Here is a 72089-nt window from a genome sequence, read left to right on the forward strand (position 1 = left end):
TCTACCGGTCAACCACATCTACGACTGGGCAGACTTCCAACAGAAGTTTAGCCAACACTTCAGCCAGCAACGAAAGTATACCGAGGAGCAATGGACAATCCTCAAATGCATACGAGAGGAAGATGAATCTCTGCCAAACTTCATCACTCGCTTCAACTCAAAGAAGCTAAGTTTGGGCAATATCAGCGAAGATCTTGTTCGCGCTGCCTTCATCCAGGGCGCACATGACCCAGAGCTCATCCGCACCCTAACGGGTAAAGATGGCATGCCATCCACATGGGATGGCATCATGACAGCAGCAAAACGCTATGCGGAAACAGAGAAGCAACTGGGTAGAGATCTCCCACAGAGCACAAACCTCTACACCCAGAGGACGAGAGAAGACAACGTCCTCACCGCCCGACTAAATAAAAAATGAAAGCTAGGCATTTGGCAGTCAAGGGTAAACTTTGACACCTCATCCGGCTTGCAACATCGGTTGGGCGGAAGGGATAATGTACAGTCGCACCGGAACTCCAGATGGACGCCACTCACCAAAAGCGTCACTGAGATATTCGCCACTGAAGAGCTCCCATGGCCAAAGCCTCCAATAATCCGACATCGTCACGATGCTGATCGGAGCAAATACTGTGACTTTCACAAGACAAAGGGCCACAACACTGAAGAATGCATAGATGTAAAAGATATGGTCGAAGCATTTGTCAGAGATGGGACGCTCGCGCACCTCGTGGCGTAATAAAGGCTGAGCAGGCTAGTGCGTATAGAACCCCAGCTGAGGAAAACAAGAATCAATTCCAGCTTCAAAATCGAGACTACATGCTGCGTAAAGAACGAGATCCCGAACCAGGTGCGTATCGGCTCGATGGCACTCCCATCCCAACATGGAAGGGAGCTCATTTACACAGTGCATGTAAATCAATTCCAATTTGTAAAGAAAAGGCCAAGAGCCACTTCTAATGGAAATGATTCTCTTTAAGAACACCGAAGCTGATGATTTTACATTTATACTTTTCTGAACTAATATGCCGGTTTTCACCGCATAATTACGTCGTCATTGCATGGGAAGGCGGTCCTACCCGCACGAACCCAGCAACGTGACAAACCTTCACGCAGGTCAGTTGAAGGGGAAAAAGTTCAGCACCCAAAAATGAAAGTGCCGGTCTATCCGCATGAATCATTAAGGAAACTGAATAATAACCTATCAACAACCGCGCGTCGAACGGTTAAACTATCCAACACTGGTGACGGCATTCACATTACGTGAAGTCGTTGCGTGGGAAGGCGGTCTTACCCGCACGAACCCAATAACGTGGCAAACCTTCACGCAGGTCAGTTGAAGGAGAAGAGTTCAATTATCCTATTAAATGAAAGTGCCGGTCTATCCGCATGAATCATGAAAGGAAAATGAACACTAACCTATCGACAACCGCGCGTCGAACGGTTCAAAACAAAATTCTTAAAAAGGATAAGGAAAACCTACACGCAGGTCAGATAAGGGTAAAGTTTTGCCATCCTACTAAGTGCAAGTGACGGTTCTACCCGCACAATCACGAAAGAGGAAGCAAAACTTCACACCTACTATCAACCACGTTCAAAGGTTCACTTATCCTCAAAAGATGAGAAAAACCTACACGCAGGTCAGATAAGGGTAAAGTTTTGCCATCCTACTAAGTGCAAGTGACGGTTCTACCCGCACAATCACGAAAGAGGAAGCAAAACTTCACACCTATCAACCACGTTCAAAGGTTCACTTATCCTCAAAAGATGAGAAAAACCTACACGCAGGTCAGATATGGGTAAAGTTTTGCCATCCTACTAAGTGCAAGTGACGGTTCTACCCGCACAATCACGAAAGAGGAAGCAAAACTTCACACCTACTATCAACCACGTTCAAAGGTTCACTTATCCTCAAAAGATGAGAAAAACCTACACGCAGGTCAGATATGGGTAAAGTTTTGCCATCCTACTAAGTGCAAGTGACGGTTCTACCCGCACAATCACGAAAGAGGAAGCAAAACTTCACACCTATTATCAACCACGTTCAAAGGTTAACTTATTCTAAACACTTGGAAAATTGCTAATTTAAACTAAGTATGCAAGTCATAAGTTTATAAAGCAAGGAACCCAAGGAAGGAAATAACAATCTTAGCAAAAAGATTAATATTTCAAGAATATATTACAAGAATGGCCGGGTAACTACCCGCCTAAAAAAAAAATAATAATAATAAAACTATACAAGTCTATCTTAGCAATGGGAAGGGATCTTCAGGATCAAGCTTCAGGGCCGCTTCCACTTGGACCCGCTCCGTCAGAAGAACGGGGTGGTTCGAGGAACGCTTTGAGGACAGCTAACCCATCATCAGCAGCAGCTACTTCGTCCACCTTCTCCACCACTGGATGCGGGAAGGCGGCGTATTGGTTCAATGCTTGGTCATAAATGGCTTCGGTATCCACATCGAACAAAGGGAAGTTGGAAGGCGGGACGCCTTTCTCAACAAACCCTAGACCAAGCAGGAAGCCGGCCTTTTCCCCATCCTCATGAGAAGCGTTGAGGGCTGCGGTCATAGCATCATCGTAAGAGGTCTCTGAAAAGACCCGACGCACAACCTACAAAGAAAACACAAGTATTAGAACCTTTTCTTACAAAAGAAAAGCGTGAAGATAAAACTAAACATACCTGAGGCAACGCTTCTCGAAGAAGCCATTGGAGGGCAGCTTGAGCTTCGTTATGGGCGCGTTCGGCTTCGCTCTTGTTAAGGTTGGCAAGTAAAACTTCCTTTGCGGCAGCCTCTTCGACGCCCTTAAGTTTCCGCTCGGTGTGGTCAAGCACCCCCCTCTGGTCCAGGATTTCCTGGAGTTTCTTGGCATCTTCCATTGCCAAGGCATCATGAGCGCGTTGGAGAGCCTCTAATTTGGCCTTGAGCTCCTCATTCTCCACACGCAAAGGCTCAGCAACGGCTTCAGCCTTGGCAGCCCTCTCGGTTGCGTTTCGCGCAGTCTCCCTGGCCAGCCGAAGCTGTTCATTCACAGCTTGGGCAGCCTTGGAGCGGGCCTCGAGTCGCACCTGAACTTCAACCTAGAGGGCCTTGAAGGCCTTCTCCTTGTCGGCGGCAGCTGCCGCCAGCTGTTGGTTCTCCTCCCGAAGAGCACGCGCCTCAGATATGTCCTTGGCGCGAGCTGCTTTCAACTTGTCGTTTTCACGACAAAGCAGCTCGACGCGCGGCTGCATCCGGGCCTGGAGAACCCGAAGCTCATTAGTTAGCCTACCCTCCTGGTAGCTAACCATGGCTTCCCCCAACGCACCCGGAGGAGCAGCGTGGCGAGCCCAGTCCACGCACTCCACAGGTGTGCGAAGGGTTGTTCCTCGGCGTATGTTCCATCGAGGAACATACACTTCATTAGAATCCGACACTGCAAAAGAAACAAAAGCAGTAAGGAAAAGATGATAAAAAACATAAGGGAAAAAGAAAGGAACCCTACGCACCTGTAGGGTCAATGACAGGCCGATAGCCGCCAAACCCATCACCTGAACCTAAAGGAAATCCATCCAACAGGTCAGGCAGACGGGAAGGTGGCAAAGATCGGCGGGAAGCCCTGCGCGTACCTGATGGTCCGGCCATCGGTGCCGGTGGCGCGGGCATGGTGGCAGCCGCCGTGGTCGCCGTTGTGGTCGCCGCCGTGGTCGCCGCCTTGTAAGCAGCAGCAGTAACCGCCGGCTCTGTGAAGGATGCTGTAAAAATCGCACTCACAGCCGGCGGTGACGTCATCTCTGCCGGAACAGTTGGCTCAAAGGAATGAGCAACTGGACCAGCGGATGCAAGCGCAGGCGCCTGGGTCGACGCCGCAGGAAGGCTGACCGAGCCTACCGTCATTGGCGGGGAGATACTCCCCTGCGCTTCACCCCGGAATGCGTCAACATCCACGCCTGCACAAAGAAGAAAGTGTTAGATAAATTTATAGTGATAAATCTGCAAAGACATTATGATTGTACTTACGGGTTTTCTTGACCCTGAACGTACGGACGGGCGGGGAGGAACCCGATGGAGCCGGCCTCTTGGTACCGGTCACCGTCGTCTTCGTTGGTTCTCCGGAGGTAACGGTCGTAGCCTCCGGAACAGTGGTCTTCTCACCACCGGGCTTCCCCGCCACCTCTTCACTATCTGACTCCGAGTCAGATAGAACCACTGGACCAGCCGTGGAGGCCTTCTCCTTCCCTTTCCCGCCGGCAGCAGCTTTCTTCTTCCGCACCAATGGAGGAGCATCTGAGGATTCCTCAGAAGAAGACAGGTCAAGAATTCCAACAGCGGGTACAGCATTAAGGGGTTGAGGAAGGAATATCGCCTTACCTGGCCGCCGGTGGCTCAGGATCTCGTGGCCCAGCGGATAGACCTCCACAAAACGATCCGCCGTTTGCTCCAGGATGGGCAACTCGCCCTCGTCCAGAGCACGAGTACCCATCCGCGCGGGACCGTCGGTTTCCCGCGGGAACAGAAGCGACTCCAAATTATTTCCCTCTGAAAGAAAAGAAACAGTTAGAAGACAAACTTGTATCAAAAAGAAAGACAAGACATACCATAGGGAATAGAGTTCAAACCGTATTCGAGAAGGATGGGAACCTGAGACGCATCTTTCCACACCCGGCTCATCCCTAACATAACCATCCCGGATTCCGCAAACCGGTAAACCGGAGATTGGATCGGGGATATCTTCGAAAACCATTCCGCCTCCTGGTAGTTGGGGGCGTGAAGGCTCGGTATCGCTTGGCCATTTTTAAACTTCATGGCAAGGGGGATGGCGCGGGCAGAAATATAGAAGAATTCCTGCTTCCACGCGCGAAGACTGCGCTCGGTGTCGCAAATCTTCAGACCCTTAATACGGGTCGTCAGGGTGTACCACCCCTGGATGCACCTCCAGGTGTAGAAGGTCATCAGGCGGTCCACATGGGGCTCGATGCCCAAAATCCGGCACACCCACTCAAAATGGCGAATCTTGGCGATCGCCATGGGGTGCAGCTCGGTCAAATGAACACCGTGCCTCTCAAGGACACGGTAAACAAATTTAGTCAATGGAAATCTAAGATTCCCATAGACAAAAAATGCAGCATAAACCCCGATCTTGCCTCTGGGGGCATCGTACACGGTCTGGTGGGATTCAGGAAACTCAGGCTCGAGATGATCGAGCATGAACTTCCTGACAACATACCGGTACTGATCGCCGGGCAGAGCACACTGGCACTCGCCAGCAGTACCCCTGTCGTCAGCTATAGCCTCAGCATCACGAGAAGACATCTTGAAGAGGAAGAAGAGAACGATTTCGAGGGAATGCTCGATTGAATAAAAGAGTATTCGCCGGAAATCGCCTTAAAGATGAAGAGAAGAGTGAAAAGTATGAATTGCAAATAACCCTCTACCCCTTTATATAGTAATCGCAATTAATGCGGTGAATTTAATGCGGAGGAGAGAGAAATCGAATGTGCAATGAAACTATGACACGTGGCAAAAAGCAAGCTGGCAACAGCTGTTGAAAGGACGTGTGCCGGTAATTTCGCAGCCACGCGCCCGAAAAATCGCGCCCACGCGCCTGAAAAAGCGACTGGAATGACCATGTTCTGTCACGTCACCATAACTTCCTGCACGTCCTGACACAGTCAGAAGAAACCGTCGCACGACGTTTCAGAGGTTTGGACTGTTCTTATCTTTTCACCAACTCTTCGAATTTCAAAATTCAAAATTCGAAAATATTAAAAAGCGGGAAAGTACCCCTTACCTTGGCAAACAAGTAACCATAAGCCGGGTGCGGGTACAGTGTAAAGGCAAAACCCTTCACAAACCTAGCACCCGCAGGGAACTGAAGCCAAGTAAACCTTGGTGAACAAGTAACCGTAAGACGGATGCGGGTACAATGTTAAGGCAAAACCCTTCACATACCTAGCACCCGCAGGGAATTGAAGCCAAGTACCTTGGCAAACAAGTAACCATAAGCCGGGTGCGGGTACAGTGTAAAGGCAAAACCCTTCACATACCTAGCACCCGCAGGGAACTGAAGCCAAGAAAATCTTGGCGAACAAGTAACCGTAAGACGGTCGCGGGTACAGTGTTAAGGCAAAACCCTTCACATACCTAGCACCCGCAGGGAATGGAAGCCAAGTATTCCTCGGCAACCAAGTAACTACAAGACGGGTGCGGATACAGTGTAAAGGCAAAACCCTCCACATACCTAGCACCCGCAGGGAATTGACGCCAGGAATACCTTGGAAGTAAAGTAACCGTAAGACGAGCGCAGGTACAGTGTCAAGGCAAAACCCTTCACATACCTAGCGCTCCGCTGGGAATTGAAACCAAGAAGGATCTTCTGGGCAATGCTTGCGGAAACGGAAATAACATCCCCGCATAGCGGGAACGTCGAGAACTACGTTGTTGGAAGTTCCAAGATGGAATTGATGGTTTTAACATAATTGATCACTATGTTCAAAACTACCAAAACCTCATGGAAAATACATACAACTGGGACTCAATGCTCCTGACTTGCGAGGAGGTTACAGACCTACCCGCATCATACCCAAAGACCAAGCAGGAAACTCGGGCATTTCTGCAAGTGACAAGGACTTCCGCGGAAAGAATCCCCATGGAAAACCTTACAAAACCCTTTTCAAAACCCTTTGCTCAAGTCCAAAAGTTCACCTCACTTTATTAAACACGCATGAGAAGAACATTGGACTGGGGGGACTTGAAGAGGTAGGTCCCAGCAGAGCCCAGTTGGTCCCGCAAGACTCACCTTAAACAGGGACGTCTGCGCAAAGACCCACTGGATCCGCAGGACCAACCATGCTCAGAGACGTGACGTCCTTACGCGCAGTACGCAAGCTGTTCCCGCAGGAAATGCCTCCCATGGTGAAGGACTCCGCCTGTTCCCGCAGCCTCGGATACAAGCCATGAGGGAAGGCCACCCGCGCAGCATGGCTACACGCACTAGGTACTTAGCTCTCGATCATTCAGTGTCACCTGAAGGAATGAGCAAAGCCGGGAGCAATCCCGCACAGAGGCGGGAGGGGGAATACTCCCGCCCAAATAAGCCAGTCTGTATACTGAAGGACCTTTTACTGTACCTGACGAGGTATGGGCGAAAGATCTGATCAGAGATACGACAGCTCACTGATACAGTATGGCGAGCAGCATGCTCCTGTACTGTATCACTATTAGCCGCTGCCTACTCACCAACTACTGTCATACCACGTGCGTAGCCGGCAGTTGGTGGAAAGGGAATAGTATACAGCAGGCCTGGTCGCTATCAGCCGCTGCCTACCCACCAACTACCAGCAGGGCACGTGCGTAGGCTACTGTTGATGAACAGGAACACTGTTGCAGCCGGCCATACCTCCTTGGAAACCTACCTTCGGCTATAAATACCCCAAATGGTATGATCATCTCAACACATTACATTATCACATTATCATCATAATATACCTGATATCTGCTCTAGCAATCTCTTAATATATTTTTATATTTAAAGAGCAATCTAGTCTGATTCTCACGCCGGAGGGTGGTCACAAGGAGGAACCCCCCCTTCTCAGTGACGAGCTCACGGTGTCTGTTTTGCAGGTTATCAGAAGAACCATCTTCTAAGGGTCTAACCCCTCGTGGGAAACATCTCTCCAACCCCCAGGTTACTAGTAATCTGTCAGGGGTCCGGTTAGTGTTTCTTCACTTTTAAAAACTAAACTAAGCAAGAAAATATATAACAACATAAAAACATATAAAGAAAATTATACTTTTATTAAATAAATAAATTGATCAGTTAATTATAAATAAAAGTTAAAAAGTATAAAACAAAAAAAAAAAGAAAAGGAAAGAAATGATAAATAATTATTATACCTACGCATTTTATCGTTTAATAGTAATGGTTAAATAGCCATTTTGTAAATCATAACAAAATTTAACATTAGTCACAATACAATCCATGACAAATTATAAACGTAATGAATGAAAAATTAAAAACGAGATTGTTATACTTAACAAAAAAGCGAATAGTATTTAGTTATGTATTGAAACGAATCATATCCGGCCGATGAAATTAAGAACGCTCGATGTTGCCTCTAGTTATGGTACAAACACAAATAAACCAATCGATTTTTATAAGTAAAAGAAAATGGTGAAATCAAGTGGCAAACCACCAATGCTTGTCTCCTTCCTGAATTAGTGAATCATTAGAATCATCAATTCGACAGCAGGTCTAGTTTAAGAATATTTATTAAAGTTGATGGTTGTGTAAAGTTAAAGGTACAAAGTAATAATATAGTCCAATAGCTTTTAATTCAATTAAAAACATAAAAGACAAGGTACAGACAATAACTTTTTTGCATCTACTATAGTCTATACACGAGCTATAAAAGTCAAGAAGGTCAAGATTATAGCTCGTGTATGGACATAGAAGATGTAATATTAATAGTGAAGTATTAATAATACATAGAATAGATCGAGTGTATACTAAGTAATTCACATGTCATAAGATATTCTAAACACAGTCATAATTCGCTGGCATGCAGTTGAGTGGGAAGGGGTGACTAGTCAAAACATTTTTCATTTTATAATTGTTCTGAAATCAATTCTTTTTTTTTCATAAAAATAGATACATACAGAAATAAATATTTCATCTATAAAAAATATATGTATAAATGTATAATCCTTTTATAGAAAGAGTCCACAATAATAATAATAATATGAAATTAACACAATAATATATACGACTAATTAGTTTAATGATGTTTAAAGATCTTGTTGGAAAATCACTTAGATGCGAGATCGAGTTTTTAAATTGTGAATAGTATGAGGAATATCTACACATTTTAGTAACATTGATTTAAATAGTTAAATCAAATATAGGTGTAGAACTGTAAACATTCTATTTCTGTAACTTCGATCCTCTTCATCTTTCAAAATCTATAATACCATAAGAAATATATTTAAACATATTTGATAAGGTATATGATATCATCAATTTCCGGTATTATATCCCGTCTCAAATATGTTTTAATTACTGGTTTTTAGTATTAAGCACATTCGAGATGATCAACATTATCAAATGCATATATGTATCGTCATAGCTCATTGATTTAGTATAACTCTTTTAGACATCATGATAATTCTTTTCATATTTTTATTAATAATTTTGTAACACAGGTCGCATTTTATAATCTTAGAATAAACCATGAATAACATACACAAGAGCTAGATTTGATCAATAGCCTCTTACACCAAGTTTGATGTCTCCAATTTATAATTAGAATGTGCTCAACTCCCGACTCATATCACGTCACATCGGTGAGAATCAATTACCATTATGTACAAATTGATCTGAAAAAACACTTTTGAGAATTATAAAATTACACAAACACTATAGCTTTTACTATATGAAAGGTATAAAAACTATCAAATTAAGATACTTTGCTTAAAGAACACTCGAATGAATTTTGGTTAAGAGTATTAAACTCTTAATGTTCTTAAAGAACAAAGTTGCATCTCAAATATTTGTATATGCATGTACATTCTTATTCTTAGTTAACAATAAACATCACTTAAAGAACACGATAGGCCCAGGCGGTCGACCGCCCACGGCCCGACAACCCGATAGGCCCAAATTTCTTTTAAACACGAGAAAGCTTGTTTGGAGAATCAACACGTGTTTATTCCATTTGCCTTTTACACTTTTAGTTACTTAGCTCCAGATGTCGTGGACCTTCTAAACGGAGTTCAGAAAGTCATGCATAGTAATTTATCGGCCCATAAGAATCAAAACTTTGTTTTTAGCAGGGTTGGGTTTGCTATCCAAAAGGGGGTTGCGGCGCAGCTTGTTACCCGCTTACCTGCCACTTCATCATAAATCGTTTGGTTGTTTTTGATTATTATGGTAATGAGAATATACATAAAAATTATATATATATACACACACACACATACTAGTTTTAGAGCTCGTGTCACACACGGGATAATTCAAATTATAAAATTATAAGTAAAACAAATAATTATATATATATATATTACATCTATACTTATATCTATACAATGTGTACATAAATTGATTTTTTATATATCACATAATGATTTTTTTAAATATACTTAATAAAAAAAATGTCCGTGCAAAATCGTACTCGAGAATGCTTCTTTCTATTGAAAAATTCATTCTCGGTGTTATATATGTATAATTGAAAGAATTTTGGTTATGAACCAATTTCGAAAATAAGACTTCTAATACGATTGTAGTTCTAACCACTCAGCCTAAATACAAAAGAGGCGTTACCTTTATTGATATATTTATCAATTTAACCAAAATTGTAGCAATGGATGTTCTTCAAAAACTATGTTTTTCCAAGTTTTAAAGAGCTTCTTGACAACCTAAAAAATAGTATGTTAACCAATTCAATTTTGTGAATATTTTGTTTCATTTGAGCATAGTTTTGCATGACATGCTTCCGATACAACGTTTTGATCACCATTAAAGGAAAAGTTAATGTTGACATATATATTTCAAATTTGATAAAAGTTAGAAGAATTGATAGGCATGGGGTGGCATGTCGAAAGTGTTCGCAACCTTTTCTTAAATTTTAATAGTTGAGGGAAAAACAGTCAATTTGCCAAATCCCAAACCTTTTGATTATTTCAAAAATTACCCTTAAAAATAAATTTGAAACCCGAATCATGTTTAAAATTTTAACTTTCGTATTTTTGACATTTTAAAGTCAACACTTTGAACTCATAACAGATTTAACGATAAATCTATTTTGCATTCTCAAACTTTTAAAAATACTCAAAATTTTCATTTTTGACCTGCAACAAATTTTGACATAAATGTAGTTAACTTGTACCAAACAATCTATTAACCAACTTTTGACCCATAAAATGAAATTTAACTTCCACAAAAAACCCGAAACAATTTTCATTTGAGAAACATAATTTGTTGTTGATTTTTGGAATTCACCAAGTATTTTGAAATATATAGTAAAATAATATGTTAATATTTATATTTATAAAAAAATATAGATATTATATAAATATATTGTAAAGAAAAGTGAATAATTACTGATTTATTACATATATTAAGGTATATTAGTTTTGGAGAGAAAAAATTTGTGAGAATTAACCAAAACATAACAAGTGTTCCCATTTATTTTACTTTATTAGAATAGGTAGATATATTTTAAAAAACTATGTAATCTTAATGTTTAAACCCAATTATTAAACTAATTTAGGGTTCAAATTTTTTTCGCCTTCGCCTTTGAATCCATCTGAGCATTAATTTTAATAAGTTTAATGTATCAAAAACAGCTTTTGATAGTTGATACTTCCATTCGATACACGAGTAGTTCTGTACTTTCTATTAATCCTTTCAAAACGTTCTCATTATTTTTTGTTGTTTCTCAGAAACAGACCTACCTAAATAATTGAACAACTAATAAATACCCAAATTCAACCAAAAAAAAAAAAAAAAAGAATAGACCGTGTACACGTCAGCATAAATAAAAACAAATAACCATTTACTCTTTCATTCTCCCACCCTTTATATTATCATCTCCTCCATTTCTCAGTCTCAAGCTTCACCCAATCCATGGCTTCACCACCAAACACCAGCAGCAAAGCCACAAGCTACAATTCCTACGTCCGCAAACTCAACACCTCCTCCAAACTCCTCTCCGCCTCCTCCAAACTCCTCTTCCGCCTCACCCTCTTATTCGCCCTCCTCTTAATATTCTTCACCTTCAACAACCACCCCCCGCCCGCTGACGTCACCTCCACCAACCACCGCCTCCTCACCTCCAACATCCTCTCCTCCGCCTTCTACGGCTCCGGCGCCGCCTGGGAGAAACAAGTCCGCCGCTCCTCAACGCCACGTAGACCCAACGGCTTCTCCGTCCTCGTCACCGGTGCCGCTGGCTTCGTCGGCACTCACTGCTCGTTAGCCTTGAAAAAACGCGGTGACGGTGTGTTGGGTTTGGATAATTTTAACTCTTATTATGACCCTTCACTGAAACGTGCACGACAAGAGTTAATGAAATTACACCAGATTTTTATAGTCGAAGGCGACTTAAACGACGCCGAATTGTTGTCAAAGCTTTTCAGTATAGTACCTTTTAGCCATGTGCTTCATTTAGCCGCGCAAGCTGGCGTACGCTACGCGATGCAAAACCCGCAATCCTACATTAAATCCAACATTGCTGGATTGGTTAACCTCCTCGAAACCTCAAAAAACGCTGACCCCCAGCCGTCAATTGTCTGGGCGTCATCCAGCTCTGTGTACGGTCTCAACTCCGAAAACCCGTTTTCAGAGTCTGACCGTACGGACCAACCCGCGAGTCTCTACGCGGCTACTAAAAAAGCCGGTGAAGAAATTGCCCATACTTATAACCATATTTACGGGCTTTCCATTACGGGCCTACGTTTTTTTACCGTATACGGCCCGTGGGGAAGGCCTGATATGGCTTACTTTTTTTTCACTAAAGATATTCTTCAAGGGAAGACAATTAACATATACCAAACACAAGATGAGAAAGAGGTGGCGCGTGACTTCACGTTTATCGATGATGTTGTGAAAGGGTGTTTGGGGGCGTTGGATACCGCGGAGAAGAGTACGGGGAAAGGCGGGAAGAAGCGGGGGCCGGCGCAGTTACGGATATATAATTTGGGGAACACGTCGCCAGTGTCAGTGGGGAAGTTGGTGTCGATTTTGGAAAGTTTGTTAAATGTGAGGGCTAAAAAGAAAATAATTAAGATGCCTCGAAACGGTGATGTTCCGTTTACTCATGCGAATGTGAGCTTGGCTTATAGGGATTTCGGGTATAAGCCGACTACCGACTTGGCGACCGGGTTAAGGAAGTTTGTTAAGTGGTATGTTAGTTATTATGGGATCAAGCCACGGGTAAAAAAGGGAGTTAGCGATTCGAATTAATCGGGTTAATTAATCTTTCACGGTTTCTGATTTTGCCCCTGAACTTTTCTTCTATCGAGTTTGCCCCTAAGTTATAATTCTTAGTATAATTCCGATCCATTGATGTTTTGTCGTTGGGTGAAGACAATGAAGCAACTATGGCGTCGTATCGAAGGGCGATTTGGTTACAATGTTTGCTTGGATGGAAATTGATTCCAAAGCAATGGAAGATATATAGATATATGCATGCATAGTTACATTACTACATACAATGTCATAATAAGGGTGTGAAGGGGGAGAAGTGTAGATCTAAGAAATGAAGGGGTGAGAGTTTGTAATAATGTGTTGTTAGATGTAAATCTAAAGATAAAATTATTTTGTGCCTAAAAGAGAAAGGGTGCAATTCAAGGGTGTATGTTGTAATTTCAACAAAATTATGATAAGTCACTTTCATTATTTTGATTATTGTGATATTTGTATATTTTAGGGATATTTTGAAATGGCCTATACACATGACACATGAACAAAATCCATATTAGTTTTCTCTCTTTTCTAAATAATATGACTATGTAGGCTTAAGTTTAAGGATTAATAATATTAACTTTTAATACACTTTTGTCTAAAAAATATGTACCCTAAGCTATTTTAAACACACCCCTTATATCTATTTTATTAAAAAATGATGTCTTAGCCACTAAATTGGTTAAAACTTGATAAAAAGTTGTTTTATGCGTATAAATATGTTTATGTGAGATATGATCTTATACGTTAAGAGTTATTTGAAAAGATTAACAAGACGGCGTTCAGTATCAATAATCGATCAAAGTCTAACTAGTAGCATTGTGAGTTCTAAGTGTAGAAACTTGTTACGTGAGTCCGTGAGGGTGACATGAGTGAGTATATATGCAATGAAAATAAATTGATGGTCGGGTGTTTAATGCCTGTAAAATATTAAATATAAATAACTAGTTGGATAATGATTTTATTTAATAATTTTATATTATAAACATAAAGTTTTGTATTAAATAAATTCACATTTTAAAAGGATGGTAATGACTGTATGGCCTTTTTCTCCTTTTCAACGTTCATTTTGGCTTTAATACATGCATGATTGCATGCCTCTCATTGATTAAGGGCTGAGTTGTCCTTTTACACCAGGTTTTTCTTTCCTGTAAGACAAAAGGCAACGGTTAAAAATAAAATAAAATAAAATAAAATAAAATAAAATATTATTTGATATTTTTGAAGAGTTTCATTTTGGGCTCCACCTGATAAAAATGTCGTTTTATGATTTTTGTTTCAAAGGGATGGGACAAGGTGAGATTTGTAGATGAATATTGGGGTCTGATTTTATCATTTTATACACCATAGGATTAGAAACCACCCTACTGCATATATGTTAAATGAAATTGGAAAAAAATATTGTTTTAAAGTTCTATATATGTATTGAGTATTTAACACCAAGTTTTGTCGGTGAAATAAAACAGGATGACAAATAGAAAGATTGTTTTACTTTCTGGCGTTACTTTCATGTGGATCTCGCTTCAATAATGGACCAAGCGATTACTAAATTTGTACATTCTAATATAAATTAATATTATCTTTCGTACATTTATATCCTTATCAAATAAATCGTACTTGTTTTATCACTAAAAAACTGAAATGTGTATAAGTTAAAAATCGTGGTATGACGGTCATTTTTTTAATAATGAAGTTGTAACATCGAACTGATTATATCAATTAATATTGTCTTTTTTGTATGGAAATAGTTTTTGGTTGCCCGAGTTAAAAATTCTTAGAAATACCTAATTTGATATTGTTCTTATGGAAACACGACCATGTAACTCTCGTCTCATCCACGGTCAATGTGATCGAAATGCGTTCACAGTATTTGAGTGTGGATTATGGACATCCGTTGTTTAACACAACATCGTTCATGTCAACGACTTATTTGAAATTCATCAAGGGCACCACAAATAAAGTCATGATTTACATTATACCAATATGTCAACTCAAAACTATTGTTGAGACTCCCTTGTTTTATACAGTATATTTTTCTATTTGTTACACAAATTACAATGAAGTGATGATAAAACTTTGGAGTAAAATTGTATTAAACTAAAATATTCGTTAAAATAATAGTAAATACATATCTAAAAGACTAAAACCGGGTTTATTTCTAATATTCTTTTAAAATATAATATAATTATTATGTGTTATATAATAATATAATAGCTAGTGCCATACTAGGATATAGCATGTGTGATACACAGATGGTTAAAAACTAAAATAAAAAAGTTAAAATTGAATAATATAAATATTAACATATCTTATATAAGTAATTTCCTAAAATACATAAATTAGTAAGAATAATTTGTATTTGCATTTTAAAAGTAATAAAATAGAAGGTTGTCAATCTATACCAATTAAGAAAAAGAGAACATAACATCAATTCAATCTAGTTTTATTGGTAAGCCATAAACATTTTAAAAAAAAGTAGTTAGTTCAATTCCTACTCACCAATAATATATTTTTTATTTTATTATTCATCAAAAAAATTATAAAATTAAAAACTTGTACAGTTGAAACCTATGTAAAAGGTCTAGTTGAATGACATGTGAAAAGTTGTGTTGCTTTAATAGTATAGGTAGATAAATCGGACAGATATACTAAATTAAACATCCTTAAAAGTAAATAATATTTTTAGTTATTCTAAAAATTCTTTAAAAGTCAAACAAGGCATGCTATGAAACTCTTTGGGTTTGCTATTATTATTTTGAACAGAAAAAAAAAGAATTATTATTATGTTTTTTTTTTTAACTATATTGAGTGATCCAATGAAACAAACCATATTAAAATATTACATTTTTTAGAACGGCATGTTGTGTTAGTACTTAGTAGGCCTTAAATTTTGAATATTTGTGGTATTTTGTAGACTAAGGAATTGCTTATTTTACCTTCTTATCACTTATAATTTTCTAAAAATACTTAAAAGTGTTTTGAAAAGTTAAAAACTACGAAAGGATAAGTTATAAGATACAACTTTGTAACTTATGACTTGTAAGTCATAAAAAAGTCTAAATAAGGAATCTCAAACACCCCCCCTAAAACAATTAAGAATACTTAGTTATTCAATGGAGACCCAAGTTCGTGTCACTTTTAGTAAATTATGACAATGAATGATTTAAGCTAGATCTTGTGAGGTTGTCAGCTTGATTTAACAGGTAAAATTTGAAATCTAGACGATACAACCCTCGAAAAGTCTACATAAATAAAATTTGTTTCCGGTGGAGTTTTTAAAATTGAGTTAGAAATTCTAACATGGAAAGAAAATAAGAAATAAGAAGACATTGAAGAACATTTAAGTGACATAATTATTTATTTCTTTTTCTAATTTATAACATGTATAGAGTAAGCTTTGCTTGTAATTAAAACTTTAGATAAAGCACACATTTATGGGAATAATGAGTTGTAAGGTTCTAGTGTGTGTGGGTGAGTGACTAATGGAGTAATGTTTAGTGGCCCTACGATATCTAATAAAACCATTGATGTCACAATTGCTTAAAGTGATGGTATGCAATTGCTATAATTTATCGATGAGTTTAGCCTTACTTAATATTGTAGTGATATGAGAAGCCGTGTTGGCTATGATACCACAACAGTTTTAAGTGTTTAACTTAAATTATAATAAGACAAGGCTCTGATATCATAACATGTCTAAACTGTAACATCTAACAATATTTTGACCCGTTTTGATTTTTATTATTTTTATATTGGATAATAAAGTTAATATGGCGGTCAATGGTTCGGATTAACAATCCCTATATCAAATTTATTTATTTGTTTTATATACATATCTATTGTACCTTCGCTTGATTTGATGTCTCCATACTCTGATTTAGCTTTACATAAGTCGGAGTCATGGTTGTAAAAATCTCGTCTAAGCGCCGATCAATCACTAGTTGGCACTCCCACTAACTAGTCGTCGATTAATCGCTATTTGATTAAACTAGGTCGAAATTGAAAAATTATAAATAAAATTTGGTATATATATTGAACCCGATTAATCCATATTAATCACGATTAATCGCTAGTCTCTACCCCACAGCCCGAATAACGGCCAGCGCTTTCTACATCACTCGGAACATAATATAAGTTGGGATACATTGTAACTTGGAGAAGAAATAAACCGTTGATAAAATGATAGAAAAAACAAACAAATGATGTATTTTCTTTTTAAAATAATACCGTAAAAAGCTGTAAATCACTTAAAAGTTAAAACATAGATATTTTTTTTGTATTTTGTATCATCCAGCTGTTTTGAGTAGATGGCATCCACAGGACCACATCAAGTTTTAATGTTTTGACTAGTTGTGGAATTACAATTCTACCCTTTTTGTGTGATTGTAACATGCCAACGACCCATGTAACCATCCTATTAACCTTTTCTTTATATAGATTACTATTATTAAAAAATTTGGTGTTTTAGACCTCTTTTCTTGACTTCTAAGAATTTAAGGCATCAAATTGTTTATTACATGACCACTTTTAGCCAATTTCATATCCCTCATTTTTGAAACCTAATGAGGACGATAAGTTTTAAAAGAGTGTGTTATGAATTTAAAAAATTATCGAAGCGTATTTGACGTTATGCTGAAAATGTGCCAAGAACTTAGAAAAATATGTTTTTTAATCAACTATAATTTGTTCGTACATTAATATTTAAAATGAAAAAGTAAAAGTGTCATTTTAGTTCTTGTGGTTTTGGCAAATAATACGAATTTAGTCAAAAAAGTTTATTTTTTTCATATGTATCATTCATGTTTTTCAATTCCTGCCAATTATATCCAAATCACCAACCCCGTTAAATTGAATCGTTAAGTCAGATGTAGACATGTCTTTTCACTTTCTTTATTATACGAATACAGTGCCAAAATTGTCTCTGAAGTTGGTCACAGTTGCGATTTCATCCAAAAATATTTTTTTTCGTAATTAGACCCTCGATTTTTCCCAACCATTGTCAATTTCGTCAAAATTGTTAACTCAGTCTAAATTCAACGTTAACTCAGGAGTGTTACTGTCCTTTTACATGTTTCTTTACATTATTATTATTACACTGAGCTAAACCATTTATATGACTAAAAATAAAGAATAATAAACAAACGGATACTATATTAGATTCAAACATAGGAATCGTGAGATGCTATATATGTCATCGAGCAAACACATAATAATAATAATAATAATAATAATAATAATAATAATGATGATGTAAACGAACATGTAAAAAGACAGTAACACCCCCGAGTTAACAATTCAGACGAAATTGGCAACGGTTAGGAAAAATTGAGTGTCTAATTACAAAAAAAAATATCTTTGGACGAAATTCCCAAATATGACCAAACCTATTTTGACACTTTACTCAAAATAAAAATAGCACTATAAAAACATGGAGGTTTTTCTATTCAATTTGAGTATTGTATTATTACATGTTTTTTTGAAATCAGAAGAACATATAATTTTTATTATGTGATTACCGAAGCTTGTGTTTCCTGTTGGCACCATAATTGGTTCGTAATAAAGAAGTTTTTGGATGCCACTTTTGGTGGTGTTCGTTCTTATCCGGATGAAGCTTTGCACTCGGAAGTCAAGTATCAATTAGTGTGTTTAAAATGACATATTCCTACACTTTTTTAATAGACAACTTTTAAAACATTAAAAGATCTATTTGTTTAAACTTAAACTTGTAACTAAACACTTTTAAAGTAGGGAACTCGTTTTATTTTTATAAATAAAAACAATTTAACTACAAAACGACATTGATTTTACCTACTCCAGTCACCTCATCACTCCTAAACGTGACAAAACCATATGCAATCATTCGGTATTTAACAAATATAACTGTCCTTTTAAAATATCATATTGCATATAAAAAATACATGTTAATTCCTTCAAATCATATTTAACAAATTTAATTGTCCTTTTATTATATGTCTAAAGCCTCACTTTATATTCATGTCTATATTATATCTCCTATAAACCAAACACTACATATGATAAGGTAGCATTGTATTCTTAAATCAACCAAGCCATAAGGTGTAATTAAAATTCTTAAAACACAAGAAATGACCAAAAGGAACTCGAATACAAAACGCTAATCAGTTCATAAAGTTCTTTACGACACGTACAAAAACTATAGTCCTGTGTTCGCATCACAAGAACAAACTTCGTTATTGACTTAAAAGCAGATTGTACCTAGTACTGGTCATTTCTAGCATCACCAAAATTACGGTTAGGGCCGCGATTAAACCCATCAGTACGAGGAGCACGTTCGGTGGCAAGACTCACACGAATGCTTCGGCCGTTGAGTTCCTAAACAAGCCAAAAAACACATGAAATGTTAATGTTAAGCGTGATTTGAGTATCTTATTCCAAAAAAAGATACAGAAAGGAAATCAGCATCAAGTTTTATAATTAAATGTGTCACACAGATTTCATTTTCTAACCTGGCCATCCATCGCTTTCATAGCCTCGCTTGCTGACTCGTCACTCGTATAGTTCACAAAACCAAATCCCCTTGACCTCCCAGACTCTCGGTCTGTAATAACTCTTGCTGAATAGTAACAATAAACATACAGTATTAATACCAGAGTGAGCATGAGTCAATTCAATTCAATTACTGGCTACAACCAAGCTTATAACTGACTTTTTGGCTTTAAACTTTTCATACCCAGTTGGTTTAGGTCATAAACAGTTTGGTTCATTCAATTGTTGAAAAAGATGGTTCAATTAATCCGGTAAACCATTAGTTAAGTCCATTATTCAATAAACTTTTAAATGAGAACAAATGACAACTATTATGTAACTTATATAAAGTTATAACAAAACTTTTCTAGCAATTCAGTAAAAAAAATTGGCTATTCATGCACAGATAGCCATAACAGAACCATAAAAATTGATTAGTGCAAAAACCATAACGAAACAATATGTTTCACAATTAGTTCAGGTATTTCAAATTATGGTCCAGTCAAACGATTTTTCTGCTCACCAAAAATCAAGTATCAAGAACACTGATATCACAATATGAAAAACCTTAAAATACTTGAGGATGCAAACAAGCCCAGCCGCTTGCAAGCTACTAGACCTCGGATCGATTAAAAGCTCGAAACAAGCCGAGCTTTTTCGAGCACGAGCTGGGCCCGAGCCTAAATAAAGCTCGTTTTTAGTTATTGAGCCCTAGCTCGAGCCTAGTGTATTTTTAAGTTTTACCTCTTTTGGACTTCTATGTGTTAATTTCACACTGCACTGAAAGCTTAGGCCACTTTTAAGGTTTTTCTTAAAATACATAAAAATAAGTTAAAACATATATGGATAATTGATAGACAATCCGCGCTGGAGCTTAAGAAAAAGAGCTAAAAATAAGCCAAGCTCGAGCTTATTCATGCTCAGGCTCGGCACATACACTTAAATTCCGCATATTAGACACCAGATATTAACTGTTCTCAGTTCTCACCTTCAATTACATCACCAAATCCAGAAAACGCCTCCTTCAAGGAGTAGTCATCAGTCTGATAAGAGAGACCTGCAACATTCACCAGTAATCAAACTTCACAATCACATAAAGAAAAGCGATCCAGCGATCATTATCAGTAGCACAAGAACATACCACCAACAAAAAGCTTCGATGACATGCATCGGATAGCATTGAGCATCGATGGTGTTGGCACTTGCACATTTGACACTCCGTTTTGGGAGATAGTTTGCCTCACGAGACTTCCGATTCTGCTGTGGAAAGCCATTCTAACTGTTCGAATTTCATGAAATCAAGTAATCAACTACTATAACACGTACGCAAGCTGCGGTTCAGTTCAGTTTTTACCATTAACCATAACCATAACCGAACTTTGGTTTCGGTTAATCGTGTATGCAGCTCGGTTATGGTTCGGCTTCAGTTAATTAACAAAACAAAGTTTGAACTAAAATTAACTATTTACATATAACCATAACCGATTAATCAAATAATCTTAACCATAACCGTGGGTTAATTTCGGTTAAGATTTAAGGCTTGCTTATCACAGAACTAGATCATAATATATGCTCAACGATGACACATAATTAAAACTTTTTATAACAGTTAACAGGAAGACTGAAACGCACTAATTCTCGAGACAAAAAAGTAAGCTACGATGAAAGAGGAATATTTCATACCTTGGATAATAAGAGGAATTAGGGTTTAAGGGGAAAACGCGGCTAGGGTTTATTATTTATGACGGCACTATATAAACAAACAAATCAAAGATATCGGGTCCTCGCAGACCGGGTCATACAAACACAAATAAAACGTAAAAGATACCGGGTCTCGTAAGTGTATCTTATCGGTTATCGCTAGTTAGCGGTGGAGTGGAGGTTAACGATTATTCAACGCCTAGTTTGTATTTTACAATCATGGTCAAAATAACAACTAAAAAGGTGGGTCAAGCTTTCGGTATGGCTATAAACGAACCGAACGAACACGAACAAGGACTTGTTCATGTTCGTTCATTAAGAAAACAACGTGTTTATGAACGGTTCACGAACACTTACCGAATGAGATTTTGTTCGTGTTCGACTGTTCGTTCATTAAGGAAATTAATGTGTTCACGAACACAAATAAAATCGGCAGGGTCTAGAGATTGATATCGGTGCATTCATCAGTGTGAATAGTGAAAGCTTGTAACTGAATTCAATGAACATGATTAAGGGCATGTCCGTGTTCGTTCGTTTAACTTTATAAAAGAATACGAACACTTAATCGAACAAATATTTATGTTCATATTCGTTTATTTAAAAACGGGCATTTTTGTTCGTTTATGTTTGTTTTTTTAATCTAAACGAACATAAAAGATAAACGAATATATATGACCAAATGTACATGAACACAAACAAACTTAAATGAACACAAATTAACAAATATAAAACCTTTAAGCAAATGACATATCCCTATAATATTTAATTATTTTCTATTAATACTTAAACGAACATAAATAAACAGTATAAATGAACGTTCATGAACATAAATGAACGAACAGAACATGTGTTCATGTTCGTTCATTTAATTAAACGACCACAAATTTTTTGTTCATGCTCATTCGTTTATTAATAAATGAACATAAACGAACTCCCGGCCAAACGGTTCACGAACAATTTACCGAACGTTCGGTTCGTCTACAGACCTAGCTTTCGGGTGCGAGGCCGGATCACTAGGATAAAGAAGGTGTTCAAGTCCATTGGAGGGTTGTAAACATCGCTTGCCAAAAATTCAGTGCGATCCACAACCAATTGAGCAATGGTCATTGGGGTTGTGGCAAAAAAACGCCGACATCCAACTAATAGCTCTAGCCGAATATCAAGGTCATGGCTGTGACATTCGTCAATTTCGGGTCTTGTTTGTATTCGTTTTTGTATTTGTTTATTATGTAAACCGACCCGATTTGTAAACCGAACCTTATGTTAGAATCAAAATGATGTATTTATGTTACAATATTGCTTTACACTTGTTGGGTCTTGAAACATCCTATTTTTATTTATTTATAATTTATTTATTTATTTTTTTGTTTTGTGTTTTTGTCTTGATCCATTTTGCATGAAAACTCTTGTGTCTCACACCCATATTTGACCACCAACATTACCCTATATATACACCACCTTTCCTCTTCATTTTCCCTTGCTACAACTCCAAAAAAAAAAAAACTCTCTCAAACATCAAATATTCAATGTTACCTTCTTAAGTGTTCTTGAAGGTTTTTAGTCTTTCATCTTAATTAGTTTATGTAGCCTTATTAATACTTGTTTATGGTTGTGCAACATATATATAATATACACCCCTTGTTTACCTTTGGTAGTTACTTCTTCGATTCCAGTCGGTGAGGTTTCGGACCTCATAAGGCAAGGCTTCATGGAGGACTTCGTGTCCTTGATATATATACATCTATATAACTTGTTCATATATATTACTCTTGCTTATTTTAGTTTGTTGGTCATGTTTACAAGTTCCATGGTTATGGGTTTTTAAGAGTCTATGCTTCGGTTTAACCGTAAATAGCTCTAAACCATAAACCGAACTTTATTACTAGTTTTGTTAAAAAATTGTTTAAACATACTTATTGTTATATCTAAGTTTCTAAAATCATTTTTACAAATTCTATGGTTATGGGTTTGTAGAATCTTACCTCGGTCTTAACCCGAAATACGATCCGAACCGAAAACCGAACTTTTGTTTAAAGACTTTATTGTTAACTTTTGGTTGTAAAACTTAAAGTATTTTTATTTGTACATTATTATACAAGTTCTTTAGTGTTTGGACATGCGGAAACCATCTATGAACTTGTTGTGAGATGGAAACCGAACCAAACCGATTCTTACTCACTTAAGACACACAAGTGTGTTTTTTTTAGCCATCAAGACTTGTGTATTTCTTTAAAAATAGTTACAAATTGATTTTTAAATATTTTCTTAAGTACTTGGAAATGTTGGATCCAACTTGATCTCATAACAAAGTTTGGACCGACAAAACCAAACACTCGCTTAACATGCGTTGTTAGTTATAAAACAATGGAACTACATACTTGGTTAAGTCTTATTAAATTTTATTGAGTTATCTCATAACATTCAATATTTTGGAAAGTTGACTTTGGGTTTGACCAATTATCAAGACCCGAACCGACAACCCGAACACTCGATAAAAAAAAACCGTTTTAGTATCTTTATTCCAAAGGGATTTGCATTCTTGCATTTTACCCACCTTATTACTTAACATAGGTTGAGTAAATATTAAGGTTAGATACTTTAACCCGGTTTCGAGCAAACTTACATTTTTAAAGGGTTATTATTATAAATTCTTAAATAGTTATATTTTAAACCTTGAACTTTAATTATTTACATTTCTCAACATTTATTTTGTTTAAAGACCTTCAAGACAACCTTTCTAAATTCAAGACTTCTTTTCTTTTTAGGCATTGTGCTTTAAACTCGTCGTTCCGACAAATCTCCAAATTATCATCTTTCAAGTTTACTACTTGAAGGTGAGCACTTCATACCCCATTTTCCATCTTTTATTTTCGGGGTGACATTTCATATTTATTCAACAAAATGCTTTATATTTGAATCTTAAACCACAAACGTAGTTGTATACTTTACCTAAATAATTGCTCGATTTTGTGTTCTATGCTTATATGCCTATGTGTTTATCGATTTTGGTTGGTGAAACTATAAAATCCTAGACTATTTGGCATCCCCTTATAGCAAGGTGTCGTTAACGTAATGCAATTAATGATAACTATAAAATCCTAGACTATTTGGCATCCCCTTATAGCTAGGTGTCGCTAATGTGTTTAACGATATCTATTTATCCAAATTACCACTTTTATTTATCGTTTCGTATGCAAGTTTTGTGGCCATCTTTATTATATACTAATATAATTAAACTTATGAATTGCTCACCAACCTTTGTGTTGACAAACTTTATTTTATGAAATATTGCAGGTTTGCATCTTGGTTGATTTATGATTGTGAAGAAAACGACATCAAAGACCTTAGGATATTGGTAAAATGAACAATATCAAATTTGCCATATTTTGTGATATCTTGTTTATGGTTATTTTATGGATAATTGTTATGTGACATTTTCGATGTTGTGAAATGAAATGAGTTTATTAAATACTGTCACTTTAATTAGTGTCATGTGCTTATGGACAATCGTTACACCTCGGCATGTTCCGCCGCCTTTGGTCGGGGTGTGACAATGGCAGTGGGCCATTTATTTTCTTAAGTTATTGGGAGGATCTTCCGAAACACCCGAAATGGCTCGAATTACCCACCTGTCCAGTCGTTCGGCAATTCGGCACATCACCCCGACCATTAAAAAGGTCAAAAATTTCGTCTTTCACAAATCCAAGCACACCCGTCTCCAGCTCTGATGCTTGTAACTTCGACCTCGTTGACGAAGACGATGAATACAAGGTTAATTTATGGGACGACGACATACAAGAGTTGCCATAACCCCGGTAGATGAAGTAAAAACAAGGTGAAAATGTGGAGGGTTCGTCATTGACACGGGCCAATGAGGGCCCCCGCGAAAACGTGGAGCGACTACAAGATATGTTCGGCCGTTTTGAGACCGAGAGTCTGGACCGTCACGCTAACATCCGTGCTAACACCTAAGCCAATGCACAGTTTGCCGATTCATATAAATTGCGACAAATAGAACGAGACATTTAGTACTTGCGCTCAATCGGCGAAACCGAAGCGGGCGAATAATTGAAAGAAAAATGAAAACAAAAAATATGGGAAGTATACGGCCTACGACATTAGCTTTTAGTTTTAGTGTTTTTTTTTCTAATTTTGATTATGTGTTTTTTTATTTTAATGTTTGTTTTTTACTTTTAATATATTTTATTTATTTAATTAATTTAATGAAGTTTTATTGTTATTTTAATTATATAAAGAAAAAAAAATGACTGGGCGATATGATGGGACACTATTGGGTTATAAACTACTACACCCTAAAATGAAAATCGCTCTATGCTGACATGATGCCAAATGTCAAAAATCACCCCCAATGTAGACCATTTATTACACATAGCGTTAGTCTTATAGAACTTTGCAAACAAATTGCGACAGGATACACCATTTCACGTGATTTCATTGTTGTTGATCACTTTAATGTGTGACACTCACTTATACTAGTTTAAACATCTAAAGCTTGAAAACTTGTGTTTGTGCTTTATAAATGGCAACCATGATTATTTACCGGTCACAATATCATTTAGGTATGTATAGACAACTTAAATTTTTCTTGGCTATTGAATAACTATTTCGTAAACAAACCATGACTATAAATTTAAACAAAGAGATAAAGGGATAGAAAGATTCAAAGATGTCACAACACAACGTTGTGATGTATAGTGGTTTTGATAAAGTTTACTATTTCATTGTACGTTCATTTCTTGATTCTTAACCAATAAGCCCTTTCACTTTATCTACGCCGGTGGCGATCGTTGTTACAAACATATCATTAAGCGGTTGGTGGTCCCTACAAGCATCTCTCTTTAGAGGTGGATATATCTTATATGTTTTCCTTATAACGTGAGATAGATTACCAACACATAAAGTTACATGCAATATCATGTTTGTGCCATACGTATCTTGATCTAATCTTGATTTTCTATTGCTTGGTAATCTCGAGGCTTGCAATTGATTTATGAATATGGTAAGCATTCAATATTTTTTGTCTTGTAGTCAATGTTGTAGTAATTGCTAGTCGGGTGATTGTGTGAATCGGGATTTTTACAACCATGCTTACAGTAAATACGCTAAATTGTGTGTGGGTGAAATTGTTTAAATAACGCGGGGAATAAACGAGACGAAAATTGATTAGTGGTCGAATTGTTGATACCATTATAGTGCCATGCATTGATTGTGGTCTATCTAACCTCTTTTTCCTTCACAAATAGAAGTTTATTATAACGTATTAGTAAAGTTAACTATACTGATAAGGATTAAGTGCTATGAGATTAAAGAAGTTGATTTGGGATACGATTGACTCGTGCTTTAATGCTAAGTATTTCTTCTACATAAATGGTTAAACTTTTGTTTTGGTGTGTAATAGGTCTTCGGGTTGGTTCATGAGAAGAATCTTTCGTTTCGGTTTTGTTAAGACTTTCTTTTTTGTGTGTGTTATCCCTAATACTCACGATGATATTTGCCTGAGGGACTAAATTTTACAATGTGGTAAAATATAGAGGTAATTGCAATTTGCACTCCTATGGTCAACACCATAATGCAGGATACTACTGTGGTCAATACACTGACAAATCGCATTATGACATATGCAATATGGGGTAATTTGAGCTCCTCCGTCAACTCGACCGGTTATTGATTGTTAAATTCGAGTTAAAAAAGACTATTATACCTATGTAGTTTGCAACCCCATAGTTTGATGTTATTGCAAACTGCACCATCTATTCTTTTTCTCCCTCAACACCATCACCACCACCGGACACCACAATGCCACCATCTCCCCAACTGTCAAAAGACATTGGTTCGTTCATCTATATGATTGTTGCTTCCTCTGGCTTCAAATTTATTAACAAACTGTTACGTATCAAAACGGTAAACGAGCTAAAGACGGAGAAGAAGAAGAATCACAAAAGAAGAAGAAGGAGATTAAACTCACAAATCAATAGCTGATTCATTACCGATAATCTCATCGTTTAAGTACAACAACACAAATGAATAACTACACGTACAACCCCTATAATATGCTATTATTACAACTCACCCCCTATTATTTACTACCTAACATTACTCCCCCCTCAAAAATCCGAATTAGAAAAAGAAATAAGGGAAAAAAATTGCTAATCAAAACTATCAAAAACAAACTGGGAAAATTCTTGTGCTTCGACAAGATCACAACTCTGAATCATCATTTGAACCGTTCTGATTCGGACAACCATTAGCAGCAACATATAGTCTCCGATCATCCCAACTATGTCATTTTTCCTTACGAAAATCCAAACTGCTATAATTTTAGTAGCAAATTTGCAATGTGAAGAATACCCATATAAACTAATTGATGCTAAAGCAAAACTGGTATCCATGCTAATCATTATCTCCATGTTGAAACACCCATGCCACTGTTCACTCTCTATCATCGCTACCGGTTTTGCTTCTGCATCATTTTGACCTATAAATCCATGGATCCTAAATTCAGTGGGTCCCATCCAAAACATTGGTGATTTACCATATGTGAAGTGTTGAGTAGACTCATCAGCCAATTGTAGAATAAGAATTTTTTGACCTTGAATTTCAATTATCAATAATTGAATAGTGTCCCTCATGATGGTCTCATTTTTAAACCTTTTACGTCAACACTGAGTGCTTCACTCTCATTGACACTACCTGATGACAATTCTACCCTTGTAACCATAGTGACGGAAAGTGTCTCCCATATGAAACTTGATTCATTAATTGTGCTTTCTCAAGCTGTGATTATACCAACTCCTATGCAATATGTTGTTTGAGTACAAAATAAGAATTTCACATTAGGCTGCACACCTGTTTGAGGTTCTTGCAGTTGTAGTCCTTGTAACTCCTTAAGTCGTTTGACTATATTCTTACGTTTCCACTTAACTAGCCATCTTCTCACACCTAATTTTTTGTACTTGAACATCATATTGTCTAACCAATGAGTGTGACAACCATTCATGTGAATGCTAAAATGTTCCATCTTAATTTGTATATTTGAAAAATCAGCAAAATCAACGTCAGCGTTCGTCTTGTTGCTTCCCTGTCTCGGTCCACCGTTTTCAATCATCTGTTGTTTCCAAGCAACAAATCCTGCCCCAACTTCCTTTGAAGTTTTGAATTCTACATTCTTCTTTAATACATCAATCTCATTTTTAATTCCCATAACATCATCACAAGTTGTTACTGTAGTATCATGTGTGGGAAATAGGGGACTGCTTGGTACAACGAACATATTTTCTTTGATGAATCTCTGATTTAGAAATTCAAATTCATTGTTTTGTTTATTCCTCATCCCATTCATTTCTATTACAGATGTAATATCCAATTCATTCAGTGGAGCCTCGTTATCCCGTTTTTCATTAGGAACAAGAATTGAAACTTCAATAATCAATTTATCATTCAATGGGTATACTGCATCTATATCTTCCTTATTAGTGCCAGCTTCTATTTCACCATATTTTGAATCCTCATCCATATCTTCCTTTATTTCACCTCTATCATTCCCATACATTTCATCAAACTCATTTGATGCAGTCTCATTATCACTTCCATTCTCTCTTAAAACATCATTATCAATTACCCTTCCACTCTCCATTGAATCATTAGCATCAACGGTTTCTTGGACCTCAACCCCATTTTCAGATTCGTTGATGGTTTGAATCTTGTTTTCGCTAATTTTTTTATTGCTAAAACAACTAGCAAGAAAATTAGCATGGTTCTTTGCCTTTTCATATGCTTCATCAAGTGTCTTTGGTCTCAACAAGTTAACCCACCATTCAATTTCAGGTTTGAGACCCTCCACAAATAGCCTTACAGCATAATCCTCACTTAGCACCACCTTAGTAATGAGGAAATCAAACAAATTACAATATTCTCAAAATGAACCTGTTTGCTTTAAGTTCTTGATATCATCCATGGACGATGCAGTATTTAGAATTATTGTTTCTTGATATTTGGTTTTGAATAAGCGAGGACTTCATTTTCCCCATGTTGATGATCCCATCCATTCATCAACACATCTATAACCACTGTAAAGTTCCCAATCAGTTGGTGGTTATGAATAATTTGGTATGTAACCACAACAATGACCCCTGCCTTCATATTTCAACCATCCGCAAGAACACCGACTCCTTGCACAAACATAAACCTTGTTCTCCCATATCAAACCCCCACACGCACACAATAATACCATTGTTACCTTGATTGTTGCCTTTAATTGCTGGTGACGAGCGACCCGTAGGGAAGCTACTAAGTGAATTAAAAGATATAAATATACTTATGGGATTATGTTAATTCCATGGAATTAGTTGACTACGGTTGCTCGTGTATTTGCAGGTTTAAGGAGCTAGAGAATGGCGTTACGAGAACACGGGCGAAAACGGTGAAGAAAATGGAACTGGAATGAGAGAGATACAAAGAAAACAAGAAATGGAAAAGAGCTCCACCGTGGACCACGGTCCAACTGGTACAAAGAATCCAGATTGCACCGTACCGTGGAGGCAAAAGGCAACCGTGGCCTGGACCGTGGACCACGGTCCGATCGTAACATCTGACCCATCTTGGCTTTAATTGGCCGTTTTGGCTAACCTTTTCATTATCTTTTCATCAAGAAACATTGGGAGAAGATTTTGGAGATTGAAGAACAATATATTGGGATTGGTAATCATTGTTTGGTGCATTTTAATTCGTTTGATGTTGCATACAATTGATATCATGATGATTTCTCAAACCATGAGTGGCTAGTTCCTCTTGGTGATCATCTTGGATGTAGGGTTTAATTGATACACTATGTTATGCTTTGATTTATAGAATAATGACTTTGCAATGTTTTTTTAGTTGTTATGGTGTTTGATTAATTGTTTGTAAATTATTGCTTGTGTTTGATCATGATCTAAACCATACGTTCTTGGTGCCATTGGCAATTGAGATATCATGGGAAGAATTAGGGTTAAATATTAGTCAATTGAATATCGGGTAACAACCTTGCATTTTATTAATCCAAGTACTTGTAAATGAAACGGGCGATATGTTCTTGATTGGCTTTTATAGTAGTTTCATCATATGGGTGATTTAGTGAAAAAAGCTGCGTTGGCTTTTGCATCAATTTTATAATTTCCTTACTTATTGTTCTTTAGAACCACATATAACTAGTGTTCCTATTTTTTTCAGGCTGCAAGCATGCATCACAGGAAAGCAATAATTGCGTTCTTAGCTGAGCTTGATATCAATGAGCTTTCTCTGTTTTTTGCTTTATTAATAAAGCCGTTACAAATTGGTTCAACGGGTGTTGATGATGTGAGCGAATTGACTTGGAGTTCACCTAAAACTCCTGCTAGTTTTGATTCTTCAGCTGTATTGAGACATTTTACCATGGATAACATCAAGTCATTATCTTCAAAGAAAATCTATGGGTTTCTACATGTGACAGAAGACATTCTTGGAGTTTTTGACGAGTCACGCATTAAACCTGTTCTTGATACATTAATGGGAAGTATTGTTCGAATATTAGCTAGCTGTGCATCAAGTAATGATGAGGAAAATGATGTGGCAGATAAACAATCCATGGTAATATTGTTATGTGTTTAGATTTTTTTATCCATCATACAGTTTCGACCCCTTTACTTTAATTATATGTATGCAAAACACTTCATAGTTTGTATACATATATTGTAGTGTTACTTTTTACATATCCTGATAGCTGTTTGTTTTTGAGTTGCAGGCAAGCTTGCCTCCAAAACAGCTAAAAGATTTGAGATCTTTATGTCTAAAAATTATATCTTTGGTTCTGAGTAAATTCGAGGATCATGATTTCAGTGTGGATTTCTGGGACATCTTTTTTTCAGCGTTAAAACCATTAATTGATGGTTTCAAGCAAGAAGGTGCCAGCAGTGAGAAGCCAAGCTCATTGTTTGTTTGTTTCCTTGCTATGAGTAAAAGCCACAAACTTGTCCCCCAAATTCACAGGGCGAATAATCTTGTCCCAGATATATTCTCGATATTAACAGTCGCAACAGCTTCAGAAGCCATCATATCATGTGTTCTTAGATTCATCGAGAATCTTCTTAATCTTGACATGGAGGTGTCAAATCATGATTCTAGTGTCAAAGGAATTCTACTTCCTAATATCGATACCCTTGTCTGCAGCTTGCATCACCTATTTACAAGCAAAAATACCAGCAGGTATTTATTTTTTTGTAAAAGTTTTGGACATATATACCCCTTTTCCAAGGTTTTTAATTTATTGTTTGAATTGCTCGTATAGGAAATCTCTCAAACCTTCTGGAGGGAAAGAGCTTAACATTTTTAAATTGTTGCCTAAGTATATTGAAGACGCGTCACTCGGGAACAAATTTGTTGACATTTTGCTTCCGTCTCTTACCAAGAAACCTCACGACTGGGGTTAGTATATTGTTTTTCTATTGGCATTGTTTTAATATGCCCTTTGTATAACTATATGATTTGCATATTAACCTATCATGTTTTACACAGATTCATGTATCGAGACTTTGCATGTTATTCAGAAGATGGTACCAAAGTCAGGAAGTGAAGGCAGTTTAAGAATGTTGAATGCTATCTCTCCACTTCTTATTCATGCCACCTTAGATGCCCGGTTGGCGATTTGTGGCATCTTTGATCTCCTTGCTGAAAGTGACCCTTCCTTAGTCCACTTGGTAATACTGATTTTTAAGCTTTGATCAATTACTATTTTTTAAGAAACTCTTAACATTTTGGCTCCTATATATGGTGTTTTTGCAGGCAAAACTTCTACGAGAATTAAATGCTACATCTACCATGGAGATAGACGTTCTTGATTATGATGTCATAATTGGTGCTTATGAGAAAATAAATATGGATTTCTTCTGCAGTGTAGGACAGGAGCAAACTTTAATCATCTTGTCACATTGTGTACATGACATGTCATCCAATGACTTAGTTTTGAGGAACAGTGCATATAGACTTATGCTTCTGTTTCTTGAATTCTGTCAAAAGATCATTTCTGGTGATATGAAACTCAGTGTCGGTTATTGGACTGAATCATCCATTCAGAATACAATAAACAACTTCTTTTTGAAGTACATGGGGGATGCTATGAACAGCGGAACTTCTGTTATTAAGGTGAAAACTCAGTTTATTGTTTTTATTTTGCCATTAATACTTGTTTCTGGAAGATATATGATTTATTTTCTTAAGTTAATTTTGTAGGTTTGGTTGGATTTACTACGGGAGATGGTGGTGAGGCTTCCCAATGTGTGTAAACTTGAATCATATGCTGCCCTCTGCCATGTAGATGCAGAACAGGATTTCTTTACCAATATTGTTCACTTACAGGTTCACTTGTTGATACATAATTACAATACTTATCGTTTATTCCTTTATTTTGTTGCTGATAGAAAATATTAGAATTTTACGTTTTGTTTATATTTGGCTTTCGTGAGTGCAGAAGTATAGGAGAGCGAGGGCATTGATGCGCTTCTGCAGTGTTGTCCGTGATCACCAATTATCAGAGGTAATTTTTTATTTGGTCAATGATGAATGGGGTCAATGGAGCCACGTTAAAAAGAAAACGAGTCAAAATGGTTAAGTGGGCGCATTTTCAATTCTCAAATCTTTATATTTTTTCAATCGTGTACAAATTAATATTCCATCTTACTGAAATCCTTTAAAGGTAAGTTCTCAAAATGTGAAAAGATAAAATTTGAAGGGCATGCCTTTTTTTTTACAAAATAGAACTAAGAGTGAATATTTATGTTGCAATAACTAAAATAATAAATGATCTTTTTTAGGAGAAAGTTTGCAAAATTTGCAAGGACAAGTAACATTGTTGAATTTTCAAGTGTTTTAACTAAATAAGATAAAAAAAAATTAGTGATCATTAATGCCATCTACTAATTCTTGGTGAAATATTTTAAGAGATGCGGACAAAAGGTGTTTTTCGGGTTCCAAACTGTATAGACCCATACCAAATGACGTTTTGACCATCTACTTATTCTTGCTGTTATATTGACCGTTTAGGTTATTACAAATAAAGTGTTGCTCCCGCTGTTTTTCAATATGCTACTTGAAGTAAAAGATGGAAAAGGAGAGCATCTTAGAAACGCTTGCATTGAAGCCATTGCGTCTATTTCTGGTTCTATGAGTTGGAAACAATATTATGCACTCTTGAACAAATGCTTCAAAGAAGTCAAACTTAGACCCGACAAACAAAAGCTCTTTTTGAGACTCATTTCCACGATTCTTGACCACTTCCAATTTAAAGAAGTCAAAGTTGAAAATCCAACCGTCTTGGTCAAATGTACAACAACAGATAAACATTCTGATATACAAACTTCTCTTCACAAAAGCATCCTGCCAAAAGTACAAAAGTTGTTAGAGTCTGGATACCGATAATGTCAACGTGAACGTGAGCCTTGTTGCACTCAAGTTGCTAAAATTACTTCCTGGAAACGTGTTAGAGCTTCAACTTCCAACTATAATCCACCGCGTTTCAAACTTTTTGAAAAATCGTCTTGATAGTGTTCGTGATGAGGCACGATCTGCTCTTGTTGCTTGTTTGAAAGAATTAGGGTTTGAATATTTCCAGTTTATTCTCAAAGTGGTGAGATCGACTTTAAAAAGAGGATTTGAGCTTCACGTGCTTGGATATACAGTCAATTTTATTCTAACAAAGTGTTTGTCGGGTACCGGTACTGGGAAGTTGGATTATTGTTTAGAAGATATTCTCTGTGGTGGAAAATGATGTTCTTGGTGATGTTTCTGAAGAAAAAGAAGTTGATAAAATTGCTTCAAAAATGAAGGAGACCCGAAAAAGTAAATCATTTGAGACCCTTCAGTTAGTTGCTGAAAACGTCACGTTTAAAACCAACGCTTTGAAGCTGATGTCATTCGTTACACGTCATCTGCAGAAACAGTTGACCCCAAAGTTGAAATCAAAGCTACAAACTATGTTACACCATATAGCTTTGAGTATCGACCGTAACCCAACTGCAAGCCAGAAAGATATTCTTGTTTTCATCTATGGCCTCGTTGAAGATGGTTTGAATGGAAATGCTGATGCCAGCATTACAGGAAGTCATTCTTGCTCACAATGTTCACATCTAATAACTGTATTTGCTATTGGAGTTTTGCAACGCCCTGCTTGCGGTGCACGCATATAATGTATATATGTGTGAACCCTCAGGTGGGCAAAAGCGAAATTGCACTAATTTTGACGTTATTTTACCAATATCGTGAAAATAATGTTAAAAGTGGCGGAAGGTTAATCAGGCATCATGTGGTGGCGTTGATAGCCGAAAGACAAGGGTACATGCACCAATCGGTCGGTGTCCCGATGGTTGAGTGTTATGTGTCTTATGTCCAAGGCTTGATGCAAAACTACTATCGAGCCGAGGGTCTCACCGGAAGTAGCCTCTCTATCCCTATGGGGTAGAGGTAAGGCTGTCTACATCTTACCCTCCTCAGACCCTACTATAGCTTTGCTATTGGTGGGATATACTGAGTACGATGATGATGATGATGATGATGATGATGATGATGATGATGATGATGATGCTATTGGAGTTTTGCATAGCCGAATAAAGAAAATGAAAATTAAACAAAACCAAGAGCAAGCAATGTCATACATGGACCCCTTTGTTGGATTATTATGTGGTTGCTTGAGCTCCAAGTTTGAAGATATCATATCTTCATCTCTTATGTGCCTTTCACTTCTTGTGCAAATTCCATTACCGTCCCTGAAGTCTCAATCGGATAATATTAAAACCGCACTCTTTGTTATCCTACATGGTTCAGTTAATGCAAGCACTCCCTTGGCTGAATCTTCTATTCGGTTATTAACGGTTCTTTTAAAAAGCACGAGTATTACACTTTCATCTGATCAAATGCACATGCTTCTACAGTTCCCGCTTTTTGTTGATCTTGAAAGAAACCCTACTTTTATTGCACTTTCTTTGTTGAAAGCAATCGTGAGCCGTAAAGTTGTGGTTCCCGAGATTTATGATCTTGCTAAAATAGTTGCAGAGTTAATGGTAACAAGTCAAGTGGAAGGAGTACGCAATAAATGCAGTAGGATATTTTTACAGTTTTTGCTAGATTATTCAATCTCACAAAAACGGTTGCAACAGCATCTTGATTTCTTGCTTGCTTAAGGTAACAACTGGTCCTGTAAATGCTAATTTTTTGTGTTAAGCTTATTATTTAGGGTAATGCCTTACAAAATCAACTTAGTTTCTGATTTTGCAAGAAAGTCCCTCAACTGAAATGTTCATATATTATGTGCTGATGGCGCAAGCAACTGCATTCACCATTGTTTCTGACTTTTAACACGTTTAAGTACATTAACATGTCAATTATTGGTAATTGCTTGTTACTTGCAAAGTCAGCACCTGTGAAATAATTGATAAATGTTGGTTATTTGTAGGGCCGTAGGGATGTGCATGGGCTGTTTTGGGGCTCAAACCGAATCTAAAAACTGAAGTTTCAGTTTTCGAGTTTTTGAAAACTGTTCGGTTTTGGTTTTTTTCGGTCTTCAGTTTAAATTTTGTTTGTTTCTGTTTTTCCACTTGGTCTTGAAATTCTTGGGTTGATAAAAGAGAATTGACTCAAAATAATGAATTTGGGCCGAAGTCTTTTTGTTGGTTAATAAATTATTGATTATTAAAAATTTGGGCTAAATTATTTAGGTTACACTATTTATTAAATTCTTATAAAATACTTAAAATTCAAAATTAAAAATGAAAACTTGTAATTTTGGTTTGGTTCAAAATTACTACATGCAAAACCAAAATGAACTGAAAAGTAAAGTTACGAAAGCATTTAACCAAATCGTCAGTTCATGTTTCGGCTCAGTTATTTTGGTTTGGTTTTTTCAGTTTCATGCACACCTCTAGTTATTTGCACATAAGCTTGCACAGTCAGCATGTGTACAGTTGATTAAAGAGTATGTGCCATTCCATGTTAACTCTTGTTGATGTGAATTAAGTTTGTATGTTGAGAGTTGGTTTGTTAGGGTAAGGAAAAGAGCTTACATGGCATCCATGTCAGCAAAAAATACATTTTTGTTGCATACAGTTGTTCACATATGTATGAGTGCGAGTAGCTGACATTTACCATAATACCATTAATCTAAACAGTTTGTATAAGTTTAACAATAGTAGGGTGTTGAGCTAAATTACAGTTTTTGTGATAACACTACGCCGTTTTTCTTTACTAAAATGATAAATTTATGTTTGTTGTAGATATGAGCACCTTACTGGAAGAGTAGCAGCGGTTGATATGCTTGGTGTTATTATTCAAAAGTTTCCACCCCAAGTTGTGGATGAGCAATCACAAACTATATTTCTCCAACTGGTTGTTTGTTTAGCAAATGATTCCGAGAAAAAAGTCAAAACTTCTACTGTGAAAGCTTTAAAGATTCTGATTGGTCGTGTGGGGGCACAAAGTCTCCACTCTATTTTAGAGTACACAATGTCTTGGTATTCTGGAGAGAAACAGGGTTTATGGAGTGCTGCAGCACATGTATGGTTATTAATTTATTTGATTATTATTTAAATTGGTGTGAATAATTTATTTGATGATTACAAAATATCTTATACAGGTATTAGCACTGTCAGCAGAAGTAATGAAGAAAGGTTTTGCAAAGCATATAGATGCTGTTTTTCCTGTAATGAGACGCATACTTTTATCTGCGGTCAACATCTTCAAAAATGGTCAAATGGATCTTTCTGGTGAAACAGCAATTCCTTTATGGAAGGAAGCTTGTTATTCACTGGTTCTTTTTGAGAAGATGTTGCTTGAATTTCCTGATTTGTTATTTGGAGAACATTATGAGGTACTTTATACATTTACTGATGCACGCAATTTGTGTTTAGTTGCATTGCAAGGTTGGTCCCCATATTTAAAAAATTGCAAACTTAGTCCAGACATTTGTGAGATGATTGCATGTTTAGTCTCCACCAGTAATTCCAGTTAGCTTTTAACGGAAAACTGATGTCATGTGCCATTCATGTGAGGGTAATAGTGTTTTTTTTCAAATTCAGAACCCTAATAGAATACCCTTTCCTAAGATCGACTTCATCACCTTCGTCATTGCAAAATCGAAGGTTCAGTGCATAATCGAGGTGATGAAGTCGACGTGAGTATATTTTATTAAAGTTTGACGCATGACATCGCTTTTTTCGTTAAAAACTAACTGGATTAACGATGGGGACTAAATGTCTAACCCTCTCACAAGTGTTTGCAGTATATAAAATCTGGGGACCAAACTTGAAAAACGGTCAAACGACAGGGACCATTTGTGAAAGTTTCTCTATTTTATATTTTTATTTTGTTTACAGGACATGTGGGAAATAATTTGTGAATTCTTACTGCATCCACATATTTGGTTGCGAAACATCTCAAACCGTCTTATAGAGTTGTACTTCAAAAATTCAAAGTCAACTACGGGCTGTTTCTTGATGAGGCCGAGCAGACTGTTTTTTCTTGCAGCTTCTTTCTGTTCTCAGTTGAAAGCATCACTAACTGGAGATGAAAGCAAGCGTCTTATTGAAAATATTGTATATGTAAATCTTCAGTTGCATTCAATGTTAGGGCAACAAAATGAATCTCAAGTTTTCTGGTCAACCCTTAAACAAAAGGATGAAGAGATTCTTTTGAGAGGTTTTGTTATTCTTGATTCAAGGAAAGGGAGAAGTATGTTTGCATCTCTTGCATTGGGGCTAAATGGTCATATTGACATTGAAATTTGTGAGAAGCATCGGTATTTGCTTGTTTCGTCTTTAATTAAAACGATGGGGAAGATTGCCCTTGATGTGGAGGATGATCAGGTTGGTAATTGTATATGTGTTTTTAATAGATTGGCATTGCACTTTTTTATATTTTCTAGATTGCTCGAGCTCAATAGGTGAAGCTCGTGCTTAAGCTCAAGATACATTTGGACCCCTTAGGACCCATTTGAACTATTTGACCCATCATCTTTATCTTCTCTAGTAGTTTGTATAGCTGACTGTTGGATGTAAACTATTTGCAGATGGAAGTCATCTTTAATATATTTAAAGAAATATCACCAAAAATCCTTGATAAAAATGAAGTTATGGAAAAGGTTGACCAGAAAGACGGTCAAACTCTTGTTTATCATATCCTGCTTCCTTTATACAAAATCTGTGAGGGATTTACTGGGAAAGTTCTCTCTGGTAAGTTCCCAACATCTAATATAATCAGATTCTGCCTTTTAAATTGTTAGTTTTTATTTATTTTTATTTTTTTCCCTCTTTTACCCTTACGAGCGTTGCATATGTTTGTGTTCCAGATAAAGCGAAGCAACATGCAGAAATGGTGTGTGATAGCATCAAAAAGGACGTAATCGGGGACCTGAAGTATGTTCAAGTTTGTCATTTGATTGGTAAAAATCTGAAGGCGAAAAGAGAGAAAAGGAAACAAGGGGTAAAGATAATGGCGGTTGTGAATCCAGAGAGAAATGCGAAGAGAAAGCTTAGAATTGCCGCCAAACATAAAATGAACAAAAAGAGGAAAATAATGTCTATGAAGTTTGGAAGAAGATGGTAGGTAGATAAGACATTTTATTTATCACCCAATTTTGATACTTTTTCTGTGTAACAAGTTATTGTTTTATTGGATATAATCCAAGAAATGAATATTGCAAAAAAAAATTTATTATAATATTTACCCTATTTAAGCTAGGTTACTAATGTAAATCAGTCCGACCAAGTTTGAGCTAGTCTAAGTTTGAGTTTGGCCCATTTAACTTCATAAGATCCACTGGTTAGACATAGTTAGGTTTGAGATCAACTTGGATCATTGATCTACCAAAAAAACTAGAATAAATTTTTTTTATGTTAATACAGTTTGTGTTCATAATTTCCAACCCTATAGAGTACTCTATTTATTCTGTGTTGTGATATAATAGTTTTTCTTTTTTGAAATTTAGGATGCTACATAAGGTTTTCCAATATGGATGTTTTGTAACACTCCAATATCTTATGTTTATGAATTGATATGCACTTTTGTTTATGTTTGTTTATCTATAATTTTATATTATCGCTAGTTGCAAATGAACATCATGATATGTTTGGTTATGTGATCTTATTAGTCCATATGTGATTATGATCTTTAGTAGCTTAGAATCTCTGTGGTCCCAGTTAGGGTTGTAAGCGAACCGGACGTCCGGCTGTTCGTTCAGTTGGGAGTTCGTTTATGTTCGTTCGTTTAATAAATGAACGGGACACGGAGGAAAAAATTTTGTTCGGTAAGTTTAACGGACGAACACTGACAAAGGCTGCGTTCGTTCAATTGTGTTCGTGAACGTCTGATAACGCGTTAATAGTGTCGTGTAAGTTGGAATTCCCTGAAGAATGAAGAATGAAGAATTTGAAACTTGTTTCTTGTAAAACACTAGAAGTTTGTGAATTTTGAACACCAAAAATTATTTTGATATGATTATATGTTTGGTTACTATAGGGTTAAGTATTTTTGGATGTCATGGATGTATTGCTCATTAGTATTTATGCTAAGTATTTTGATATGTTTTGTTTGTTTATCCATTAACGCTCATTAGTGTCCATTGGTGTTTGTTTGCCCATTAGTGTCCGTTAGTGTTCGGTTGTCCGTTAACAATACTTAAGAACGAAACGAGCAAACTCAATTCCTTAATGAACGGACATGAACACGAATTTTCGTTCGGTAGGGTGTTTGTGAACCGTACGTTTGTCTGGTAAAAGCTTAACGGATGAACGCAAACAAGGTCCTGTCCGGTTCGGTTCAGTCCGCTTACCGACCTATTTGTCCATCAGTGTCCATTTGCCCATTAGTGTCTGTTAACGTCCGTTTACAATATTGATGGACAGACATGGACGGACACGAACATGAATTTCGTTCAGTAGAATATTCGTGAACCGTCCGTTTGTCTGTCAAAAGCTTAACGGACGAACACGAACACGAACAGGATCTCGTCCGGTGTACACCCTAGTCCCAGTAGAATAAAAAGATTCAGCATGCAGTATTATATCAAAATACTTTTTAAATGAGACTGTTGTAGTCGGTCATGCATTTTTTTTGTGGTGAAGGAATGTAGGGGTGAGCAGAAAACCGAATTAACCGAATCGAAACCGAATAAACAAAAAAAACCGCACCGGAAAAACCGAACCGAAGCATTAACCGACGGTTAATTTTTTGATTTTTTGAAAAACCGGAATGCATGGGTGGATAAATGCTTTGTTAATGAAAAAGATATAATGTTTATGCAATTGGCAAGTAAAAAAATTCCAGTGCCACTTCTAAAATAATTCAATAACCGTAGCCCAACAAGAGGTTTACTACGTCAAGTTAGAATACGTGGATTAACTAGTTTTTCTTTTTCCTCTGATGTCTTACTATTCTCTCTTAACATCTCTAAGTTAAGAAAAAACGATATCATGAGATGAGTGCTTATCATTTTCTCTACACTAGATAATATTTAGGTTTTTTTAGCTGACGTTTTTGAATTTTAAATAATCAATTTTAGATGTCTACGGAGTAACAAAAGTAAAGTATATGCTATATAGATAGAGATTATTAATAAGTTTATGTTTTAAGTATTAGCATTTAGCAATGTAAAATTATCATGTACAATTAATTTGTTAGTATTGTCATAGTATCAAAAAACTTAGGTACGTGAAGCCCTCGTCTCATATCTGGCGTCTCTGCTTTTAAGGCCTATAAACCCAGTAGCGTCCCATGTTCTTAATTAAAATCAAGGTCTTAAACGTCTTAACCGAGTAGTTTGAACTTCTAAGTTCTAAGTATTGTAGTCCATGTGTTTTAATATTAGGACTTTGAAATTTCTTTAATTTTTCTTTGTGCTACGATTTAATGCAACTGTTTGACTCGATCCAACCCGCTCTGACACTAGCCAATCTAAACTAACTCAGTCTAACATGTCCCATCTTTTCACCCCCACCGACAATGAATCATGGATCCATCACTGGCGGAGCGTGTTTGATTTTGTGCACAGAACTTATGCTAGTATGTTAAACTATGGTATATGAAAACCCATAAATACAGCCCTTGATCCATCCCTAGCTTTGGTTTGGACGGTTTCGACAGCGTACAAACACCAATATCACAAGTTATCTCTTGATGACCATAACCGCATGCATGTTGCGGTTGCTGGGTGCTGACTAGCCCAAACCCCTACAACTGCGCACACCAAGCACCTACAATCCAAGAAAATACAAAAAGAAAAAAAGATTACATAGCATCCCAACAATGAAAAACAACTGCAATACTCCAAACAACATATTAATTCAGAAACAGCAGCATCCAAGTCAAGTAGTTCAAAACACAACATAAAGAAAGAAAAGACAGTTGATAACGGAACAAAAGAGATTCAAACAAAGTCAACCTCAAATAAACATAGTCAACTCAGGCCGACTGTATACATTATCGCCTTCATCCTCAAGCACAGGATACGCTGCCACAAGTGCATCTTGAGCACCAATATAAAGCGAGTTATAGATCTTCCAATAAACTTCTCGAACCTTCCTTGCGGGATGAAACAAACCCTGCAAACAGTAATTAAGCACCACAGCAGCACCCAACGCCACCCGCATCCCTTCAATAGCTTCCATAACCGCATTAATAACATGTGGTGATGTCTCAAAAATATTGGGCCACACATAGTTCAACAAGTGGACCAACGCGTCCTCGCACCCCAGCCCAGCCACACCCAGAGCCATGTGCTTAACCGCTGAGGCTGCGGTCTGTCTGTGAACCAGGTCCCGGTCCATAAGTGCGTCTTCAAGTAATGGAGTCACCGCATATATGTAATCCTTCCCCATTTCACCAATATACTCAAACAGAAACGATAAAGATTTCAAAACACCATTTTGCACGTTTAACTCCGGCACCCGATACTCATTCATTAACGCAGGTAAAACCGTGAAAGGTGAGCATGTTTCCGCCACAATTGCTATAGCGACAGTCGTGCAAACACGGTTTTGTCTTTCTTGGACTTTAAGGTTGTTTAAAAGAGTGGCTAAGACATCTTGTGGCCCAATGGCTTTAGCTATGTAACCAAACGTGTTAACAGCGGCTCGTCGAATCCCTTTTTTGTGAGCTTTGAGCATTTCAAGGAGCTCAAAACAGATTCGCATCCATTCACGAGCAGGGACAAACTCGGCACCACGATCAGCGATACGGCCCACTAAGTCAATGCAGTTTTCTTGAACCTTTTCGTGTCGATTTTTTAAAATTGGAGTCAAACGTGGAAGCAAGTCTTTTATTGGTGGGGTCATTTTGGTCATACCGATAACATTCACGATTGCTTTCAATGCACCCAGAATTGAACCGAGAACCTCGGGATATTCTTCTCCTAAATATTCGTATAAAACGACCCCGAGATGCCCCATGAGTTGTTCTTCTTGGCATTGTTTCATAACCACTGCAATTCTTGAAATCAGATCTGCAGCTTGTTGTCTTACTTTTGCACTTTTGTTGTTTAACCGCCATTTTATGGTACCACATATTTGTGGAAGGTACGGTTTTACCCTCTGACCAAGAGAGTTGACCACTGCACCAAACCCGTTAAGCATAACGTTTGCATCATCGCTGGTTTGTTCTTGAAAGGCGTACAGAATACCATCGATTAAAAGCTCTTCTAAACGGGAATCGATATCTGATGCGCCTAAATTTGCTACAACCTTTTCAATTGTTTCCATCACCATTCTTCTATACGGTTCACTTTCATCTTTCAAATCTTCAACGATTCTTGCCACAATATCAGGAACACCGACTTTGTTTGCAATCTCAACCGTTGTTTCAACAAGTTGCTTATAATTTCTTCGATCCAACGCCATTCTTCTAACCCAAAAGTTTCTGAAAAACTCTGGAAGAATATCACTTCGGATGTAATCAGCTTCAACACCTTCAGTACTCACACACTGTTTCACCACTTTCAACACAATCTTCTTCATTTCTTCATCAGGAGATTGAAACTCACGAATCAAAATAACCATAACTTCTTTTGTATAGTAACTAGCATAAATGGCGTCCATTAATGGAATAATGAAACCAATTGCTTTCAAGAAAGCAGCCAAAACCTTCCCACGGTGGGACCGAATACCTTTCCATAAAGGCTTAAGAACCGAATCAAAGCTTTCAATACCGTATGGAGCAGCCGCCTCAGCAAGTGCCGCCAGTGACAAGGCGGTGATGGTTCTAACCTTTTGATTCTCATCATTGAGCCCATGTTCAATAATCTCAACAAGTGATCGTAAATGTGGAAGAACCGCACACCCAATTAAAATAGCGATTTGTTGAACAATTTTAATACCTGTGTGTCTAGCTTGCCATGATTTCTTACTTTGACAAACGGCTTTCAAGAAAGGTAGCAAAGCAGGGATTCCAAGGGCTGATGCAACAACACTAAAAGCTCTTGCAGTTGTGTTTCTAACATATTCATCAATGTTATCAATATCAGGTCGCATAGCAGCTATCATAGTTGCTAATCCAGCTGCTTTACTGAGATTGGATATGATTTCTCTACCTTCCACACGGGCATAATAATCTTCATCAATCAATAAAGGTTCTATCACAACAAGGATTTTATGAACATAAGGTCGAACAAGCTCATCTAGCTTGTAAAGAACTCGGTCAATGACTTTAACCAACAAGTGTCTCTCTTGGTCTTCTAAAGTGGGCTGCATAAGTAATGGAAGAATACGATTGAATAACGGGCCAGCACCAAATTCACGGGCTTTGTCGGTTAACTGTCTCAAAGCTGTCTTCCTCTGTGGTGGGGTCCCGTTCTTGACCTTGAGCAACAGTTTCATGATCTTTCTCTCTTTTTGTTCATCTGGTGATAACTCTTCTTCATCTTCTTCATTTAACAAGGCACCAAAGTACTGGTAATCTTCTGGCTTCATGAATGGAAGTCCACCTGGCATTTCTTTTGGAACATCAAACTGTTGACCTCGGTTTTCTTCAGGGATGGCGTATAGAGGCGTTCCCAAAGGAGTTGGTGTAGCAAGAAGCTTTCTTGCAGGAGTTCTAATGGGAATATAACTAGCAGGTGGTTCCAAAATCTTGTACCCTTCTTGTGGAAACATTGAATCAAGTTCTTCATCAGTTAGTGGACGGTTCCTATCCTCAATATCTTTCTCCCATCTCAGTAGATTATATTGTTCTGGTGTGATGGCACCACGGAGGTTTATAGCACCAGGGGTCGGAGTGGCTAGCTCGACCCCACCAACAGGTGTCACACCAGGTGTATAACCAGCTGCAGGTGTAGCACCGCCAGGTGTGGCACTTCCCATGGTGGCCGGTGTTTCATCCCACCTTGATCTTTGACGTTTTGGTGTCGGGGTAGCAAGACCAGACAGCTTTGGTGTAGCATCCCATGTCATGCCAGCTGGAGTAGCACCAGGTGTCAAAACACCAGCTGGTGTAGCGTCTGAGTCAGCTAACCGACCAGGTGTAGGCGTTTCATCCCACCTGTTTTTCCTGGACATTGAAGGAGTTGCATCACCAATTCTACCCGGTGTTGGTGTTGCATCCCATCTTCCAATCCCGGGAGCTGAGTCAGGCATATCCCAATCAGAACCAGTTTTAGCTTTCTTTGAGCCTGAATCGTCTTGAGACTGATCCCATCGGTTCCTTCTTTTCTGAGCAGGCTGTGAAGCAACTGCTTCCTTATCTTTCCCAGCTGCCTTATTCTCCTCTTCTTCCTTCTTCTTCCTAGCAATCACTTTCAAAGTCTCCTCTTTCTCTCTTTTCAATGCAGCTTCCCTCATAACATCAGCATAAGTTCTTGTTTCAGGTTTAGGTGTTTTATCCCCACTGGCAAAAGCATCATGTCTTTCCGGAGAAATAACCTGATTCAACCTCCTCCTCCTGTAATCATCTTCTCTATCAATAATCCTTTGTGACTTCTTAAACCCAAGAGCCTCATCATCACCGCCCCTAGGCATATCATTCAAGAGAGATTTAGGAGCAGTGTAAGAAGCTAACTCCTGGCAACCTCATTATCAATAGCATCAGCGTTATCTTCATCATCATTAGCAGGAATCTCCCTGTTATAATCCTGAAATCTATTGCTTCCATCATAAAGATCAGTATCGAAAGTAATAGCGTTTGGAGCTAGTGCTGCCTCCATTTTCTTCCTTTCTTCCTGTGTCTTCGCAATTTCCAAATCCACCGGATCCATATTTTCAACTCTACAAATATAAACCAACAATCAACATTAGTACAGAACATATCAATTAAAATCCAAAATAGCTCAAAATCAACAGATAATCCACATAAGCATACACTATATTAAACCATAAACCTAGCACAGACCAAATTTCAAAAACCAAAATTGACATATAATCCACATAAACATAGACGGAGGGTAACTGTAAACCTAGCACAGACTAGCCTATATCGGTTACAGATCAATCAAAATCCAAAATTACTTAAAATCAACAAATAATCCACATAAACAAACACAAAATTAAACCATAAACCTAGCACAGACTAGCCTAAATCAGTTACAAATTAAAATCCAAAAACACCTCAAAATCTACAAATAATCCGCATAAACATACACAAAATTACACCTAAATCAGTTACAGATCAATTAAATCCAAAATACCACAAAATCGACAAATAGTCCGCATAAACATACACGAAACTAAACCGTACCTAGCACAGACTAGCCTACATCACCCAATAGAAACAAAACACCAAAACAAAAGCACTGAAACAGCAACGAATTCCTAAATATCTTTCAAATAAACCGACGTGATTGAATGCCTAAGTACAAAAACCACTATAACCTATAACATGTAAATCGTAATCAAAAGAGCTCGTAAACACTATGAATCGCTCGTGACGAAGATATATAGATCGCATAAAACCCTACGTAATCGACTAACACGCTTAGAGATTATACATGAAACGACTACACTAATAATTATTATTATGAGAATTGATTAAGCTCATTGCTCAAGAAAACGAAGCAAAAATATACTTACTAGGGTTTGATCGAATCCGACGAGTGTGTGGATACGAAGAAAATGAAATTGGGGATTTTATTTTATTTTGTAAGTTTAGGGCGGTTCAGGATTGACCGGATTAATACGAGCCGGGTCAGCATTCTAGAAGCCCAAAATACTACCAAAGTAGTCCCTGTAACTATTGGGTCTGGTTTAATTTAGACAACAAAAAGGGCGTTAATGGCTTTCGGGTTATTCGGTCTCGATCTGGTTTGTTTTTGGTTTATGCTCGTCGAGCGTTATGTGTTTATAAAGTTTAACTCTTTTGGACTTCTATGTGTTTATTTAACTGAGTTTGGCTTGATTAAGGTTGATAACGTTGGTATCTTACCCACTCATAATCACAAAAGCTCATAATTTAAGAAGCTACAAGCATTAGCTCTCAAGTAAAGAAGCTTATAAGTTTGAAGCTTCACCACAACAGCTTATGAATCTAAAAGCTTAGTGGCATCTTGAAACAGTAGCGCTACAATAAAACTAAGAAGTCAACTACGAAAACATAAGAGAAAAGTCTGTTGAAAAATAACTATGCAAAATAAAAATAGATTACACCTTTCACGAAAAAAGGTATGATTTACCTCCACATGTTAAGTTTGGGAGATGGCTCTTTACCACATATAGAAGTCAGGCTGACCTAGGAAAGCTCTCAGCTCGTCTATAAAAGGGTCTTTACCATATATAGTTAAATGAATAAGTGGTTTTTAACCATCAAAAATTAATATATGCAAGTGAAAGTCAAGTAGGCGTGTTATAAAAGTAAAACTCAAGTAGGTGTGTTATAAAAGGTTAGTTGATTACCACCATATAAGCTTCGCCTCCGATTATTACTATATAAGCTTCACCTTCGAAGTCAAGTAGTTAAATGATTTAAAACCTCTAAAAACCCGAAGACAAAATATAAGCTTGTTGCTCTCGCATATACCTGCAACAAGTATACATACATGCAAAAATGTACATGTGAGAAGCACTGGGTCGAAAAAACCGTTAACCTTCACCTCCGAGCAATCCTAATAAGTCCAAAACTCCACTTAAACGCTTACACGCCTAGGAGCAGCATTGGACTGGTGGGACTTGTGGAGGTAAGGTACTAGACCCCAGGTACGACGGTTACTTATTACATTACGTGTTGTATTTATTACATTATGATTGTCTGCTAACCAAGGCCCATTGGGACAGGGGGGTTTGTGGAGGTAACCCCTAACCAGGCTTGGCCCAATAAGGTTAGGGTTTCATGATGGTGGCTATGGGGTTCCTTATATAAGGGGTCTTCCTCTCTCTTTCAAATGGACTCTTGGCCTCCACATATTTTTGTTTATGTAAAAAAGAGAAAACTCTTAGTAGTCACCTCCACTCCCCCGTTATTCCACGGCATGTCTCGAGCAAACCGGAGAAGAAGATCGAGGTCTTGGCTCGTTCATCTTAAAGACCTAAGAACATCCATTCAACTCGAACCGAGATCGAACCTATGTTTCTTCAATTATGAAACCAAATTGCAGCACAATGAATAAAACCATTGACTACCCTCATGATTGTCGGTTAATTTGTATATTATGTTAGTTCGTTAATTGCTTAGTTTTAGTCGTTTATTGCACGAACTTCGATACTTCATATGCATTTGTTATATTTCAGGTCACATTTGATTAATGCAGTTAATATGGACCCGTACAAGGACAGGATGAAGACCCGGGATGACCTGCATGTGAAACGAGACAAAGAAATGAAGTTTGCTGGTGCGGAGACCCGTCGCGATACGCGACGGGGGTGGAAGGTAGTCCATCGCGTATCGCGGTGGACTTTAAAATATTGGAAGTTGGCATTAGTCCATAGCGATACACGATAGACCTTTGAAGGCCCCATCGCGTACCGCGATTGTTAGCAGAATTGGGAGAATCGGGAAAGTTAAGGTTTAAAGTTATATTATGTTTTGACGACCCTATCAGGACCTAACACGTTTCAAAGCAGTTCGAGAGGCGAAAAAGATTAATTCCATCATCCCGAAGCATCCAGAAATCATCTACATAGCCTACGTCAGCATAATTGAAGATCTTTCGATGTCAAGGCGCGGCTAATCCTCTCGAATCATACCCGTGGTGTAAGTATTGTATTATTCAGTTTTCTCATGTGTTTAAGAACGAATGATTTGTTATTGTCTTTAATTAATCTATGGGTATTGATGTCAAATATTACTGTGCACTCAGTCGGTTTAGGTTTATTTCGATCATAACGATTTGTTTGCCAGTTGCTATGATAATTACTTATAGGGTTTTTTTTGGATTAGTTGAATATGATGAAGCATACAATTGCCCCTAGTTGAGTCACACTGTCAGGGACTGCTTGATAACAAGTGCCGTGTGTTAGCGGTTATTGATGCCTAAGGTTTAACTAATTAGTCAATCTAATTTGGTCATTGATGATTAATCTGTTAGGTGAACATGAGATTATTGTTTATTTACTTGCTTGAACCCCAGGTGTGATTTGTCTTTGTTAATTGTTTCAACTTTGCCCAATTACTTGTTTAAAATTATATTCAGCCATTCGCTTGTGTGATCAGCACTCATTACTGTTATTTCATAATTTAGAAATTGGTTGCATGTTACACTGACCACATACTCCTGGTGAATACGATACCTGACTTACCCTATCTACTTAGGTTAATTAGGTTTTTACATGACTCGAACGACGGTCATCACCTCACCTTCCAAAGAGGCCTTTATTAGTCTGTCAACATCATTGGAAAATTTAGCCTCCACAAGGCAAAGCTATTCTTTCAAATAGATCCAGAGATCCATTGCAAGATCACCTACATAACATATTGAAGCTATCTTGGTCCATAATTCACGTACCCCATATAGCCAGAAATCTGTATGAGGACCACCACTAGAATGATCACAAAGCACACATAATTGGCCTTTTAACGTCCCTAACGTTAATTCCTTTTCACCGTTAGCATCAAACGGCTGTGAAATCTCTGCAAATACCTTCTTTTCTAATGAAGTCCGGGAAACTAGTTGATTGCAGTGTTCATTGTTGGTAGACACACTAAGATGAGTTGTAATAAGAAAGGGTCAAATATGCAGACTGTGGTAAATTAACCGATCAATCTATCAACGAGTAGCTTCAACATAATCTCGTAGAGGAATCAAACCATCTTCACATTCTTGTGCCATTTCAGATAACAATTACGATATTCAAGAATTCTAATAAAATCAAGAAATGTTCAAGTTAAACCGAAACAACATAAACGAAGATTGAAATTAGGAATTAGACGAGAGTTGAGAAGAGAACCAGTTTGGAGCTACTGATTCGGTTGGGTTGGGCGGGGTTTTATTTTCCGGGTAAATAGGAAACTGGTATTTGAAATCCCAATAATTAATTATGAAATACTTCTCACACACTATTCCGTACAAACTCTAATGCTGAATGTACAAGTAGCTAGGTAAGATTTTAAAGAGTATTGCCACATGGCATGGATGTTGAGGTAGACCTACAAGGTATAAACTACAGTGGGTCGGGTCGGATTGGGTCATGAGTCCCTACAAACGGGTTTGTATGTGTCATTCCTAAAGACATGATTGTATCACTGATATCGTTAATATACCAATGTACTATTCTTAATCACGCATTTTCATTATTCCTTTTCATGGTAGAAACTCTAATGCTAAATGCACAAGCATGTAAGATTTTAAACAAATTTATATTATCATTTTTACATTTCTTTTTAATTTTAATAAGATATATTAGAAATTGCTACATAGATAGTTATATAATGTATAAGATTATAGTTCTTTTTAAAATTTTCTTATATAGCATATTATATAGGCATCAATTAACCCAATCCAACGTTTAAACAGTACGTGTTTTCTGTTGTTATCTTTCATAATTTTCATTTTTTAAATATAGTAATAATTAATATTTATATTTTGTGCTTAAGTATATACATTTTTTTTTCCAAAAAGTAGTTATGATTAAGTCAAATTAAAGTTAATTGATTTATGTAAAAGATTTTGGTTTTAGTTTATAGAGTTTATATCAATATAAAACACATATCAATACACTTTTGATCAGATAACGACTTAATTTTTGAAGTTCTGTTTTTGTTGCCATAGCACGTTTCGATATTGTAACGTTATATTTTAGCAAGTCGCTAAGACTAGAACAACAAAGAAAAGAAAGAACAGAACAAGCAGAGAGACTACAAAAGATAAAACAATAAACCAGATCTTTGTAGAAGCCGTTTAGCGGATTGGAGAGTCACGAACCCCACACCATCTCTGTTCTTTTGAATCTGTTTCGCAACACGAGCAAGGATTTTGTTTGTTATTGCTAGAATATGGGCAACAAAAGCTACAGATCCTAGTTAAATATGCATTTAGAGCTTAGTTACATGATGTTTGGTCGAAGCATTAACAGCTTCATCACAAAATATCTAGCATTTACATAAATAGTTTTACATAAAGGAAACCATTGCTGCTATCCAACGCATAGGCTTCTGAAAAGTCTGTAGGTCTTCGCATTTCCTCGACGTTGACATTTCCTCACAGACAAAGTAACAAATAAATAGGGGCGCAAGACAATATATGAATACAACGGACGACTTAGGTAAAGTAACAACATAAATCTAAGAAAGGTGTAAAGGTAAGCTAAGAAGCAAACATCCAAAGAGCATTATATGTTATTGAATAAGAAAAAGTTAAACATAAAGGAAACACACTTTAAATACAAAATACCTTGTCAAAGAGGAAGTCATAGTGCAAGCAGAGTTGAGTAACCACGGAAAAGCTGCAACAAAACACAAATAGTGAATTTGAAACTCAAAAAGTAAAGATACAAACTTTTTAAGATTAGGAAATTTCAAACACAGTTGTACATAAGCCAAAAGAATACCAGCACAAAAGATGCTAACATAGATAAAGATTTTTTATACTCAAAAACTCATAGGAGTCATGCGAGTTATCTAATATATATATACACATATATTAGAAATATTTGCGACATGCTAAAATTAGAATATTAAAATAACGTAGCGTGTGATACTAAAGAGCAATATATCATAATATCATTTTGATCAAATTCGTATCAATGTACACCTAATCTCCAAGCAATCTCCATAATCTAAACTAACCAACTTAATCCATCTAAAATCCCAATTTTTTAAAATGAAAATTTTAAGGAGCAAACAATAGTGACATAAAGTACCTCGAACCACGGAAAGGATGATGTTGAAGACAACAATCGAAAATGTAGAAAACTAAAAGACCTACACATTCAAAAGCCAAAACGTAGCAAACAATGCAAAGTCAAACTTTTAAAGCACACAGTATGTTGTATTATTGTGCCATGTTTTATCAGTAATAGATCAGTTTGGATTATGCTTTACTTGTTAACAGATTGATTCGGCTTATGCCTTATTACTAATAGGTCGAGCATTTTATGTTTATCTCTAAAGAAACTAATTCGGATAATTTATTTTCTCTTAACAGGTCGATTCAGGTTACGTGTTATTACTAAATGGTCAAACTCAATTTATGTTTTATCATTAAGTACTCATGAACATTAACGTGAAAACCAACAATCAAAAGATGCGACTAAAAAACCAACCTTTCAACTGATGAAGGTCATGTTCAAACACACAAAGAAAACGAAGAGTTGCATCTGAAGCAAACAAACAGTATCAAATCTCAGATCGATAATCAAGCATCAAGTAAACGAATAACTCTCGTTTATATTAATCAGAACGTATAACTCAAAAAACTGATCACAAACTCTCAAACCCTAACTTGGTTTGACTCTTGATGAGCCCTAACTTGGTTGCATCCAGATGAACCCTAACTCGGTTACATCTCATGTGTATCTCTAGATGAGCCCTAACTCGATTGCATCTCACACATCACAATCTATAATGTCTAACCTATCTTAGTTTATATAGACTAACCTAACTTGTTAGCTAAGACATTACCTATTATAATTGCAATACAATTAGGAAACATAACCAACTATTACCGACTTGTCAATATTGATCCCTCAAGTTCACCGACTTATGACTTGAAGTCCGAAATTACTTCCAACACGATATGCATCAACCATAAACAAATTATATTAACCTAACAAAAGCAAACCTAATGAAACCAACATTCCAAAAAAGGAAGTAAAAATGACTAACCTCTTAACATGATAGGAATCATGTTCTAGTTCTAGTCTAAATGCCATTTGTCTATTTTGGGAGGGGGTCAAGTGCAACTTATATTTCCATCCAATGATAGGGTTTGATATGTTCTAATTGTGATTGATTGAGTTTAGAGAAAAGAACGAGTAAAACAAATAACCGAACGATTGTATTAAGAAAACGTAAAAGAAAAGTTACAAGGATAATCCAGGGCCTAGCCCTCTCTCGCTTCATATGAACGAGCCATGACAATACCATCTTAAACATAAGCATACTCTCCTCCCTATTAGCTATTGATACCTGTTTACAGAAATATAAGTTGCACTCCCCCCCCCCCTCTCACAAAATAAACAAATGGCATTTAGACTAGAACTAGAACATGATGCCTATCATAACCTTAGTAAGTTTTATATTTGCTTTTAGTAGGTCTGGAAGCATTTAATGCGGAAAAATATCGGATAGACCGATATTTGAGATATCGGTTATCACGATGAGATATCGGTGGGATATCGGTATTGTGTATATATATATATATATATATATATATATATATTGGGGCGCCCAATGGGCTTCAAACCATAGTGGGTGCGGGCTTTGAAGCACCGTGGCGATGACGTGGCACTGTGGAGGAGCTTCGATGCCCACACCATAGAGAACAACCTTATAAAAGGATGTATTTGATGTTTCTATTTTTGGAGAGGGGACATATATGATATTTTAAAATTTACAAGGATATATATATATATAGTTTGGATCAAATATAGATGAAATTAATGTGCTAAACGTGAAAATCAAGTAGAGTAATTATATATACAAGTAGATTAATTATGTAATTATATCATAAAGTAATTACGCAATTATTCTATGATGTAATTACATAATTACTCTACTTGATTCTCACGTTTAGTACGCTAATTTCATTTGTACGTTAACTTTCCCCTATACATACATACATACATATATATATATATAGGCAAAGTATATAATGAAAAACCACTTGAGTTGTAAAAACCCGCGAAAACCCTATGTAACATCGTTTTTTTTTGTTACATGTAATATATGTTGTAACACTTAATACAAAACATCGAAACATTAAAAAAAATTGTTTTGCTATTTTTTAACATTTTTATACTAATTTTTTTATATGTTTTTAGGAGAGAGAAAAAGTTATATTTTATGTTAACATTTTTTATTAACTTTAATTGTAAACCACAAGATTTAATCTTTAATTAAAAACATGTGGTTGATAATGGGTTTCTAGAGTTTTCACAACTCAAGTGGATTTTTATTTTAACTAACCCTATATATATAATATTTCTTAATTTTACAGCGATATATATGAAATTGTCACTTTTTTATTTATGTTTTTGTGATAATTAGTTTAGGTGTTGTTTGTGTTTGCTTAAAAAGTCTGCAGGGGGCTTATGTTTGTGGGCGCGCAGACATGAGCTTCTGAATGTTGTTTGTTTAAAAAAAAAAGATCTGAAAAATGCTTTTGGATCTTAAAAAATAAACTATTGTTTTTCTTCTTCACATTTCTTAACATCCTACCAACACCTAATGTCCAACGCCACCACCACCACCGCCCCCACCACCGTCCATCACCACCACAACCACCACCACCGCCCACCGTCGTCCACAACCACCATCCGTTCGCCACCACCATCGTCCACCACTCACCACCACCACCACCTACCACCCACCGTTCGCCACCACCACCCACCCACCACAACCGTCCATCACAACCATCGTTCACCGCCTACCATAATCGTCCACCACCACCCACGTTCACAGTTCGTACACCACCATAAATTATTTTAGAAGTCTACAAACATGAAATCAGATTGCAGACTTTCATACCATATATTCAGTTACAGACATAAAATCAGATTATAAACAGTTTTTGTCTTAAAAAACAAGCAACACCTTATATCAAACATTTAAAAATGATAATGGGCTAATGGTTGTTGGTTATTATTATATGTATATATATGTTTTGAAATTGAAATCAGAAAAAGACAAGTGAGAGTAAGATCGAAGGCATGATTGGGTGACGGTGGTGGGGTGACCGATATCTGAGGGGCCGCCGTTTGGTGAAGGGTCTCCAGTCAAGACCCCTCCCTCACTCTCATTTATGCTTACTTTTACAGTTTTATATATCACTTTATACTTCATTTAACAAAGTTATAAATGCATGCATTAAGTTAACTTTAAATCATTTTATATATTAAATCCCTTTTCTGTATTAACATCATTTATTAGATATTTAAATACGATTAAATTAAAAATAAATATTTTATGCAGGTTTCTTCTAATGTTTTAAACTAATGAAGCTACAGTAGGAAGACTTAGGTTTTTCAGTGAAGACTCAAGTTCGAATCTCACTTGTGTCATTTTTTTATGAATATTGACAATGAATGATTTGAGCTAGGCCTTGTGCAAAGGTTGTCAGTTTGAACCTTGAGCCCACCCGGGTTTTCGTCCCACCGTGTGTTACGCTAGAGATTTCTGCTCTTGTGGTGGCACAACGACTGTCAAGTGACAGTTGGTGGTCTAGCTTCCAAAGGAAATGCCCAAGCCAAACTCTAAAGCTAGCGTGAGTCCGGTTAAGACAGCATAGTCTGGCCAGAGTGAGGCATCAGCACTCTCCAAATTTGAAGAGTGTGGTAGCCTAAAAACAAAAAAATACATTTAAAAAAATAAAATATTTATGTTAATCATTAAAACCTATTAATTATGAAAATGTATGTCTCACGTAAATGTAGAATTCATTGTTCTTATTGTCAAGCTATTGAAACAATACCAAGAAGCATCACTTGAAAATATGAGTTCTTTGTAAACTACTACTACATTTTTTTAATTAATAGAAGATGCCAAATATATTTTTCTCTTTTATTTAATTAAATAATATTTTTTATATTTTTATCATTATAGTTTCTCTATTATTTACTCATAATCATTTTCAAAAAATAAAAAGGGGCAAACAAACTTTTTCCAAATTTACAAAAAAATCATTAATATTTCTCTCTCATTTAGAGCATTCTCAGCCTATCATCTAAATTTATGTGACATAATTTTGTAAATTATAGGATAAGGTTAAAAATGGTTGTCAGTATAGTAGGAGAGATAAAAATTAATGAGTGTAAATTTGGGTAAAATTTGTTTGTCCGTGTTTATTTTTTAATATTTGTTGAAATTGATTGTGAGTATTTGTTGAAATTGATTGTGACATGTAAGCAGATAAGAGATAAACTGTAAGAATAAAGGTATAAAAAAGTATTTATTAATTGAATAGCAAAGCTAAATGTATTGGCTTTTGGTGTAATTATATAGATAGAGATAGGGGACGAGCTGAGAATGTTGTTAGTTGTCACTAACAACCACTATTAACCGTATCATATAATTTACAAAATAAATAAATAGATGACACTTTAAGATTAATCTACTAAATTGTTAAGTAATTATACAATTTTATATTATTTAATTTCTCAATTAAGTTCCAACAACTTTTGCAAATATTGTTCTTACTGTAAACTGTAGGCACCAAGATATTATTTAATATGGGATGAGTTAACACATAATAATCGCTTAACTGTGTTAGGTACATGAATATGTTCAAGTTTAAAAAAAATACGTTCAAGTCAAATTTCAAAACTAAAACGTCCAAAGTTAAAAACCTAATACTTTCAAAGTTAAAGCCTAAAATGTTTAAGCTGAAACCCTGAAAATTTCAAGGTTTAGCCCCGTCACTCAAAGTCAAAATTGATTGATTGAAGATTCAAATTAATGATTGATTTGATCGATTTCAACATTAACTAATCAATTAGCTTCAATTCCAATTCCAGTTCTTGTCACAAACTAAACAAACATTTGAAGAACAAAAAGCGACAGCGTCTCACTATGGTGGATGGTGGTTTCGATGGTGGACGTGACGGTGAGGGTGGACGAAGGCAAGCTCGCGTAGTTGTAACTTAGGGTTAGCGTGCTTTCTGAAATCAACAATCTAAAATATCGCGTACGTAATACAGGATAAGGGATTATTGTATTGGATCATTTTCCATCTTAATGTTCATTCAATTTCCTTTACCAAATTTCTTATATTTTGCATACATTATTATTATTATTACTACTGCTGCTGCTGCTACTATTATTATTATTTTTCTTGTTTCCTTATTTTAAAAAAATTAAATGTTCGATACTCTGTGAGGTTTTCCTTGAACGCTCACAAACCTTGACGTCAGGCGCGTTTGGTTAAGACAACATATAGGCAGGGATTAACCGAGGCTTTCTCATGTGATGGTGAATGTGTCACGCCATTCGACAATTGTCGTTCAAAAAAAATTGTTGGATGCACATTTTTAATAAATTTTCGTATAATAAACATTAATACCAAACATTAAATCACTTAAAATATCAATTTAATTCAATTAAATTTACTAACATTTTATCTTTATATATTGCAATACTTATGATTGCCACTATAATTTTTAAATTTAAATAAAAATACATCCATAAATGTAAGTAATATTAGAAAAAATAAATAAATACAAACCTTTTTGCTTTAGTTATCATTAATGATCCTATTATTACAATTTAAAAGTTTTTAAAAAATAATTAGATAATAGAAACTATTATTATTATTATTATTATTATTATATTATTATTATTATACCATGGTGAATCTATTTTATACCTTTTGTTATGTTATTCAACTTTTATCGTTCATCCGTTGTGTGAATATTTTCACTTATTTTCTATATAAAAAAATCAAGAAAATGATTTTGTTGAAAGACTGAGTTGACACCAGAAGGATACAGCCATAAAACAAAAATAGAAGGAAAAAACTTTTAAAAAATAAAAACAAACATTTACTTAAAAAGAAATTCGTTTTAATAAATTTCTGTAAATTGAAACGAAAGATTATTAAAAACATTTTCTAAGAATATAATACAAGAAGAAAAAAAATATAAAAATGAAATGCTGATTTTTAAAAAAAGCTATTGTAAAAAAGAAACCCTTTCATAAACAAAACTAGAAAAAAAAAAGAATTTTTATAAAGGTGTGTTTTTATATTTTAATAACGAGTCTGATTTGATATATTATTTTAAACAACTTAATGTTACATTTATGTGAACTGAACCCATCAAAGTGAGAACGACCTGATTTGATATTAATAAACCAAATAGAATATAATAAAATAATAATGTTTAAAATTACAAATAATTAATTTATCCTTTTATAATTTTTTTTAATAACAAAAATAAGTACATAATATAAAAAAATAGTAATAGAAAATTCTAAAAACAATAAATACTCCTCGCAAGCATTTAATAACAAAACAATATTATTAAATGTTTAAATTAAATTAAAATTAAAAAAAAGACATTATAAAACGTTAAAACCCAAACCCAAACCCAAACCAGAAATCAATCTCTGCAAACCATCTCTTTCAAACACACACCTCTCACATACCAACATCATTCCGACCATATTACAACCAACCATTCGCCGTCGTTATAACAACCCACCGGAAACCACACCAGCCACCCCATGGGCAAGTACATAAAGAGGAGGAAGTCCAAGTCTTCTTCAAAGGAAGCATCTTTAATGCAAGTTCCGTCACTCGGTGGCGTTCTAACTCGTGCTAAAACCCTAGCTCTGCAACAGGCTGCCCTTGGTTCCTACATTCAGCTACGCAGTCGGCGGCTCGTGAAGCCGAATTCGCCCAAGAACCAAAAGGAGAGTTGTGGTCCGGCAAACCCTAATAAGCTGCGAGTGGTTAATTCGGCTGATTTGAAGGGCGGTGCTGAGAAATTGAATGTAAAGGATGTGGATTTTGGAGTTGGTGATGATGAAGATTCAATTGGGGAAAATGTATTGGAGATTGAAGCAAGAGGAAGGTAATTTATTTATTTTTTCTTTTTTTTTTGTCATAAGTTTTATTTTGATTAATTCGAATTTTATAATTAGTTAATTTTTTTAATACAAATTAGCAAATTAGGGTTCTTTTAACATTTTTTTTTATTAATTGCCTGCCCTGAATTCATTCTTATAATTATTATTTTTTGCTTAATGAATTACATTAATTAGGGTTTCTTTCTTGATTAAAAGATCAGCTTTTTTTAAAAAAAATTTTAATTTTTAATTTTTATAATCATGCTATCTTTGGTTAAGAAGCCATGTAACATCAACTTTTCAACAAATTTGTGGGAAAATTGAATGTGTGAAGTTTTGAGATATGAATTGATAAGCATGCCTAAAAACTAAAAAGTCTTTCTTTTTATTTATTTATTTTCTCTCATAATTTGATATTTTTCTAATACAAAAATAGCAAATTAGGATTTTTCCTCCTTCCTGCTATTAAATTTCATTATCAGAGGTAGGTGCTGTTTACTTACTTTTTTTATTTTTATTTTACCAAATCTTCTGCCAGATTTTGATTCTTAAATCAGTTTCTTTAATCATAATAGAAGAATTTTCTATTAAATGCATGTCATGAATTTTATTTTTACCTTTTTGCTCAATGGAATACAAAAGTTACTGTTTCTTAATTAAAAGATCAGTTTTTTTCTTTTCTTTTTTTTTTATTATTAGTCATGCTATCTTTGGTTAAAAAAGCCATAAAACATCAACATTTCATCAAACTTCTGGAAAAAAATGTGTAAAGTATTGAGATATGAATTGATAAACATGCCTAAAAGGTTATTTTATAAAAGGGCTTTTCAGCTCTCTGTCATCCTCTGTTTGTTTCAGTCTCTGCTTAAATGAAAAGAAAGTGAAGTAATTAAAAGTTATCTTTTTCTCACTATTATTTCTCCCCGTGTGTTTAAAAAGTTCTGTGTTTTCATGGAAGATATGACATCTGTTTTCTTAGTACATCAACTCTGTTTTCTGTGTTCATTTAGTGCTTCAATCATTGCTCCATTGTTAAGAATAAAAATCATATTCAGCATGAATTTAGGGTTCATATAGGTACAAGTTTCTGAATTTTTTGATATTTGATTGTTTCTTCTTATGCTGCAATCTTTATTGATCTTGAATTAGTGTTAAGTAATCATACTCCTTCTTGCTTAATTGGAAAAGTGTTGTTAAGATTGGTTGCATATCATTATTAGTCTTGATTTATGCTACTTTATTACCATTGAACCTTCTAATTTGTCTGTTTGCTTTGTTTAATTGTGCTGTGAAACTTGCAATTTGGCTTACTTTAAGAACTTATGTGGATGATCTAACAACATTAGATTATTAGTTTTCATCTGTAAAGGTATTTTTCATTGGTTTCTTTTTGTATATTATAATTTTGGTTCTTTATTGTAATATTAAGAATTATATACATGGTTATAGTTTGAATTTGCTTAACTCATTATATCTTGTGAAAAAATTTCCTGTGTTGTCTGTAATGTTTACTTAAAAACCTCTTTGGAACTTGTTATTCTCAGAATATTATTCCTTTCTTGTGACACTAGTTTGTCTCTAAAAGAAAAAAACATTCTACCAACTATTTAACCTTCGATTCTGCTATTGGAGTATTGTCTGCATGTGCTATTCTTGTTGTGTCATTACATATTACTTTAACTTTGTCTTTAAATGTTCTGAGGATCTTTTTTTTAACGATTTCTTTTTTCTTAATCGTGGTTCTTAATGAATAAGTGTTTTATAATTACTAAACTTTATAATATTGGCTGCATTGTGATTATAGGACTACTCGGGAGACCACACCATGCAGTTTGATTAGAGACCCTGATGCCATCAAGATTCCCAGCTCGTCCACAAAGTCAAAGAAGCCTGTCGAAGCCAAACACCGAGTACAAAATACAATGTACATGCAAATCCCATCAGGTAGTGAAATGGACGAGTTCTTTACCGGCCCAGAAAAGCTGCAGCAACAACTCTTTATTGAAAAGTATGTTTACTTCTTAATCTTAGAGGTGGCAAAATGGGATGGTCGGGTGGATTAGTCAACGGGTCAAATCGGGGTTCAGGTCAAACATGTAATTTTCAGCTAGTCGGTAGGATTTGGTGGTCGGAAACACTTTTTGCCCAAAATTTTATTTTATTTATAAATAACCCATGATTTATATGAATACAAAACTATATTTTGTAGTTGTTATGAAATACACTTTGTGCGAATTCTGACCCGTTTCTTTCTTTAGCTAATTCTTTATATTTGGAATTTTATCATAAATATCACTACTTCCCCACTTGGTCAATTCTTGTGTACATCTAAAGCATTAAAGATGAATTCTTGTCATGTTGTGTCATCATGTAGACGCCTTGCTTGCGGTGCGCACATATAATGTATATATGTGTGAACCCTTGGGTGGGCAAAAGTAAAATTGCACTAATTTTGACGTTATTTTACTAATCACGTGAAAATAACGTTAAAAGTGGCGGAAGGTTAATCAGGCATCATGTGGTGGCGTTGATAGCCGAAAGACAAGGGCACATGCACCAATCAGCCGGTGTCCCGATGATTGAGTGTTATGTGTCTTATGTCCAAGGCTTGATTCAAAACTACTATCGAGCCGGGGGTCTCACCGGAAGCAACCTCTCTATCCCTATGGGATAGAGGTAAGGCTGTCTACATCTTACCCTCCTCAGACCCTACCATAGCATTGCTATTGGTGGGATATACTGAGTACGATGATGATGATGATGATGATTTAATTTATTTTATTTTTGTAGGTACAACTTTGATCCTGTGAATGAGAAACCGCTTCCTGGACGTTACGAATGGGTGAAACTTGATGATACCAAGAAGAGTAGTTAATTAACTGCTAATCAGGTTTCATTTCGGTTTAGCACAATTGAAGATATGGGTAGGGTTAGATTTATTTAGATTTTAATCTTTATGTGAGGACAGTAGTCATTCTTAAACTCCCTTTATTCTTGTTTTCTTTGTAAAGAAAGAATCGGGACCCACCGAACCCGAGTGCAAAATGTAGATTAGAAGATCTGTAACATAAGAAAAAAAAGCTTCTAACAGTAACAGATCATCTACTAATAATAATAATAATAATAATAATGATGTTGATGTTGATGTTGATGATGATGATGATGATGATGATGATGATGATGATGATGATGATTGTTATCTATCTTTGCTTAAAGGGGGGATCCAATGACTTTAGAATAATGTTTTGTCCTTGTGATTATATATATCTTGTACTGTTGAAAACTTTGAAAGATCCCTTTTTTCCTGATAAAAATTGACCTTTTTTCCAACCTTTTTATCTAGTTATTAGGCTGAGGGGTGTGGGGGGCGCGAGTGGGGGCTCCAGCCAATAATATTGTGACGTGTGGCAGAGAGAGAAACTGGATAAGGGGGGTGTTGGAGCCCCCGTTGGAGCCCCTGGCCCTGGTGTGGAGGGGCTCCAGCAAGGGCTCCAGCGGATTTTTTTTTTATTTTTTTATAAATATATTCAAAAAACGTATTATTAAAAAAACTCATAAATTATTAAAAAAACACACATTAAAAAAAACACATTAATATCTAAAAATAAAATAAAAATTAAAGTACTAAAAAAACATTATTCTTATTCTTCGGCTTGGTCTTCTTCGATCAACCTCTTTCGGATACGTTCCTTTTGCTTTTCCATCAGCATTTGATAGACCGGATTTAGGTTACTGAAGTCTCTTGTAAGGAAGTCCAAATCTCTCATTCGACTTTTTTCCTTTTTGTCATTAGAGACCACCTCCATGGTTTTGTTGAATTTATTGAGGGATTCAACAAGATCGACGATGTTTACGGCTCCCCCCTCAGCCGGTTTTTTCCCCTTGGCGTCCCTTCCCAATGGCCGCCTCCTCGGCGGTGAAGACGTTTCCTCCCCCGCAATGTTTAGGTCGAATCCAACGCGGCAATCCGACCCGGCGGAAGTGCTATACGCTCCAGACGAACTAGTTTTAGTCCGTTTCGGCCCTACTTCCGCATCAAGGTCCGGCGCCACCAGCTCAACCCACTTGGAACACCTTTTCAACCTCTCCCACAACTTTAAATCGTCCCACGTCTTCACCATCCCATACCTCCGCAAACACTCCTGCCTCCACTCTTCGACAGTGAAATTGTAAACCGCCAAATCATCACTGCCACTTGGTCTCATACGACCGGCGTTCCTGTTGAAAAGATTAGTAAACAAGCCGACAAATTTTCTGATTTCAGACCACCGACCCGAAATCATATCGGCGTTTCGCTCTGTACTCCCAACGAGCGTATAGAACGTCTCCCTAACCTTTGTCCAAAAAACCTTGCTTTTTTGGTAGTCGGCTGCAAAATGAATAATTAAATTAGATTTCCAGTTAACTTTTTTATTTAACTTTTTTATTAAAAATCATTTTTAAAAACGTTAAAACAATTACCGCAACGCCGATCCTCAGAAATGACTATCCAAGCCCGACACAAGGCTTCCTTCTCATCCGATGACCACGGAGTGGTTTTCCGTTTCGTCCTCGGAGTCGAAGCCGGTCCCGGCCCGTCCGTTGCAAGTTGTTTTTTCCGGTGGACGCGTCTTCTTGCTCCCGTAGCATCACCGTGTGATTCTTGTGTCTCTGGAACAACAAAGTTAGGAGACGGTTGTATGTTGGATGGTTGAAAGCCGGATGTTTCTTGCGGCCCCGAATACAACATCGGTTGGTCTGGTGACGACCATAAATCGTCGTCAATATAATCTGAATCTAGGTTTGGGTACCAATTTCCAGACATTTTTGGGTATTATATAGGAGTTTGGGATATTATATAAGAGTTTGTAAGGTGAAATTGTGTTTTGATATGGTTGAAATGGGAGTAATTTGGGGTATTATATAGAGGTTTTAAGGTTTTTTTTTAAAAAAATTCGGAGCTCCAATGGCTCTTTTGGGCGAGCTCAACGGCTCTTTCTCTCTCTTCTCCCGCGACCACACTCACGCCTGCCTGGGGGCTCGTGCTCGCGCCCCGTTCGCGCCCCGGTTCGCGCCCCGGTGGTGTGGGGTTAGCGCCTGGGGGCGCGAGCGGAGGGGCTCTCGCGCCCAGGTTAGCGCCCCACACCCCTCAGCCTTATGGATTTATATCATTAAATTCATGTGCATACAAAAAACACAGAACACAATGCATCTTGAAACACTGTTTGACCTACCAGGCCTTTTTAGCAGCTTGTGAGAAATGGTTGGTAATTGTGGGGGTGGTGGGGTGACTTTCCTGATGGGAAGAATCTTGTTTTCTCAATTATTGTGTCAGTCTGTACTTTTATTATAATTATTATTCTTATCATCTTCCTACATTTTTCATTTTATCTTCTGAAGCTTATCCACCGTTTGATTATGCATGTTTGCTTGCACATAACTTCCTATATTCCAATTTTTATCTTCTTTTGTGCAATAATATGGATTCAAAAGTAGAATGGTGATATAATATGTACAAATAAGTATGTGCAATATGCCATTTTCTTTGTGCAGGGGTCCTTTGTTTTGTTAGGGTTGGGGATGAATTGTTGTCTTGTTTATTTGTCATCTTCCTTGAATTTGAAATACTTTTTGGCATTAGGGTTTTTTGAATGTGTTTCACTCATTTTAAGATGCTAGTGGACATGTAACCATGATCTATTGCCTCCCACTAGTGGTGTGATTTTGACATTATTCTCCTCATTTCAAGATGCCTCTCTCTTCAACTTACTCTATCATACAAAAGGGTATGATGGTCAGTTTTGTTGTGGTTCTATTGTCATTATCTCCATATTATAGTAGACATAGGCTCATAGCACAAACATGAGCTTGGCTTGTGTTTTAATTATTGTTAAGTTTTATTGTATAATATATAATATAATGTACAAGATTATTATAGTATAGCCGGAAGACATAAGATATGTGAGAGATTGCATGATGGTGTTGCAAGACCAACCACTTGAAACACTTCATCTTTATTCTTACCTAAGACAAAATACTTGTGAAACATGAATACTTAATAACAGTGTTTGTTATAGAATATTTGGTAAAGGCTAGGTGTGTAAATTAGTTTGGGTTGATCCCAGGCTAGTCTAAGCTCGAGTTTGAGTTTGACTCATTTCGAGGCATAGGTCTAACTCTTATTGTTGATTCGTTATGATAATAGAAGTATCAAACTATTACTAGGTTAGAAACTTGTATACTATACGGCTTAAATAAAAATGTTAAATACCAAGTAATTAAGATTTAGGAATTGAAAGCGATATTTTGAGATAAAAAATGATTGAACTTACGTATAAGTAATTTAAGTTACTATATTTAAGGGTTCAAATAAGATAAACGTAAAAAAATCTCAGGCTCAAAAATCTTAGGTATATATCATATGGATCATATATAGTTACACTTCTATCTTTTAAACAATAGTCCTGTCTATTTTTTTTAAGCAATAGTCTCTAAAGTTGCCTAACGAATCTAGTCAACTTCAGTATGTGAGTTTGGGTTCGAGCTTTATTAAGTTATTCTTAGCTCACGCTCGAGTTTAAGCTCATATAAAACATATAAGTTGAATATTTATAAAAGGCTTCTTCAAAAATAGCATAGTTGTAACTTGTTGAACATTCGATCTCATCACAAACTTTTGGTATCATGGTTACTATTAAAATTTGTTGATCGGTTCTCTTATTGGTGCAACATAAACCATTTAATGTTACTCATGTATAAACCACAGCATGTTTACTAAGCAACATCTAAAATGAGTTAAAGGGGGCATAACTTGAAGGTATTTAAAAGTGTTAGTTTTGAACACGGAGCACCTAAAGGGTCGAAACTTTAAATGCCAAAAAGTTATTAAAGGCGAAGATTTTCAAATGACACGATCGTAGTTTGTTTATCTTATTTTCAGTAGTAATGTTTTCATTTTCAGATTATAATATTATATAGTGTTTTTAACTATTATGTGTGAAAAATAAATGTATTTTTTTAATGGCATGTCAATTTCCACATGGCATGGAAAGTGAAATTACGTCTTCCTTTTGTGGTTTTAGTAAAAACCATGTGAAAAGGTCACTTATGTGATAGTTTTCGCACCCCATTTTCACATGGCCACACCTCGTGGTCACCTATTACCCGGTCCCTATGAGTTACGGTTACGGCATTTGTAACTATTACCCATTCATGATGTCTAAATTATCGTGGTTGTCACTCTAGTTTGATATTGATTTAGGCTAACTGCATCCTACTATAGTACTATACTTGTTATACCCTCTCAAAATATCAAATCACTTATTTATTTATTTTATTTTTAGTTGTTCTTTTGTTTTTGTCTCATATATTTGTTAAAACTTTTAGAATGAAGTATGTGCGGTTGGTTTATTTGGTTTACATGTATCACATATTTCATACTTAATTTTTTCTTTTTCCTGGGAATTAGACCTTTAGTTTAGTGATTTTCTAAAAAGTAACACATTTACAAAAAGGTACAACCTCTTATGTTGTGGTCTAGGTCTAAAGGTGTTACTTTATTTTTGAAAACCATTTGATTAAAGATGTAAATTTCAAGTAAAAAAAATGTATCAAAGCCATAGTGCGTGTAAATCAGAATATGCTATGTAATTCATTCAAACTATTGTTTATAAATTGCAACATTTTAGCAAAATATATAATCAAAAACTACTATTTTTATCATAGAGAAACCAAAACATTTTTTTTTTACCAACGTTAACATTTCATACCTCATAATTTTTGTTCATTTTATCTTTAAGTTTTTGTACTGAATATGTTTTTTTAGCATTTATTTATTTTAAATTATACCATTTTTTTAATTTAAAAACATTTTATTTATTTATTTATTTATTATTTATGTGGCGCTTTTTATAATAATTATCACTATAACTATAATGCCTTTTTAGTATATTTAATTTGTCAACAATTCAACATAATGCTCCTAAAATAAATAATTCCCATGTTTTTGAACTTCACGAGCTTAGAAAATAGGACCATATTTGTAAACATGGGCTTTCAAAGTCCATTGCCATCTCTGTTTATACACATGGTTTGGGCTCTCACTTTCTTCTTCTAGTCTCCAATTTTATCATCATGCATTATCAACTGTCCACACTTTAAAATAGAGGTGTAAAAAAACCCCAAACCAAACCGGTTTGGGCTTAAAACCAGTTTCACTACATCTACTTCGCGCGACGCTAAGAAACCCAATTTCAAGTATAAATAGGTTGGGATTCTAGACTTCACAAATCGTCCAAAAATCTGATTTCTCTCTCTCTCTCTCGCTATTGAATATTAAGAAGTCGGTATAACACCCGAGTAGTTGTAACGGTACCACTCTGATTGAAAGGAACTTATATACACGAATCCAAAAGCTATATCTGATCAAGGTAAGACATTGTGCCGTTGTGTAAAGTTTCATGTCTCGTGATTATCGTTATGATTATGGGTTTATACTAACATAGATATACTACATAGGGCTTAATCTAGGTGCTTAACATCAGAAGGCTTGTTAAATATAAACTTTCAAGGTGAGACATTCAAGTTTTTGCACAACTTACATTGCGTGAGACTGCTGATTTTTCAATACTGTCATGATGCTTTTTTTAAACCCATTAAACTCATGACAGATAATCCAAGTATTTTCAAGTGATTTAAACTACATTATAGTGATTAAGTCTATGTAGACTTACGGGATGGTTACTACTGGTATTGTGGGGTTTTGTATGCAAGGTTTGCCTAGTGGGCTATTACACGTTACTTGTTGGACAAGTGTTAGCCAATAAGTAATATGACCACAGTCACATATATGGTCGAGTGACAAGTACCTTTCGGTAATTTGTAAGCAGGCATATGTAAAAACATCTTAATGGTGTAACTGTAAAATGTATCATTTATAAGTGAAGGTACTCACCAGTATTTCCTACTGATCAAATATTCTTAAACGTGTTTCAGGTGACTTGTTAGAGACAAAGGAATGATATCTATGGGCTTCCAGCTTAAATAAGTGGGTTGTCACCAGAATAAAGAAACATGCTTTGTAAATTAGGGTTTATTCATATAAAACCTATGCTTATATAAAAGTAGGTTTAATCCTAGTTTATGAAATAAGAATCATGGTGTTTTTATAAGGGTTATTGAATTTTAATAATCCCTATTGACAGGTATTGGCCGATAATAATCCCTAGCTATTTTATCAACGCTGGCGGTCCCAAATTTTAAAAAGTTGGCCCTCAATGGTCCCCCGTTAAAAATGACTTAACGGAGTTATACTTTTTTCTGAATTTCAAACTATTGTTTTAGGGCTTTCGTTCGGAAATAGGATGCGAGTCGATTGATGTAAAACTTAGCTCGCAACGGTGATCTAAACGACTTGATTTTTGTTAATTGTAAGTTCAAACAACCGAATTGAAGCATTGTTTCGTCGTTTTGGAGCATCGTTTCGAACGAAGCCTTATATCAATCGACTCGTATCCTCCTTCCGATCAAAAACCCTAAAACCTTAGTTTGAAATTCGGAAAAAAATATAATGCCGTTAAGTTATTTTTAACGGGGGATCATTGGGGGCCAAATTTTTTAAATTTGGGACCGCCAGCGGTGATAAATGAATAAGGATTATTATTGGCCAATATCAGTCAATAGGGATTATTAAAATCCAATAAACCTTTTTATAACTCTGATTATTTTTCTTAACTATGGTTCTGATAAAATATTCCGCTGCAAATTATTTTAATAAACACCGATACCACCACTTAATGTTCACGACTCCCCTCTCGGGGTATAGGGGTCGGGGACTGTGACATGTCCTATTCTAACCATCTCAAATGGATAGAAAAAGGCGCACATAATTACCGTACTGAACAAACTTAATTGTGTTAAATCTGGATTTAAATTTATAATTGAAATTGTCGTTTCAATTCATGATAGTGTTGTAAGTACTTTGCATTTGTAACACCCCAACCCGGAACAGGCTAACGTGTTACTATTACAGATATCAAATCAACGCCACAATCCAAATACAACAAAATTTAATGCAACCTACGTCATATTATTAAACAAAATGAATTAACTTTTAGAAGCTTGAACTTCATTTTTATCTCTCATCACTAAATTCCCCGAATCCCGGATTACCTGAAAACAAAATAAGAAAAACAAAACAAGAAAACACGGCTGAGCCAAAAATTGCCCAGTAACGGAAAGAACAATAGTATAGGTAAGGACAGACGTAAGAGAATAAATATACGAACTTCAATTCAACTCGAAACCAACCCTTTTTACCGAAACATATACTTAACAAAATTCGGATGTATGATCCGACACTTGGCCAGAACATGGTCAAACGCATGCGGAAATATATCAGAACTATAACAAAAACACCCAGAGCCAGAAACATATAACTTGTAACATATAATGTGTGACGTGTAACATATAACGTGTAACATTTAACTGAACTATAATTAAATGCGAAACATAATCCGATACACGATCGGGACGTAATCTGAATATACTCAAATTTAACCAAATGCGTATACACATATCAAAACGGACCAGAAATATAGCGAAACAAAATATAATTACTAAAATACACGACGATGATGTTAAAATAAATAGGTCGTGTAATACGGAAGCACCCAGAGCCTAAACAGAGGGGTACACAGCTAGCTAGTCCATGCACCAAAGAGACGGTGTGGGTGGCGTGCACACATTGTTCCATCTCAAACAGAAGTCAGGAGTCAGGAGTCAGGAGTCAGAGCTAAGATCGATCTATACGCCTCTAAGTGGCCAAGGTACTACATGAGTACTTTCAGAGACGCCGTGAACTTTGATTACGCACTGTCACGATAAGTGCCATGTCAGGAGTCAGGAGTCGGAGCTAAGATCGATCTATACGCCTCTAAGTGGCCAAGGTACTACATGAGTACTTTCAGAGACGCCGTGAACTTTGATTACGCACTGTCACGATAAGTGCCATGTCGTTGACGCCCCAACGACAAGTCAGAAATGCTCGGGTAACAGAGTACTAAAACTAAAAACATATAACTAAAATATATTATATAAAATAACTGAACTCAAAATATAACCGACACGTAACGAAAATCCGTACTACAAAGTAACGGAATAGATTCAATACTATTAGTAAACGAGAACAAAAGCCGCACTACGAAGTAACGGAATATAATTAATACTATTAGAGAAAGAAACCAGAAACCGTACTACCAAGTAACAGAATATAATTAATACTAAGAGTAACAAAAACAGAAACCGTACTATGAAGTAACAAGAAACAGAATCCGTACCTTATCAGCGAATAGCAAAAACTGTAAGAAGACTTAAACTTGATTAAATGTCGTGTGATCCTACAATAATGTTATAATTTAGAGTTTGCTTTGGTATTCATGATTATGTTTTGGTATTGATGCACTATTTAAATTAATTATTTTACCAATTATTAACAGCTTATATTATACAATGATTTAATTTATTATTTGAACAACCTTCTGATCGAGTTTCAAAGTTTATGGCTAATAATACCAATATAGAGTTTTATCCAATCTATAAATAAATTGACAACAAAAGCTTATGTTCAGAACGTTGAGAATAATAACATGTTTGATATAAAGTTTAACTATTTAATATAAAACTTTTATTTTCGATGATCAGGCTGTAGGAACAATTTTATAGAAATTAGCTACAGTGGACTAAACTCCATTTGTTTGTTTTGTTTTGAAAACATCACACGAACTCCCTAAAAACATAAACTATTTGTTTCCGTTTATTGGATCAGTTGTTCAAACAGAAACAAAACCTCAAGCATGCATCGATCTTGGGTTACCTTCAATGGTGGCTACGGCGGCGGCGTGACAACAGTTAATGGAATATGAACAAAAGACGGAACGGCGAGGAGTCCTCGATTCCGACAGCAGTATCGCTTAATTAGAGAGCTTCGGCGGCTAGCTTCGGCTTCGGCGAATAGGGCGGCTTTCTTCAAACAACCAACCGCGCTGGTGGTGGTTTCCGGCAACAAAGATAGCAGTGGCAGCGGTTGTCGGCTACTAGTAGCGTCGGCGCGAACTCGCGTAGCGGTGGCTGCGGTGCCAGCGGTTTCTCCGGCGAGTTGCAGGGCGGCGGCGGTGGTGTATACGGCAGAGAGATACAGAGATTTAAGGTTTTGTTATGTTGGAGTCTTATCGCGTTTGTGTATATATATATTAAACGAGTTATAAGCGTGATCAAATTCCTAAATAAGTTAGTTGTTTGTTGCTCAAGTTTTCGCTGGAATGTTACAAGATGTAAACTTGCTCAAACTCAAATTCTTAAATTTCATATTTTATTCAAAACACTCATCCGTTGATGTTATTATTATTATTATTAATTATACCATTTACAGTTTAAAATAATATTTATATTAAAATTATGGTTATTCGTTTGTTATCTAATACAAAAGTTTGGGTTATTATAATTATACTCCCCTAAAAAAAAATTTCGTCCTCGAAATTGTAAGACGGTGACACATACTTTCGGATATCACGGAAACGAAACAAACTTAAAACTTTCATAAATTCAGACATGACAATTGCAAAGTCTTGGAAACAAATATTAGGACATATAAAACAGAATTCATATGAAATCAAAACCATCCAAACTGAAATAGCTGACTCGTTGCCATGATGATATTGAACGAAACTATGGGTAACCTAAAACTTGTATCGGATAATACTAGTTCTTATAAACGGAAATCAAAAATTTCATTTGAACACAGAATTACATATAACATAGTGGATAACTAATAACTAAAATAAATAAATTTTGATGAGCTAAAGCCTATGACTAAATTGTGTAACTAATAACCAAAACGAAAGACAGATAACTGAAACATGTGACTTATAAGTGGAAATAAAAAGTGATAACTAATGGAATACTAAAAAAAAAAAAATCAAGACTTAAAACGTAAATTTTCAAAAACATATTTTGAATATTAACATGCATTTCTACACTGATATAAAAATAAATAAATATATAATAAAAGACACGTAACACTAGCAGATAATAGCGAAAACTTAAGACAATGTCGTATCTAAATATTAGAGGAACATTAAGCTGCAAAATGGATTTTAGTAGCACACATACATACCTGTAAATTCATGGTTACGTTCGCGACCATAATCATCAATTTACCTTACGAGTGTGTCCTAACGGTCCTTCCATTACACATCTTAAAGACTAAACTTATATAAAAAAAATGACGTGTTGATATACTAAAAAAAAATGATGTCAAAGTCTTGACATAAATGATACGAAACACGACCCAAATATGCTAAACTTCAAACATACCAAACATAAGAGTCTTCTAACATGACAGATAAACAGAGTGTGAAACTTAACAAAATCCAAATTCGCACGAAATCAAACCCAAATAAACTGAAATACAGGGTACTAAAACGAAAACAAATACGGATAATCAAAACGGTTCATGGCTTCAATTTCCCCAGAACTAATCTTTTTGCGCAGGTCTAGCGTTTTCTCCATTATTAGCTCTAGGGTCCCGCTGAGGGCAGTCTCTGATCATGTGTCCTGCATCTCCGCATCTAAAACAACGACCTTCAGCTCGACGACAAGCACCTCCATGACGTTTCCCACACGTGCCACACAGAGGAGTATTTCGGTTTTGTTGATTAAGTGGTTGAGCTCTGGTGGGGTTATGATGTTGTTGCATATTATTCTGTGCGGTCCTATGATTCTGATTTTGATTTCCCCCATTTCGTGGCTGATTGTTGAAATTCCCATCA

At 36.1% G+C, this 72089-nt stretch overlaps 3 protein-coding genes and 2 pseudogenes across 4 annotated transcripts; 3 read left to right on the forward strand and 2 right to left on the reverse strand.

Annotated features, from left to right (window-relative positions):
- The first annotated feature begins 11598 nt into the window (after positions 1-11598).
- LOC143600764 (UDP-glucuronate 4-epimerase 6 pseudogene) lies at positions 11599-13304 on the forward strand (annotated as a pseudogene).
- A 5778-nt stretch (positions 13305-19082) lies between these two features.
- Positions 19083-20731, reverse strand: LOC143600760 (glycine-rich RNA-binding protein 4, mitochondrial-like). The gene is made up of 4 exons (XM_077078355.1): positions 20582-20731; positions 20429-20497; positions 19422-19528; positions 19083-19287 (listed from the first exon to the last, which is right to left on the reverse strand). Exons 1-4 carry the CDS (start codon positions 20712-20714, stop codon positions 19171-19173), a joined length of 426 nt encoding a protein of 141 aa, XP_076934470.1. The 5' UTR covers positions 20715-20731; the 3' UTR covers positions 19083-19170.
- Positions 20732-29497: 8766 nt separating this feature from the next.
- Positions 29498-38799, forward strand: LOC143600757 (uncharacterized). Its single transcript, XM_077078352.1, is given in 17 exon segments — positions 29498-29581; positions 30370-30765; positions 30920-31380; positions 31463-31599; positions 31690-31871; positions 31957-32316; positions 32404-32529; positions 32642-32707; positions 33214-33576; positions 33578-33918; positions 33920-34329; positions 34759-35344; positions 36429-36714; positions 36794-37027; positions 37533-38021; positions 38225-38387; positions 38504-38799. Coding segments are annotated over 17 exon segments (4941 nt in total). The 3' UTR covers positions 38761-38799.
- A 2754-nt stretch (positions 38800-41553) lies between these two features.
- Positions 41554-46243, reverse strand: LOC143600765 (uncharacterized; annotated as a pseudogene). The gene is made up of 2 exons (XR_013147532.1): positions 46206-46243; positions 41554-45404 (listed from the first exon to the last, which is right to left on the reverse strand). The product of XR_013147532.1 is annotated as an uncharacterized LOC143600765 (transcript).
- An 11593-nt stretch (positions 46244-57836) lies between these two features.
- Positions 57837-61624, forward strand: LOC143600761 (cyclin-dependent kinase inhibitor 4-like). The gene is made up of 3 exons (XM_077078356.1): positions 57837-58289; positions 60089-60292; positions 61075-61624. The coding sequence occupies exons 1-3, from the start codon at positions 57940-57942 to the stop codon at positions 61157-61159; spliced, it is 639 nt and encodes a 212-aa protein (XP_076934471.1). The 5' UTR covers positions 57837-57939; the 3' UTR covers positions 61160-61624.
- The last annotated feature ends 10465 nt before the right edge of the window (positions 61625-72089 follow it).

Source organism: Bidens hawaiensis, unplaced genomic scaffold (assembly GCF_021521415.1).
Source record: "Bidens hawaiensis isolate Kalapana, Puna unplaced genomic scaffold, B.hawaiensis_p1.1 tig00054870_1, whole genome shotgun sequence".
Classification (NCBI taxonomy): Eukaryota; Viridiplantae; Streptophyta; class Magnoliopsida; order Asterales; family Asteraceae; genus Bidens; species Bidens hawaiensis.

Coding starts and splice junctions, on each gene's coding strand:
- LOC143600760 (XM_077078355.1), bottom strand. CDS start 20,714: ATGGCTTTCCACAGCAGAATCGGAAGTCTCGTGAGGCAAACTATCTCC. Junction 19,529..20,428: donor ATTTGGTGATGTAATTGAAG/GTGAGAACTGAG, acceptor GTTACTATTCAG/CAAGAGTTATTACAGACCGA. Junction 19,288..19,421: donor TGAAAGCGATGGATGGCCAG/GTTAGAAAATGA, acceptor TGGCTTGTTTAG/GAACTCAACGGCCGAAGCAT.
- LOC143600761 (XM_077078356.1), top strand. CDS start 57,940: ATGGGCAAGTACATAAAGAGGAGGAAGTCCAAGTCTTCTTCAAAGGAA. Junction 58,290..60,088: donor GAGATTGAAGCAAGAGGAAG/GTAATTTATTTA, acceptor TTGTGATTATAG/GACTACTCGGGAGACCACAC. Junction 60,293..61,074: donor CAACAACTCTTTATTGAAAA/GTATGTTTACTT, acceptor TTATTTTTGTAG/GTACAACTTTGATCCTGTGA.